This window comes from Zea mays, chromosome 1, assembly GCF_902167145.1.
Source record: "Zea mays cultivar B73 chromosome 1, Zm-B73-REFERENCE-NAM-5.0, whole genome shotgun sequence".
Lineage (NCBI taxonomy): Eukaryota > Viridiplantae > Streptophyta > Magnoliopsida > Poales > Poaceae > Zea > Zea mays.
This window is the reverse complement of record NC_050096.1, coordinates 21890545-21961690: the sequence shown is the minus strand read 5'-3', so window position 1 is coordinate 21961690 and position 71146 is coordinate 21890545. Positions and strand designations below refer to the sequence as shown.

At 45.1% G+C, this 71146-nt stretch overlaps 3 protein-coding genes across 15 annotated transcripts; all 3 read left to right on the top strand.

Moving 5' to 3' along the window:
* The first annotated feature begins 15625 nt into the window (after nt 1-15625).
* On the top strand, nt 15626-17258 carry LOC103645500 (uncharacterized). Its single transcript, XM_035961305.1, has 3 exons — nt 15626-16187; nt 16308-17093; nt 17188-17258. Exons 1-3 carry the CDS (start codon nt 15626-15628, stop codon nt 17256-17258), a joined length of 1419 nt encoding a protein of 472 aa, XP_035817198.1.
* Nucleotides 17259-40710: 23452 nt separating this feature from the next.
* Nucleotides 40711-48289, top strand: LOC100216806 (uncharacterized). 4 transcript variants are annotated; one of them, XM_008666943.4, is made up of 8 exons: nt 40711-41126; nt 41613-41689; nt 41931-42002; nt 42138-42175; nt 42893-42936; nt 44450-44496; nt 44879-45017; nt 47670-48289. In XM_008666943.4, exons 1-8 carry the CDS (start codon nt 41037-41039, stop codon nt 47838-47840), a joined length of 678 nt encoding a protein of 225 aa, XP_008665165.1. In that variant the 5' UTR covers nt 40711-41036; the 3' UTR covers nt 47841-48289. The 4 variants fall into 4 exon arrangements, with proteins under 4 accessions (XP_008665165.1, XP_008665179.1, XP_008665172.1 ...); XM_008666957.4 differs by lacking the exon at nt 47670-48289 and adding an exon at nt 45536-46831 and having other exon boundaries at nt 44843-45017; XM_008666950.4 differs by having other exon boundaries at nt 40730-40966; nt 44843-45017.
* Nucleotides 48290-51151: 2862 nt separating this feature from the next.
* Nucleotides 51152-57243, top strand: LOC100285179 (uncharacterized). 10 transcript variants are annotated; one of them, XM_008681521.2, is made up of 5 exons: nt 51152-51515; nt 52680-53507; nt 54547-54616; nt 54922-56082; nt 56358-57243. In XM_008681521.2, the coding sequence occupies exons 2-5, from the start codon at nt 53446-53448 to the stop codon at nt 56904-56906; spliced, it is 1842 nt and encodes a 613-aa protein (XP_008679743.1). In that variant the 5' UTR covers nt 51152-51515; nt 52680-53445; the 3' UTR covers nt 56907-57243. The 10 variants fall into 10 exon arrangements, with proteins under 10 accessions (XP_008679743.1, XP_008679715.1, XP_008679747.1 ...); XM_008681493.3 differs by having other exon boundaries at nt 51152-51570; XM_008681525.3 differs by having other exon boundaries at nt 51200-51570; nt 53250-53507.
* Nucleotides 57244-71146: the final 13903 nt, after the last annotated feature.

The window sequence follows — 71146 nt, the reverse complement described above, 5'->3', positions numbered from 1 at the left end:
CGGTCTAGTTAGACTGAAATACACATTCAAATATGCTGATAAATTCGTTGAACCTGATGATGACTGGTTGAAGAGCATTGAAAATTTAAGTGATGAGCTACTCGGGACCTACTCGAAGGCTGAAGATAATGCAATGTCAGCAGCCTTCGGAGGCCGAAAAAAGAAGAGACTGAATCGGGTATTCGATGCCATTGGGTTTGTCTACCCTGACTATCGTTATCCCACTCGAGGGCAGAAAAGAAAGAACACAACCTCTGCAGAAGGGGAAGCTGCAACTGCTCCTAGCGAGCCAGAATCAAAGAGAAAGAGGATAAAAGTCTTCACACACCGGCCACGCTATATTGAACCAGCTTCGGTGCCTGAGTTCACCGGAGAAGCTTCTTCGGCCACCGAAGCTGAACAGCCAACCTTGCTGCCAGAAACTGCAGAGATGGCCGAAGCACCATCCACAGAAAAAATGGAAGAAGCGAAAGAGCCGACTAAGGAAAAAACATTAGAAGTTTTGAGTCCTGCAGTAAATATTGAAACAGCAAAAATCCAAAAGGGGCCATCAGTGACCCCAAAAAGGAAAAGAATGGTAAATGTACTAGACGTCTTGGAGACAATTAAGTCTTCAAGCACAATTCCAAAAAAGAGTGTTGAAATTGCTGAAGCTTCTACTGAAGCTTCGGCTCAACAAGCTAAAGCTGAAGCTGGGCCTTCAGAGCCCTGCAAGGAGCAACCTTTTGAAGCCGAAGCAATAAAAATTCCAGAACCAGTATTAGTTGAAGAAACTGACACCGCCATCCCCGAAGCACCTGCTAGCATGCGTGATTACATGATACGACATGCTTCGGGGAAGAAGCTATCTGAAGAAGAAACTCATGAAGCCATCCATTATGCAAAGGAACTAAAATATCCGAAGGGGGCAGTAATATTCAATGGAACGAATGAAGATGACTTCTTATACTGCCTGCCTGACAACAAAGAGCTATCTGTCTGCCGAGAAATGGCCAGAAGTATTGGTTTCCCGAAGCTTGAATCTGGATTAAGCGCCATGACGAAAGAAGATCTCGCAGACAGTCTTGCGTACAACAGCCTGAAGGTATAGGAATTAAACACTTGAAAAATCCCCTTATTTTTACGCAACTCATTCCTTTTTTCTTATATGAATTCTTTTTCGTATAGGGCCTGATCCTAAGTAACGCACTAAGAGCCCAAAAGAGCGCCGAAGATGAAAGCTATGAAATTGCGTTTAATAATTTACGCTCCGAAGTTATCAGACTGAGAAACGAAGCTTTGGAAAAAGATAAAATTCTGCTTACACTGGTAGATAAAGTGAAAAAAGACGAAGCTTCTTCAAAGGCCCAGGCCGAAGCTCAAAAACGCGAGATTAAAGATCTTCAGAAACAGCTGGCTAGAGCTAAAGAGGAGCGCGCGCTTGAGGAAACGAAACGAGAACTTAGTGATTTTATGGTCAGCAAATTGGAATCAAAAGTTAAGGAGCTTCGCACATCTCAGGGGAAATGCTATGTCAAATCTGTAGAATGTGTGAATAAAATTAAATCCAGCTTCGCCAGCGTAGGCGCCTTTTCCAGCGAAGAGAATTTCTCTCGAGGCAATCCCGAAGGTCCGCTGGAATGGATTAGCCACGAAGCAGAGGCCTTCGAAGAGATTCTGAACAGTCGTGGCGACATATGCGCTTTTTCGGGCGCCAGAGGAATTGCTTCTGTCTTAGAGAAGAAAGGTTGCGAACATGTAAAATTTTTAGCTCAATCCGAAGCTACCTTATCTTCCGAAGACATCAAGGACCCCTCGGCCGAAGCGAGCGCAGTTGGAGGCAAATTTTTTACTGATATCTGGAACGACGGCGGCCGAGGAATGGCGCGAGAGATCATTGAAAGAAGCGAAAAAGGCATTCACGATGCTAGAAGAGTAGCAGACGCTGCCGAAAGGAGTAGGGAGCCCGGAAGACAGTTAGGTACCAACTAGGCGTTCTTGTTGCGTTGTAATTTTCATTTTAAACTTTGCTCGCGATTTGTAAAAGTACTGAAGAAGTATTCTCTTCGCTCAGAAACTGTTGGACGATCTGCCGTCCCCCACACAAAAGGGGATGAAGAAATTAATCAAATGGCCGAAACTATCATGGACAAGGTTGTTGACCAACTTCTGAATGAAGCCGCCGAAGCAGTATTGAGGGAAGATTAGGTGCTATTTGGAAAAAACATTTAAAGTGTAATCTATGCAACACTTTGTACATTTGAATGTAATATACAAGTCTCCTTTCATTATTGAATTCTTTACGATGCATGAAACATTAAATACATACCATTTTTGAGCCTTTGGCGAAAAAACACCTTCCCTTCTTTTCATGCTTCGTGAAGAAGGCATTCTCCGTTAAAATTATTCTGATGAATCACATCCATGCTTCGTCAAAACATTCTTCGAAGCTATACTCCGAAGCTATACAACTTCGATATTGATCTGATAAAGCTCGCCCATGTTTCGTAAAAATATTCTCCGAAGCTGTATTCCGAAGCTGTACAATTTCGATGTCACTTTCTGAAAGCATCCTTTCGAAGGTTGAAAGTATCTCCTTCTCTTGCCAAATGCAATATGATGTATGATGCTTATGCTATGCAAAATGATGTGATGATGTTATGTTATGCATGTGACATTTGTTCCGGAGATACACATAAAATATATTCGTAAGCTCTGCATTCCCTTGGGAACGTCTTTGGAGCTTCTTCGTCTTTTACTTAGACGGTATCAGCGTTGACTTTTCGCTGTAAGCCTCCCTTAGGAGCTTCTTCGCCTTTTACTTAGGCGGTATCAGCGTTGACTTTTCGCTGTAAGCCTCCCTTAGGAGCTTCTTCGCCTTTTACTTAGGCGGTATCAGCGTTGACTTTTCGCTGTAGGCTCTGCATTCCTTTAGGAACGACTTCTGAGCAGAAAACTTACGCTGCGCTCCCTTTGGAACGACTTTTTGTGACTTCATAAACTTACTCTGCGTTCCTTAGAACGACTTTCTGCTACTCCGAAGGATTTTTAATCCGAAGGTCCTTCTTGGTAACGGAAAAAGTTTTAGGCTTCAGCAACTTGGGCCTGTGGAGCAAATAGATTTTCCTCGTGGGAAACAACGAAATTATTACATGAAAACTATCAATGTTTTTTGCTTCACAGAAAATAAAACTGAATAGAAAAGACTGCTATCAAAGGTAGGATATGTCAATAAATGTGCTTCGACTCTGGCACAGTGCTGTTGACTGTGCGAGCTTCGGACTGTTCTCTGAAGTCCCTCTGGTGTGGAGCGTATTGACTCCCTTCTGGCTGTTGACCTTGCTGCAATGGAGGTGGAGGCGGAAGCTGCTGCCAGGAAGCTTGAGGTTGACTTGCCGAAGCCACAGAAGCCGCAGGGTGGTTGTCTATGTATTGTGGGACATAAGGCGGATGAAACGAAGCAGTATGCATAACCTGCTTCGACTGAGCTTGTTGAGATGCAGCTTCGGCTAGTTCCTTTTGCTTCTGGATTGTAACATGGCACGTCCTAGTGGTGTGGCCCTTGCCCTCTCCACAGAATAGACAAAACAGTCTCCTTGGCTGATCTCCGAATCTTCCGCCGAAGCCCCTGGCGCCTCTGCCTCTTGGAGCTGGTGGCCGAAAGAAAGTTTGTTGTTGCCCCGAAGCCTGTGAGGAGCACTGCGGCCTGTTTTGCTGACTCCCCTTATCATCATTCTGAGTGTTGTGAATGGAACGGACATGCCTCGGGTAGTATCTTCCTCCGAAGCCCCTGGTCATCTCAGAAAATCTGAAGGCCTCCTCCCTTCTTTGGCGAAAGTCATTGTCAGCACGAATGTACTCATCCATCTTTTGGAGCAATTTCTGCAAGGTCTGAGGAGGCTTCCGAGCAAAGTATTGAGCTGCAGGTCCAGGACGGAGCCCCTTGATCATGGCTTCGATAACGATTTCATTGGGCACCGTTGGTGCCTGCGCCCTCAATCGTAAGAACCTTCGGACATACGCCTGAAGGTATTCTTCGTGATCCTGAATACACTGGAAGAGGGCTTGAGCTGTAACCGGCTTCGTTTGAAATCCTTGAAAGCTGGTCAGTAACATATCCTTCAGCTTCTGCCATGAAGTGATTGTTCCTGGCCGAAGGGAGGAATACCAGGTCTGAGCAACATTCCTGACGGCCATGACGAAAGACTTCGCCATGATTGCAGCGTTGCCCCCGTACGAAGACACTGTTGCTTCGTAGCTCATCAAGAATTGCTTCGGGTCAGAGTGGCCGTCAAACATGGGGAGCTGGGGTGGCTTATAGGATGGAGGCCAAGGTGTAGCCTGCAGCTCAGCAGACAGAGGAGAAGCATCATCAAAAACAAAATTTCCCTGATGGAAATTATCATACCAGTCGTCTTCGTTGACGAAGCCCTCCTGATGAAGGTCTTTCTGATGAGGCCTTCTGTTCTGCTCATCGTTAGTGAGATGGCGAACTTCCTCAGAAGCTTCGTCAATTTGCCTTTGCAACTCAGCTAGGCGGGCCATCTTCTCCTTCTTCCTCTGCACTTGTTGATGTAGCATCTCCATCTCTCTGATTTCTTGGTCTAGCTCTTCTTCCTCAAGCGTCGGGCTGACGGCTTTTCTCTTCTGGCTTCGGGCCTCCCGAAGAGAGACGGTCTCCTGGTTGTGGTCCAGCGGTTGTAGTGGTGCTGCCTCAGTCGCTGAAGCTTTCTTCGGCGCCATAGCGAAGGTCTATAGCTTCCGAAGGTGTTCACGAAGACTCGAAGTGGAAGTGAGTTCACCGGAGGTGGGCGCCAATGTTGGGGACTTGTTCTCAAGTGCTAAGAGTTAAGAACAAGGCAACATAAAGAGTGTTAAGTGTTAAAATCCTTCGTCCTTCGAAGCATTATGTTCCTTCGGGAAATAATGGGTCTCGGACGAAGGTCATGAGAGACATACCTTCGTAAACATAACAAGTAATGACGAAGGACTCACATAAAGCATGAAATATGATATAAGCATCACCATAGAATCATTTCTATTTTATTAACATGGAAAAACAGAAATGATTCCAAATTACAAATGTACCTTCGGTCCTGAGAGAAGGTGTAAAGTACAAGCGTGATGCCAAAAGCAAATGCCAAGTCAGCGTGAACAGTACAGGAGTACTGTTCATCTATTTATAGACGCGGGACGCAGCCCACGTAAAATTACATCCATGCCCATTACATTTGTTAACGGCTTATGGAAATCTGTCGAGGCCCCCGAAGTCTTTTCATCTTTAAGTCGGTTCCCCCTTCTGCCATCGCGCCGAAGCTTCCCTGCGCACAGCTTCGGCTACACTCGACCTTCGTCTGGTTCAGGCTTCGTCCCGGCCGTGCTCCATATTCATAATTCTGGATCCGAAAATACCTGTTCACATAATCCACTCGGAAAACATTGTCAAATCATGTTTTTGAGGACCTTCGGAGGACGAAGGCCCCCAACAAGAGCTGACTCAAAAGGTGGGTCCGGACAGTCCGCCCTTCAAGGCCGGACCGTCCGCGACCTGGCAGAATGAAACACCCGAGCCTTGGATCAAAAGAAGTTAACACACGTGGACCGTCCGGCTATAAATCCCGGACGGTCCGCGACCTGAGACAGTACTGTCCGGACTGGTCCCCCGGACAGTCCGTAGTACAAATCTATAAAAACACACAGTCCCTGTCCAAAAATGAGTTTGACACTTGCGGACCGTCCGCCCCTTACATGCGGACCGTCCGCCTATAATTCAGGGACTGGCCCGAAGCCACCCTTCTCTGGTCATGACTGCGGACGGTCCGGCCCTAAGGCCCGGACGGTCCACAGTGCAATAGAACAAAGTGTCCACACAAATGGTCAGACTTCGGACCCCTCTGGAGGATCGCGGACGGTCCGCCCCCAAGGGCCGGACAGTCCGCGCGACCATGACTTCGCAATTTTCAAACATGCTTTTGAATGAACTTTTAACTCACGAAATGAGAAGCGCTGTTAGTCCTCATGCAAATGCAACTACTTGATGCTCTATGAGGCACTAAGTTTTACACAGATCTGAGTCATTGACCCCTCTTAATAGTACGGCTATCTAGCCTACTAATCCGGTCAGGTATCTTCTCTAAACTCCTCAAGACCGGCAAAAATGAAACCTATATTATACCTTTCCCTTCATCTGATCCACAACCAATGCGTATGATTCTTCAACATTTCCTGTTCTATGTGGTCCAACCCTGCATTCTTATTTCTCCAAGAATCGTTAGTCCACAAGCAGTTGTCATTAATTACCAAAACATTACCAAAGGGGCCTAGATGAATCACAATCTCCCCCTTTTTGGTAATTGATGACAACACCACATAGTATATTAAAGAGAAGTTTAGTTTCTCCAAATCTCTCTCATACCTAAGGTATAAGATAGATCTTGGAGATGAGTTTCATAAGACTTATCTTGATTTGAAGTTCTGTCCGAGAGATAGATAAATCCCAATGAAAACTCAATATGTAAGAAGGGCTCCCCCTAAGTGTGTGCAGGATTATTTGAAGCTGAAGATATAACACACATAATATATTGGAGTTTGATGGAGACTTTCCTACAATCATGGTTATCGAGGCATACAAGAGATGATCCGTAGAGTGAGCGCAGCAATTATAATCACACCTCGATTAACCACACACAGAGTAATTTGAACTAAAACATAGTTCATCCCACATAATATTACAGATAATAGTCCACAGACATACGACATAGAGTTAACAGATCAAACCAGTTCCAAATGCATAAGACATAAACTAATGCAAGCGTCATGAAAAGGTAAAATGCATATGCATGGTCTTAATGTCCACATAACCACCAACTCCCCCTGAAGGAGACGCCAGACAACTTCTCTTCCACTTCTCTCCCCCTTTGGCATCAATTGCCACAAAGGAGAAGCCTCACTGATCACTCGGCGGAGGATGCATGTTGTAATAGTGAGTGCTGAAGGTGTCAAACAGGGAGGAGAACTGGCTAAAATCCTGCTGGAGCTGCTGCTGCCTCTAACTTATATCATGCATGTTGTCATTTGTAGAAAGATTGTCAAATTGACTGGAGAGAGCACCCATGTTATCTTGAAAACTCTGTTGCATATTATTCAGCCTGGACATGATGGGATCAGTGACATTTGTGTGAATTTGATCACAGAACTCAGAAAATTCAGAGTTGAGCGCATCCCAGTTACTGTCAAAGCGAGACTGCATGTCATCGAGGCGGTGATCCACATGTGTCATCAGGCCCTCAAAGCGATTATCAATATGAGTCTCAAGCCCTTGCTGCATATTGTGAAAATAAGGATCAAAGTATCCTGGAGCAGGCTCCCAATAGTGCTGAGGCTGAGGAGGAGGTGGAGGAGGAGGCATCTGCTGTCCCTCAACATTATGAGCTGCTCCACCCTCATAGCCAGGGTCTTCCTCATCATCTGGGAAGGGAGTGAGTGGCCTGGTGAGAAACCCTATCTCATTCTTAAAAGGCCTGAATGGGGTATGAACAATCTCGCATGGGCCCTCAAACCTTGTCTTGGATTTGATGAGAGCCATGATGTAAGGAGCATATGCCAAATTTTGATTCTTGTCCATTTTCAAATCATTAAGCTGCCTCATCATGAAAAGAACAATATTCATGACTTCACCATTCATGATGTGCTGGATGATGTTCCAGAACTTATCCCGTATTTTACTCTTATCACCACTCTTGGGAAGAATGGTGACTCTGGCAATCTTGTTGATTACAGCAGGATGATGTCTGAGTCCTGCTGTCTCTCCAAACCTCCTGGGTATACCAAGCCTGGCTGGCTCATAAAACTGCACAAAATCCTCAAAATTATCTTCAGTATAAAGATCTAGCCCAGCAGAAATGGTGCCATAGTCCAGACTGTTGGCAGCAGCAAAGTCAGCAAAAGAAGCAGAATAGCGCTTGAAGCCAGTCATCCAGGTGATAGATTCTTCTTCAATATCAATCTCTGAGGTAGCCAAGAATTGCTTAACAGCCATTTCATTGAAATCTGTGCGTTGTCCCATAAACTGATATAATCCACATGTTTCAAACTTAGGGATGAGACCCTCCATGACTGATTGACTGAGCAAGAAGGACCAATCAATCACCTGATGCTTGTGAAAATTGGTATCCACCAGGGTGCCCCAAAAGACATCAAACTGCAGCTGAGTGTGGAAAAACTGTATATTTGTATCAGATGGCAGAGTATACTGGTTCACAGTCCGTCTAGAGCAGTACTCAGCCATAGAAAATCTCCGCTTGGGATAAGTCCAGCCTTGGGTATCAATGGGATAATCGGGATGAACATGAGGAAAATCTTCAGCATCCATGGATTCAGTGCCCCCAGCTGAGGATTGGGCCTCTGAATCAGTGGTTGGTGTATAGTCATCATCATTTCCACGAGGGCGCTTGGGTTTAAAGCGACCTGCAAGTTTCTTGCGGAGACCACCAAAACCACTGCAACAATGTGACAGACATCCATAGATAAATAATTGATAGCAATCACCACTTATAAAAAGGAATGGAATGGGAATGCTCTGCCAGGGTCCGAACGGTCCGCGCTAGGGGGCCGGACTGTCCGCGCCAGAGGCCCGGACGGTCCGCGTCCACCAGGCGGACGGTCCGCGACCGACCAGGGGCGACTCCAAGAACCCTAGCCGCCACAAATGTTGAATTTGATGATTTTGCAGAGAATACTCATCCAACCGAGTTCAAAATTTTGCATAGCATTCACATTGAGGAGAACTAACAATCCCACCAATCAGATTTTGAAAACTACTGCTCAATTTCATATCAGAGAGGAAACCCAAATAATCTCGAAATAGAAGACATTTGATGAAATCCACAAGATTTGAAGATACCGTGATGAAGACATGTTGATGGAATGTTGCCACAAGCTGTCGGACTGTCCGCGCGCAACTTTACTTCACCGTCCGTGCACACTCGACACAGGAGAGTATTGGGCGAGTGGAGAGCAAGAGTGAAAGAGTGAATGAGCACAAATGTCAAGTCGGCGGCCACTGCCCGATTTTACTGCCCTGTCACGGACGGTCCGCGCTGGGGCGGCGGACGGTCCGCGCCCTGATGATTTCAGACAGTCTGCGAGGCTGCTCAGACTGTCCAGGTCCTGACGCTGCGGACGGTCCGCGGTCCATGGACGGACGGTCCGCGGCCTGATACTCATTTTTCCAATTGCTGTCCACTTGCTGATTTTGAATTTCGAATCAGAATTGGTGCTTATATATGGACATTTCGACCACTCCAAGAGTTAGTATGCATGCATATACATATTATGTAATTGAGTAGTGCAAAATTTTTTGAATTAAACTATCTAGAGTAATTTGGAATGAAAAATGCACCAATAATACCAAATAAATAGCATAAAGAGCATATTTAGACCCGAGATGCAATACGACACATGTGTGATCAACTTCAAGCCACATTTGAGATATCGATCACATTCATTTCACTTCTTAGAGAACAAAATCTTGTTTCATCCAAAGGTTTTGTAAAAATGTCTGCTAATTGATCATCCGTGCCAATGGAATAAATAGAGATATCTCCCTTGCCAACATGATCCCTTAAGAAGTGATGCCGTATATCAATATGCTTAGTTCTTGAGTGTTGGACCGGATTGGTAGCCAATTTTACCGCCATCTCATTATCACACATGAGAGGCACATTCTTGAAAATAATTCCATAATCCAATAAGGTTTGTTTCATCCATAATAGTTGAGCACAACAATTTCCGGCCGATATATATTCCGCCTCGGCGGTAGATAGAGCAACCGAATTTTGTTTCTTTGAAGACCATGAAACAAGAGATCTACCAAGAAATTGACAACAACCGGAGGTGCTTTTTCTATCAACTTTGCACCCCGCATAGTCCGAATCCGAATATCCAATTAATTCAAAGTGAGCACCTTTGGGATACCATAGACCAATATTGGGAGTATACTTCAAATATCTTAGAATTCTTTTAGCGGCCTTCAAGTGAATCTCTCTAGGTGAAGCTTGAAATCGAGCACACATGCATACACTAAACATAACATCGGGCCTAGATGCGGTAATATAAAGCAAACTACCAATTATTGAACGATAAAGTTTTTGATCAACCATAGTACCTCCTTCATCTAAGTCTAGATGACCATTTGTTGCCATTGGAGTCTTGATAGGCTTAGCATTTTCTAAACCAAACTTCTTGAGCATGTCCTTCAAATATTTTGATTGACTTATAAAAATTCCATCTTTCAATTGTTTGATTTGAAGGCCAAGAAAGAAGCTCAATTCTCCTATCATAGACATTTCAAATTCTTTTGACATCATTTTTCCGAACTCCTCACAAAATAATTCATTAGTAGATCCAAAAATAATATCATCAACGTAGATTTGACAAACAAATAAGTCTTTGCCAATTCTTTTAGTGAATAGAGTAGTGTCAACCTTCCCAATTTTGAAGTCTTTGGAAAGCAAGAAATCCCTAAGCCTTTCATACCAAGCGTGTGGAGCTTGCTTAAGCCCATAGAGAGCTTTAGAAAGCTTGAACACATGGTTAGGTCTTTTGGGGTCCTCAAAACCGGGAGGTTGTTCAACATACACTAGTTCACTAATCTTACCATTTAGGAAGGCACTCTTTACATCCATTTGGTAGAGCTTGATATTATGTGCACAAGCATAAGCAAGTAGAATCCGGATTGTTTCTAATCTTGCTACGGGAGCGAATGTCTCCCCAAAATCCAATCCTTCAATTTGAGTATATCCTTGTGCAACTAATCTTGCCTTGTTTCTTACTACCACACCATCTTCATTGTGCTTGTTGCGAAACACCCATTTTGTACCAATAACATTGTGGTTCTTTGGTCTCTCAACAAGCTCCCAAACTTCATTTCGAGCGAAGTTATTTAATTCTTCATGCATTGCATTCACCCAATCAACATCAAGTAGAGCTTCATCTACAAGGTTAGGTTCCATACAAGATACAAAAGAGAAATGTTCACAAAACGAAGCTATGCGAGAGCGAGTTTGAACACCCTTACTAATATCACCCACAATTTGATCAACCGGGTGATCCTTCACAATGGAATGATGAATTCTTGATACCGTTTGATAATTGCTTGTTGAAGCATTAGGAGGAACCGAAGGTCTTGAAGTACCTTGATCATGAGTATCCATGGTTTCATTGAGTTGTTGGCTTTGGTGATCTTCCTCATTTATAGTTGAGGATGAAGGAATGACAACCACACTATCTTCATCATCATCTTCCTTTGGTTTTATTTCACCAATGGCCATTGTTTTCATTGCATTTATCAATTGAGTTCCCCCAACATCATCGAGATTATCACTCTCATCTTGAGACCCATTTGTTTCATCGAATTCAACATCATATGCTTCCTCAATAATACCATGAGTTTTGTTGAAGACTCTATAAGCCTTACTATTTGATGAATATCCAAGAAGAAAACCCTCATCACATTTCTTCTCAAATTTAGAAAGCCGGCTCCCCTTTCTCAAAATATAACATTTGCAATCGAATACCCTAAAATATGAGATATTTGGCTTTCTACCAATGAGCAATTCATATGGAGTTTTCTTCAAGAGCTTGTGACAATATAGTCTATTTGATGAATGACAAGCGGTATTTATTGCCTCGGCCCAATAAGAATCCGATATATTATATTCCGCTAACATAGACCTTGCCATATCAATAAGAGTTCTATTCTTTCTTTCAACAATACCATTTTGTTCCGGGGTATATTTGGAAGAGAATTCATGTTTGATACCCTTGTCATCACAATATTGATCAATTCTTGCATTTTTGAATTCCGACCCATTATCACTTCTAACCTTTTTGATGTCGAAATCAAATTGATTTTGAGCCAATATAGCAAATGACTTGAATGTTTCAAACACATTGGATTTGTCTCGTAGAAAATAAACCCAAGTAAATCTTGAATAGTCATCCACAATCAAAAGACAATAAGAATTACCACCAATACTTACAAAAGATGTGGGCCCAAATAAATCCATGTGAAGTAATTCCAAAGGTCGATGAGTGGACATTTGACTTTTATTTGGATGAGTGTTTGCCACTTGCTTACCGGCTTGACAAGAGCTACACAATTTGTTCTTTTCAAACTTCACATCTTTTAAGCCTCGAACTAAGTCATGCTTGGTTAACCGATTGAGTTGCTTCATCCCAACATGACCAAGTCTTCTATGCCATAACCAACCTAGTGAAGCTTTTGAAAATAGGCAAGTTGTGAGCTTTGCCTCATTAGATGAGAAATCAACAAGATAAAGATTTTCATGTCTAAAACCTTTAAACTTAAGATTGCTACCATCAACACTAGAGATAATAACATCTTCAACCGTGAAATTGCAACAAAATCCTAAATCACATAATTGAGCTACGGAAAGTAAATTAAAATTCAAAGACTCAACCAATAGCACATTTGATATAGAATGATCATTTGAGATAGCAATTTTACCCAAACCTTTAACCTTTCCTTTACGATTATCTCCAAATGTGATACTATCATAATTTGAGCAATCTTCCTCACTCATTTGGGTAAACATTTTCATATCCCCGGTCATGTGTTGAGTACATCCACTATCCAACACCCAATGATTCCCTCCCGCCTTGTAGTTTACCTACAAAAGGAAATCAATCTCTTTTAGGTACCCAAACTTGCTTGGGTCCTTGGATGTTAGTGACCAAGGTCTTTGGTACCCAAATAGCTTTCTTTTTGTTTCCAACAATTGAAGTACCAACAAATTTAGCATGAACACCTTTTGCATTGTGAGAAAGAACATAACAATGCTCAAAACAAGTGGAGGATACATTTTTGAACTTGGGACAATTTTTCTTAACATGTCCCTTTTTGTGACACTTGTGACACACTTTGTCACATTCTTTCACAAACAATGTCTTTTGCTTTACAAAAGCATTCTTTCCTTTCTTGGGAACATATCCAAGACCTTCACGGTTAAGAGAGCATCGTTGACTTCCCAATATGAAATCCAATTTAGTCTTACCACCATATGCCTTTTCTAGGTCATGAGTTAGAGTATTTATTCTATCTACTAACACTTCATTCTCAACAATAATTTTTGATTCATCAAGAGCAATGTTATCATTGAGAGAAATTTTGCATTTATCACAAATAGAGTTAGTAGGTAGTGGTTCACTTGTAAGACTATCAAGTAAGTCACAAGTGACTCCAACATCCTTAGTGACCACCTCAACTTCATGCACAATAGATAATTTTTGAGCATCCGCAAGCTTCTCACAATTTTCTTTGAGGTCATTGTGAGAGGTCTTGAGCTCCTCAAAAGACACTTGGAGGTTTTTATACAATTCCTTCAAGGTCTTAAATTTTTCTTTTTCTTTGTGCATGTAGTCATCGGCCTCACCTAACATTCTAACAAGATCATCATATGAATAGCCATCATCATCAACATCATCGATATCATCATCATCTTTTATATCATTTAAATCGGTGATGATTTTTACCTTAGCATCTCCCTTTGCCATGAGACAATGGGGGATGAGAAGAGTGAGGGAGCTTCCTTGATGGCAATTCCGGCATTAAGCTTGGATGAGGTGTCATCATCATCATCCGAGCTATCATCCGAATCCCATTCAACTAAGTAGGCTTTGCCAACTTTCTTCTTGTTATAGTATTTCTTTTTCTTCTTGTCACTTTCATCTTTGCCCTTCTTCTTCTTGCTTGGGCAATTCATGGCAATGTGACCGGGTTCCCCACACTCAAAACATTTTCTATCATTGAAAGCATTTCTTCTAGATGTTTGACCTCTTCTAGGTTGACCTCTTTTCATCTTCATGAATTTATTGAATTTTCTTACAAATAAAGCCATGTCACCATCACTCTCACTTTCATTTTCTTCATCATTGCTATCTTCTTTTTCAATTGCCTTTGATGCCTTGGATTTGAGAGCAATAGATTCATTTTTCACCTTCTTTGCCAAACTTAAAGCATCGGCTTGTGACTTCTTAAATATATCTTGAGTGAGAATTTCTCCCAATACTTCGGTTGGAGAAGTTGTAGATAGATCACTCCTTACTAGCATTGTCACAATAGTCTCATATTTCTCCGGAAGTGATCTAAGGAAGTGATCTAAGGAACTCGTATGTCACCTTTGCCGCTCCGGCGAGGTAGGCGCGAACCCCTCACAATCAACACCGCGGCTTCTCCACAATCTTCTTGGAGAGCTCGACGGAGACAATCACCCGAGCCATCTAGGAGGCGGCAACCTCCAAGAGTAACAAGCCAACGACGCTTGCTCGGTGTACCACCTAGTGCCTCAAGAATCACCAAATGATGCAAATGCACTAGGAACCCTCAATCTCTCACTAGAATGTGATCTCAAGCAAAGAGTGTGAGAGAGTGAGTTGGAGGATCACAAATGAGCTCAATGTGTGCAAGGAATGGCCAAGAGAGCTCTCTCACACGAGCTACCCTTCTATTTATAGCCCCCCATCTAAAACCAACCGTTATGTGCAAAAGGGGGCAATTCTGCGCACACGCGGACCGTCCGCGCCCTAGGGCCGGACGGTCCGCCGTACATATAACGGCTATAATGACCGTTTGAAACATGTCAGAGCTGACTCAAAAGGTGGGTCCGGACAGTCCGCCCTTCAAGGCCGGACCGTCCGCGACCTGGCAGAATGAAACACCCGAGCCTTGGATCAAAAGAAGTTAACACACGTGGACCGTCCGGCTATAAATCCCGGACGGTCCGCGACCTGAGACAGTACTGTCCGGACTGGTCCCCCGGACAGTCCGTAGTACAAATCTATAAAAACACACAGTCCCTGTCCAAAAATGAGTTTGACACTTGCGGACCGTCCGCCCCTTACATGCGGACCGTCCGCCTATAATTCAGGGACTGGCCCGAAGCCACCCTTCTCTGGTCATGACTGCGGACGGTCCGGCCCTAAGGCCCGGACGGTCCACAGTGCAATAGAACAAAGTGTCCACACAAATGGTCAGACTTCGGACCCCTCTGGAGGATCGCGGACGGTCCGCCCCCAAGGGCCGGACAGTCCGCGCGACCATGACTTCGCAATTTTCAAACATGCTTTTGAATGAACTTTTAACTCACGAAATGAGAAGCGCTGTTAGTCCTCATGCAAATGCAACTACTTGATGCTCTATGAGGCACTAAGTTTTACACAGATCTGAGTCATTGACCCCTCTTAATAGTACGGCTATCTAGCCTACTAATCCGGTCAGGTATCTTCTCTAAACTCCTCAAGACCGGCAAAAATGAAACCTATATTATACCTTTCCCTTCATCTGATCCACAACCAATGCGTATGATTCTTCAACATTTCCTGTTCTATGTGGTCCAACCCTGCATTCTTATTTCTCCAAGAATCGTTAGTCCACAAGCAGTTGTCATTAATTACCAAAACATTACCAAAGGGGCCTAGATGAATCACAGCAGTGGGCACACATCCCTCCAATCCAGGTGCTCCTTCAATCTCTCCCCCATGTTATTCTTGCTTGAGTATTGGGTTGGATTTTGTTCTCTATGGTTGTCCTGGTCCTGGGTTCATCTGAGGATTGGGTGCTTGTAGGATGTCAACATCCGAGGCTGCTGCTACTAATGGTACTGCAGCAGCGACTCCACCTGAGATCGACAACAACCATCTAAAGAGGAAGTCATCTGATATAGGCTGGGAGTGGGGGTGTCTCTGTGATCCCAATGACAAGAACAGAGTCAAGTGTCTTCTTTGTGGACAAGGGAGCACAGCTGGAATTTATCGCCTTAAGCAGCATCTTGCTCATGTTGGCACATCTATTGTGAAGTGCCCAAAAGTAACTGAGGAAGTTAAGCAGAAGTGCAAGAGAAATCTTGATGAGACAGCGAAGAAGAAGAAAGATAAGCAGCAACATGACAAAGAGGTTAGGGAGAATGTGCAACTTGCAACATGTGAAGAGGAAGTGACAGAAGTTGAGTCACTTGCTGGAAGCTCAAGTACCCCTCGCAAGCTAGGACCCATGGACAAATTTACTCGTCCCATTGATCCCAAGTTAAGCAATGCTGAAGCTAAGAGGCAACAAAATATAAATGATGCACTTTGGAAAGAGAGAACACACCAAGTGCAGCAATATGTTGCTAGATGGGTGTATACACATGGTATGTTCTGTACTTAAGGAATTTACCAATTCTTATTGCTGTGCAACCTTCATATTTGTTCCAATCCATGCATTATTAGTTGCTGGAATTTTATTTTTCTGCACCAATCTATTTTTGCAGCTATTCCATTCCATGCTATTGATAATGATGAGTTCAAGGAAATGGTTGAAGCTATTGGTCAATTTGGTCCCGGTTTCCAACCTCCAGCTCAGCATGATCTTCGGGGTAGATTGTTGGAAGAGGAGCATGCAAGAACCAAGAGCTTGCTACAAGACCGGGAAGATGAGAAGATTAAGCATGGCTGCTCCATCATGACTGATGCTTGGACAGATATGAAGAGAAGAAGTATTATGAATCTGTGCACAAATACTAGTGAGGGAACTACTTTTATCAAGTCAATGGAGATGTCAGATGTGTCACACACTAGTGAAGTTATATATGAGATGGTTGACAAGGCAATTGAGGATGTAGGTGCTGAAAATGTGGTGCAAATTGTGACCGATAATGCTTCTAACAATATGGGAGCAAAGGCATTGCTACATCTTAAAAGGCCAAACATATTTTGGACTTCTTGTGCAACTCATACCATCAATCTGATGTTGCAAGGCATTGGCAACCTTCCAAAATTCAAGAAGACAATTGATCTAGCAAAATCATTCACTATCTTTGTCTATGGTCACCACCGAACCTTGGCATGTTTGAGGTCCTCCACCTTGAAGAGAGAAATCATAAGACCAGGGGTAACCAGATTTGCTACAGCCTATCTTACACTGCAAAGTATGATGGAAAAGAAGGATTGTCTAAAAAAGATGGTGGTTGATTCCAAGTGGTATGACTTACCTGATGTGAAGTCCAAAAAGGGCAAGGATGCTACAGCCACGGTGTTGAACCCTCGTTTTTGGAGAGGTGTCTCCCTTTGTTTGAAGGTCTTTGAGCCCTTGGTGAAAGTTCTACGTTTGGTTGATGGAGATGTGAAGCCATCTATGGGTTATGTGTACAGAGAACTTCTCAAGGCAAAGAGGGAGATCAAGGAGGCATTTGGAAATGTGGAAAATAAATACAGAGAAGTGATGGCTATTGTTGACAAGAAGATGAAAGATAGACTTGATTCTCCACTGCACGTGGCTGCATATATGTTGAATCCATACTATAGTTACAACAATCTAGCAATCTTCTCTGATTCAAATGTAGTGGAAAAATTCATGCAATGTGTGGAGACCTTTTATGATGGTAATGATGAAAAGGAATATAGGGCTGTTAATGAGGACTTGGATAAGTTCCAAAAGAGACAAGGATCCTTCTCAAAGAAGATGGCAAGGAGCTGTGAACGCTTTGAGTTCCAACCGGGTAAGCTTGTGTCAATTATGTGTAGATTGTTGTGCAATCAATTCTGTCTAGATTTTTCTGCAATCAATTCTGCACATGTTTGACACATTTCACTTCATTTTGTAGCGTCTTGGTGGAGGCTTTATGGAGGTGGAGCACCAGATTTGCAATACATGGCTATTAGAATCCTCTCACTGACATCTAGCTCTTCTGGATGTGAAAGGAATTGGAGCACCTTTGAATAGGTCAGTTTGTAGTCTCTACTAATTGCTCTCTAGTACTAATTTAATGTACATGTGCTGATGTTGTAATTCTTATTTATAATGTACAGCATCATACAAAGAGAAGGAATAGGCTTACAACAGAGCGTCTAAACTCTCTAGTATTCATCCAATTCAATAATAAATTGCTGTCCAAGAAGGAGAAGATTGCCAGAAAGAGTAATTATGAAGTGCTCCTAAGTAGTGATGCTTCTGAAGCTCAAGGGTTTTTCTTTGAGGGAGGATATGATCATGCATTGGCTGTCTTTAGGGATGAGGAAGATGAAGGAGTAATGCCGGGGACAGGGATACCATGGAGTGTCCTTGGAGAAGCAATGGGAACTAATGAACAACTTCAACCTCGCAGGAGTGCAAGAGTGGCTAGAGAGTTGTATGAAGAAGAAGAGTGGGAATCTGAAACTGAAGATCCTAATCATCTAGAAGATGACATTGCCTATGAGGATGATGAGGAGTGAGGAGATTGCATGATGGCAGCATGCTGCCAAGTTATTTAAATATTAATATCTAGTTATTTACTTATCCAAATGTGTGTGGACTGTGGACCATAAAACCATTAATGTGTGTTGTACTGTTATTTAATTTGTGGACCATTAAGGCATGTGATGAACTGTGAGTGTTTTCTATATATTTTCTTGTGATCCTTTGACTTGTGAATTGTGATGTTGCCCTGTTGTTTGGAAGCTTGGTTGTGCATGTACAATATTGAGCTGCCCCTCATAGATGAGTTTCTACTCTTTCCAAAGTATCTGATTGTAGAGTTTTTCAGATTATTAACTTGTCTCTCTTTGATGATCAGCTGTTGTTGGATGCAACTTGCAAGAAGCCAAGGAGGAAAGCAACTTATGTCAAAAATAAATATGCAGAACAGCAAGAGGTATGTTCACTAGTATTACTACTTAGTTGTGTTATTATTACTTAGTACTTACTACTGATCTTGCTCTCGGCAGCACAAAAATTAAAAAAAACAATCACGATTAATCACGCTTAATCTACGTTTAATCTTCCTAGGCGCTAGTCAGTAGGCTAACGCCTGCCTAGCGCCTAGCGTTTTCTTGAACCTTGGTAAAAAGCCTTCTACAGTTTTAGGAGCAAATTTAGATTTTCTACCTCTTTTGATAAGAATAAAGCATTTGCTACCAAAAACTCTAAAATATGAAATATTGGGCTTTTTACCGGTTAGGAGTTCATAGGATGTCTTCTTGAGGATTCGGTGTAGATATAACCGGTTGATAGCGTAGCAAGCGGTGTTAACCGCCTCGGCCCAAAACCGATCTGGTGTCTTGTACTCATCAAGCATGGTCCTTGCCATGTCCAATAGAGTTCGATTCTTCCTCTCCACTACACCATTTTGTTGTGGCGTGTAGGGAGAAGAGAACTCATGCTTGATGCCCTCCTCCTCAAGGAAGCCTTCAATTTGAGAGTTCTTGAACTCCGTCCCGTTGTCGCTTCTAATTTTCTTGATCCTTAAGCTGAACTCATTTTGAGCCCGTCTCAAGAATCCCTTTAAGGTCTCTTGGGTTTGAGATTTTTCCTGCAAAAAGAACACCCAAGTGAAGCGAGAATAATCATCCACTATTACAAGACAATACTTACTCCCGCCGATGCTTATGTAAGCAATCGGGCCGAATAGATCCATGTGGAGTAGCTCAAGTGGCCTATCGGTCATCATGATGTTCTTGTGTGGATGATGGGCACCAACTTGCTTCCCTGCTTGGCATGCGCTACAAATCTTGTCTTTCTCAAAATGAACATTTGTTAATCCTAAAATGTGCTCTCCCTTTAGAAGCTTGTGAAGATTCTTCATCCCAACATGTGCTAGTCGGCGGTGCCAGAGCCAGCCCATGTTAGTCTTAGCAATTAAGCAAGTGTCGAGTTCGGCTCTATCAAAATCTACCAAGTATAGCTGACCCTCCAACACTCCCTTAAATGCTATTGAATCATCACTTCTTCTAAAGACAGTGACACCTTCATCAGTGAATAGACAGTTGTAGCCCATTTGACATAATTGAGATACGAAAAGCAAATTGTAATCTAGTGAATCAACAAGAAAAACATTGGAAATGGAATGGTCAGGAGATATAGCTATTTTACCCAAACCTTTGACCAAACCTTGGTTTCCATCCCTGAATGTGATTGCTCGTTGGGGATCTTAGTTTTTCTCGTAGGAGGAGAACATCTTCTTCTCCCTTGTCATGTGGTTTGTGCACCCGCTGTCGAGTATCCAACTTGAGCCCCCGGATGCATAAACCTACAAAACAAGTTTAGTTCTTGACTTTAGGTACCCAAACGGTTTTGGGTCCTTTGGCATTAGAAACAAGAACTTTGGGTACCCAAACACAAGTCTTGGAGCCCTTGTGTTTGCCCCCAACAAACTTGGCAACTACCTTGCCGGATTTGTTAGTTAAAACATATGATGCATCAAAAGTTTTGAATGAAATGTCATGATCATTTGATGCATTAGGAGTTCTCTTCTTAGGCAACTTAGCACGGGTTGGTTGCCTAGAACTAGATGTCTCACCCTTATACATAAAAGCATGATTTGGGCCAGAGTGAGACTTCCTAGAGTGAATTCTCCTAATTTTGCTCTCAGGGTAGCCGGCAGGGTACAAAATGTAACCCTCGTTATCCTGAGGCATGGGAGCCTTGCCCTTAACAAAATTAGACAACTTCTTAGGAGGGGCATTAATTTTGACATTGCCTCCCTGTTGGAAGCCAATGCCATCCTTAATGCCAGGGCGTCTCCCTCTATAGAGCATGCTTCTAGCAAATTTGAATTTTTCATTTTCTAAGTCATGCTCGGCAATTTTAGCATCTAATTTTGCTATATGATCATTTTGTTGTTTAATTAAAGACATGTGATCATGAATAGCATTAATATCAACATCTCTACATCTAGTACAAATAGATACATGCTCAACAATAGATGTAGAGGGTTTGCAAGATTTTAATTCTACAATCTTAGCATGTAATATATCGTTTTCACTTCTAAGGTTAGAATTAGTAATATTGCAAACATCAAAATCTTTAGCCTTAGCAAGCAATTTCTCATTTTCAATTTTAAGGCTAACAAGAGAAATATTCAACTCATCAATCCTAGCAAGTAAATCAACATTATCATTTCTAGGATTGGAAGTTGAAACATTACAAACATGAGAATCAACCTTAGCAATTAATTTCGTATTTTCATTTCTAAGGTTGGCAATAGTGTCATGGCATGTGCTTAGCTCACTAGATAATTTCTCACATTTTTCTACCTCTAGAGCATAAGCATTCTTAACCTTAACATGTTTTTTATTTTCCTTGATTAGGAAGTCCTCTTGGGAGTCCAAGAGATCATCCTTTTCATGGATGGCACTAATTAGCTCATTTAGTTTTTCCTTTTGTTCCATGTTAAGGTTGGCAAAAAGGGTACGCAAATTGTCTTCCTCATCACTAGCATTATCATCACTAGAAGATTCATATTTAGTGGAGGATTTTGATTTAACCTTCTTCCTTTTGCCGTCCTTTGCCATGAGGCACTTGTGGCCGACGTTGGGGAAGAGGAGGCCTTTGGTGACGGCGATGTTGGCGGCGTCCTCGTCGGAGGAGGAGTCGGAGGAGACGGTGGAGCTCTCGTCGGAGTCCCATTCCCGGCAAACATGGGCATCACCGCCCTTCTTCTTGTAGTACCTCTTCTTTTCCCTCCTCTTGCCATTCTTGTCGTCGCCCCTGTCACTGTCACTAGATATTGGACATTTTGCAATAAAATGACCGGGCTTACCACATTTGTAGCACACTTTCTTGGAGTGGGGTTTGTAGTCCTTCCCCCTCCTTTGCTTGAGGATTTGACGGAAGCTCTTGATGATGAGCGCCATCTCCTCGTTGTCGAGCTTGGAAGCGTCGATGGGTTGTCTACTTGATGTATACCCTTCCTTCTTCTCCTCTGTCGCCTTGAATGCGACCGGTTGTGCTTCGGGTGTGGAGGAGGTGCCTTGCTCGATGATTTTCTTTGAGCCTTTAATCATTAGCTCAAAGCTCACAAATTTTCCTATGACTTCCTCGGGAGACATTAGCTTATATCTAGGATCACCTCGAATTAATTGAACTTTTGTAGGGTTAAGAAATACGAGGGATCTAAGAATAACCTTGATCATCTCATGGTCATCCCATTTTTCGCTCCCGAGGTTGCGCACTTGGTTCACCAAGGTCTTCAAGCGGTTGTACATGGCTTGTGGATCCTCCCCTTGGTGAAGCATGAAGCGACCGAGCTCCCCCTCGATCGTTTCCCGCTTAGTGATCTTTGTCACCTCGTCTCCTTCGTGTGCGGTCTTGAGTACGTCCCAAATTTCCTTCGCACTTTTTAACCCTTGCACCTTATTATACTCCTCTCGACTTAGAGAGGCGAGGAGTATAGTAGTGGCTTGGGAGTTAAAGTGATGAATTTGGGCCACCTCGTCTGAGTCGTAGTCTTCATCCCCTACGGATGGTACCTGTACACCAAACTCAACAACATTCCATATGCTTGTGTGGAGTGAGGTTAGATGATGCCTCATTTTGTCACTCCACATATTATAATCTTCACCGTCAAAAACCGGTGGTTTGCCTAATGGAACGGAGAGCAAAGGAATATGTTTTGAAATATGGGGATAGCGTAGAGGAATCTTACTATACTTCTTGCGCTCTTGGCACTTAGAAGTAACGGACGGTGCATCGGAGTCGGAGATCGATGGTGATGAAGAGTCGGTCTCGTAGTAGACCACTTTCCTCATCCTCTTGTGTTTGTTGCCTCTCCGATCCGACTTGTGGCAAGAGGATTTCTTCTCCTTCCCCTTCCCTTTGGAGGAGCTTTTCTTCTCCTTCCTCTTGTTGTGGGACTCTTCCGATGAAGTCGACCCGTGGCTTGTAGCGGGCTTGTCGCCGGTCTCCATCTCCCTCTTGGCTAGTTCTCCCGACATCACTTCGAGCGGTTAGGCTCTAATGAAGCACCGGGCTCTGATACCAATTGATAGTCGCCTAGAGGGGGGGTGAATAGGGCGAAACTGAAATTCTCAAAAATAATCACAACTATAAGCCGGGTTAGCGTTAGAAATATAATCGAGTCCGCGAGAGAGGGTGCAAAACAAATCCCAAGCAAATAAGAGGTGTGACACGCGGATTTGTTTTACCGAGGTTCGGTTCTTGTAAACCTACTCCCCGTTGAGGTGGTCACAAAGACCGGGTCTCTTTCAACCCTTTCCCTCTCTCAAACGGTCCCTCGGATCGAGTGAGCTTTCTCTTCTCAATCACTTGGAACACAAAGTTCCTACAAGGACCACCACAAGATTTGGTGTCTCTTGCCTCAATTACAAGTGAGTTTGATCGCAATAAAGAATCAAGAAAGAAGAAAGCAATCCAAGCGCAAGAGCTCGAAAGAACACAAGCAAATCTCTCTCACTAGTCACTAAAGCTTTGTGTGGAATTTGGGAGAGAATTTGATCTCTTGAGTGTGTCTAGAATTGAATGCCTAGCTCTTATAAGTGGTTGGAAGTGTGAAACTTGGATGCAATGAATGGTGGGTGGTTGGGGGTATTTATAGCCCCAACCACCAAACTAGCCGTTTGGTGGGGCTGTCTGTCGCATGGTGCACCGGACAGCCACGTCACCAATGCCGTTGGGTTCCGACCGTTGGAGCACTGTCTTCTGGGCCCGCCTGGATGTCCGGTGGCGCACCGGACATGTACTGTAGAGTGTCCGGTGCGCCAGTATGGGCGTGCCTGACTTCTGTGCGCTTCTGGCGCGCATTAAATGCGTCTGAAGGTAGCCGTTGGCGTGAAGTATCCGTTGCTCCGTTGTCACACCGGACAGTCCGGTGCACACCGGACATGTCCGGTGAATTATAGCGGACTAGCCGTTGCGAATTCCCGAAGCTGGCGAGTTCCTGAGGCGTCGTTCCTTGGAGCACCGGACACTGTCCGGTGTACACCGGACAGTCCGGTGAATTATAGCGGAGCGCCTCTGGATTTTCCCGAAGGTGACGAGTTTGACTTGGAGTCCTCTGGTGCACCGGACACTGTCCAGTGGTGCACCGGACACTGTCTGGTGGCACACCGGACAGTCCGGTGCGCCAGACCAGAGGTGCCTTCGGTTGTCCCTTTGCTCTTTTGTTGAACCCGAAACTTGGTCTTTTATTGGCTAAGTGTGAACCTTTGGCACCTGTATAACTTATACACTAGAGCAAACTAGTTAGTCCAATTTATTTGTGTTGGGCAATTCAACCACCAAAAATCATGTAATACCCAATTTGTAAAAGATCATATATAAAAGGGAAAAGTTATCTCCTTTAGGTATATGTGTACTTTGTATCTACTTATCATCACATGTGAATAGCATATTTTAAGACAAGTAACTAATAAAAAAAATTTACCACTAAACTATGCATCATGCTGAGTTTTATGTTATGTGCATTTTGTGGCAATACAAAAATAAAATAATAATGAGAAGAAGATTAGAGGAAAGAAGGAAATAATATCCAATATAAAATAATACTATAATTAAATAACATCCTCATAATTGGTATGACCAATATGCATAGTTCAAATGTGTTTAAATTTGCACTTGAGATTGCATTCAAAATTTGGATTCAAAAGAATTGTAAATAAAAGAAAACAGAAAATAAAAGCAAAAGAAAAAGGGAAAAGAACCTACCTGGGCTTCGCTACCCCATTTCGGCCCACTCCCGAATCCAAACCGCGCGGCCCAATTCGTCACACCGCGCGTGCATCGCAGCCCTCTACCCACTGACGTGCGGGCCCGGTCGGTCGGGTTTATCTCCTCCGCGGACTTTGCGTCGGCGCAACAGAACAGCCGCCGCGGCTGCACCACCTCTGTCGTATCCTCCGCGCGGGTCGTTGAGCTCAGCTGGGAAATAAAGTGGGAGCGCCGCGGTCTCCCTCTCTCATTGTCTCTCGGGCGTACGCTAAAATCACCACCGCTGCGGTGAAGCGAGGAGAGGTAGGAAACAACTCGCCGCCGTCGGCGCCGCGATCAATACTCCTGTATCGCGCGCCTTTGGAGGAAGGCGAGGGTCGGGATCGTCCTTCGGGTCATCGGGAACCTAACCGGGCGGACTGCAGGCGGTGTGCCGTGGGATTGCTGCGGCAAATTTCTCGCCGGAGCCTTCGCCTCGACCGAGATCCGCTCTGCGCCGCGGGTGGCTTCGTCTGGTCGCCAACTCCGGTGAGTAAACCCTCTCCCGAGTTCGTTTGTTTCCTGCGATAGTGTAGGACCCGATCGAATCTTGAGCCGTGCGCTAAATCATCAAGCCTGGGATTCACCGGCGAGGTTCCGCCGTATAGGGGCGGCGGCGCCGCCATTCAACCAAGTCGGGTGAGGAAGAACGGTGTATGCCGTTGATGAACGAGTGAATGGCTGGGGTTATCCCGCGCGTACCCGTTCGGCGGTGTCAATCAGGACCGTCCGTCTCGGATCAGGCGCATGTGATCTCCCGTGGGTAGCGTTGGATCGGACGGTGTCTGGACCGTTGGATTCACATGGGGCGGTCGCGATTAAACCTAGAAGTTACCGGTTTGATCTGGCGCGCGCTGGCCGTCGATCAGTGATCGGGCGGACGCCATGCGATCCGCGCGATTTAAAACCCTGGTCGTCAGATCGAGATCCGAGGATCTATAATGCGTACCGGTTCGCGAAGGGAGCTGATCTAATCTGTGGCGTTCCTTTTAGATCGGACGGCCGAGACCCCACGATACCCTTTCGGCTGCGTAATATTGCAAACGAGTCCCTGAGTAGTTTAAAAATAAACCCTCCGTCCTATGCGGCTGTACATTGAGTCTGTGGAATTCTTACACCGTAGCCCCTGCAGTTTCCTGTAATTGAGGCTCCGTCCAGAGAATTATAAAATCAGGGAAATGAATTAGAAAATGAGTTTTTAATATAAAAACAATTTATATAAGTTGTATAATTCATAGAAAATGCATATGAACTCCAAATTGGTCCATTCCAGTTCCTAAATTTTTGTAATAATATTGTCTACCCATTAGTGCCTCTGTTCTGACATGACAAACACATTAAAATTATTCTTTCACTTAATCTTATATTAAATGCATAAAACCATAGAAAATCTATAACTTAAAATATATAACTCCAAATTTAATGATTCCAGTTCCTGTGATCATATTTTAATGTCTAGTTTATTACTGTATATTATATTTGCATGTTTGATGTGATGTTAATTTTTGCTATATTATGTATGTATTGTGTTGATGCGAGTAGACGGGCAGGCTACACAGGATTCTGAGGTTCAGCAAGTAGAGACTGCTGAGCAGGAGCTCGTGGAAGGCAAGTTGTGCCCTTGATCACTTCTTTTACCTATTCATGTTCTTATTATTCATAATGATCTGCATAGAATAATTTTGCTGGGACCCAATAGGATACCCTAGATTTTGACTATCTTTATACCTTGCTTCACCACTGGTTTTACTACTAAAGTTTTGGGTAGTACATGCTATTGCTTTATGTGGATTTGGGTATAGAGGTATTCATCACTCATTGTTATACTATTTATTGTTATCTGTTTTATTCTTCCTTGTTCATGTTAAGATCATTATGTTAATGGGAACATGGAGAACCACCCGGGAAAAACAGTGCTACCACAAGGGTTTAATGGGACGCCCTTGGCTGATTAACTAGGAAAGCTAGTGGAGGGCTACCTTACCCGAAAGGGGCAAGGGCAGTAGGGGAGTGGTCAGTGTAGGGAGGTCCCTGGTTGATTTTGCTGCGATGGCAGTCAGTCAGGAACCCTGCATTGGAACTTCCTATAAACTATAGCGGGTAGTCTGAAGCTAGTGGAACTTTGTAAAGGCCTCGTAGTGGTACCCTGCCTCGCTTCCTTGGTAGAGGTGTATGGAGTCTGATCAACTCCGTGGCAAATGGGTAACACGACTTGTGGGTAAAGATGCGCAACCTCTGCAGAGTGTAAAACTGGTATACTAGCCGTGCTCACGGTCATGAGCGGCTTGGACACTCACATGATTAATCTATGGAACTTAAACTTAACCTGTCATTTCATTGCATTTGGGATTATTTTATTATTACTTTTACTTATTATTACTATGGTTTGGTATTTACTTACACTTAGTAACTGCTAATAAAATTTTGACCAACTTAAAAGCAATGCTCAGCTTCAGCCTTTATTTCATTGATCAGCCTTACACTTCATGAACTCCCACCTTTGGTGAGTTCATGCCACATTATTCCCCACGACTTGTTGAGCTATGATCGTATGTGAGCTCACTCTTGCTGTCTCACACCCCCCCCCCCACAGGAGAAGAACAGGTGGTTCAGGAGGAGCCGTCTAACACTGAGGAGTTCGATCTGATCTAGGTGGCGTTTCTCAGTCGACATTGGCGCCGACGATCCTTAGTTCGTTTTATATTTATCTTTATTTTGTAATAAGTCTTCCGCTATGTAATAAATACTCTGATGTTTTGTGACATTTATCTCTATACACTCTGTTATTATATATGTTGTCTTCTTGGCGCATGTATGAGATGCACCCGGCTTTGTCCTTTAAAACCGGGTGTTACAGAAGTGGTATCAGAGGAAATGTTGACCGTAGGACGAGACCTAGATAGAAATGGACAAAACCCCTACCTACTTACCTTACTCTGATTCTTTCTACACTTATCTTGATCCTGTCTCACCTTATACTGTTCTACTCTGATCATTCTTACCTTTTCTACTCTGAGACAAGATGGATTTCACACCTTGGAATCCCTACCCCTATGACATTTTAAGAGATATGAGGCCTAAGACCAAATCAAAACTATTTTCTATATTTAAAAAATGTTGTTTGATTGTTATGATGAAAAATGTCTGATTTGCTTCTTTGATTGATTGAGATATTATATAGATGGACATCTTAGTATGTGCCAGCATAAGGTAATAAATTAGCTATGGTAGGTAAAACATTAATCTGCTTAGCTAATAAATCCCCCAATTTAACATGATTCGTAATTACTGCCTTGGCTACTATTTTCTTACCATATGTATCTAACTCAGATGGTCAATACCAGGCAGGGTGGTGGAATTGATTTGCCTCCTAATCGACACACTCGGAGAATATACAGACAACCTCAGCCACAGCCTGCAGAGATGAATCCTCCTAATCCTCCACCAGGCGGAGTTGACCCACTGGTTGCTGCTCAGATGGCGGTGATGCAGCAAATGGCAGACACTATGGCTGATATGCGTGCCCAGATGCAGCAAGAACGCCAAGAGATGCGTCAGGAAAGAGAAGATATACGCCAGGAGTTGCGCCAGGAGAGAGATGAGATACGCCAAGAAAGGAGGGCGCAACAACAGCAGCTGCAACAACAACTTCAACAACAGCAACAACAACAGCAACAGCAGCAACAAGTGCCACTGCCTCCACCACCACCACCAGTTCCACCCCGTGATAAGCACCGGGAGTTCATGAGTCATAAGTCACCTACCTTCGCTAGCTCACCTGATCCACTGGACGCGGATGATTGGCTAAAGTCTGTTGAGAAGATGCTGAATATTGCACAATGTACTGACCGGGAGAAGGTTTTATATGCTTCTGGACGTCTGACTGGCCCTGCTGCTGATTGGTGGGATTCTTATACTGCTGCCCATGATGCTGCTGATACTATTACTTGGGCGGAGTTCAGTACACAGTTCAGGAACTACCATATTCCAGCTAGGATGATAAAGATCAAGAAGAAGGAGTTTCTGTCATTGAAGCAAGGCAATATGTCGGTCAGCGAGTACAGAGACAAATTTATTCAGCTGTCGAGGTATGCTCCGGAGGAAGTTGCTGAGGATGAAAGAAAGCAGGAGCACTTCATTGAAGGACTTAATGGACCCTTGCAGTATGCACTGGTTGCACACACTTTTCCATCCTTTCAGAGGCTACTGGATAAGGCTCTTGCTATTGAACACAAGCGTGTTCAACTGGGTGATTTCAAGAGGAAGGCTATCTCTCAAGGACAGGGTAGCAGCAGTGTTCGTCCTCGCTACAGTTCACCACAGGGTACACCGACTCGACCAGGAGGACCGCGCCCAGTTCAGCAATCACCGCTGAGGACTCCACCTCCTCGACAGGCTACTCCCACTGGCACCCCGACGAAGTTTGCAGGACAGAGTCCAGGCACTACGTGTTTCAAGTGTGGGAAGACTGGTCATTATGCAAATGTCTGCCCACAGAGGATTGCTACTACTCCAGCTCAGAACAAGCAACAGACCCCTGGCAAGGGATATTCTATAGCCAGGGTGAATCAAGTCAGCGTTGATGATACTCCTGATGGCGGTGACCTCGTAATTGGTATGTTTTATGTTAATGCAATCCCTGCAACAATATTATTTGATTCTGGTGCTACACATTCATTCATGTCTGCTAGATATGCCAACACAAATGAAATACCACTGCTAAATATGAGAAAACCCATGATAGTAATTACACCTAAAGGGCATGTTGAGGCGAATCAAATGACACGTAGATTGACATTGACCATTATGGGTAGAGAATTTGGAGCTACTGCTATAATATTAGAGTCAAGCAGTATAGATCTGATCCTTGGTATGTCATGGCTAAGAAAGGCAAAGGCCGTTATAGCATGTGGTCGAGGTACCGTAGAACTCACTACTGCTAAAGGAGAAAGATTTCAAGTTAATATTGCAGTAACCTCCTCATCCATGCGTGCAATGTTCTTTATGCCTGAGGAGTTTGTTGGTAACAACATCCGGGTGGTTAGAGATTTTCCAGATGTCTTTCCAGAGGAGTTACCAGGGATGCCACCTGATAGAGAAGTTGAGTTTGTTATTGATCTCTTACCTGGAACCGCCCCTATTTCAAAACGGTCTTATAGAATGTCTGTAGAGGAGTTGAAGGAACTGAAGAAGCAGTTGACGGAGTTACAAGAGGCTGGTTACATTCGTCCGAGTTCCTCACCCTGGGGAGCACCGGTGTTATTTGTGCAGAAGAAGGATGGATCGCAGCGGATGTGTGTGGATTATAGATCTCTTAATGATGTTACGGTGAAGAACAAGTACCCGTTGCCCCGTATTGAGGATCTATTTGATCAGATGAGAGGTGCTAGGGTATTCTCGAAGATTGATCTCCGATCGGGATACCATCAAATGAGGATTAGACCATCGGATATTCCTAAGACGGCTTTCTCGACTCGATATGGATTATATGAGTTTACTGTTATGTCATTTGGATTGACCAATGCACCAGCTTATTTTATGAATTTGATGAATAAGGTGTTTATGGAGTATTTGGACAGATTCGTCGTGGTGTTCATCGACGATATTCTTATCTATTCTAGGAATGAAAGTGATCACGAGGAACATTTAAGGTTGGTGCTACAGAAGCTGCGAGATAATCAACTCTACGCTAAGTTCAGCAAGTGCGAGTTTTGGATTGACAAGGTGCCATTCCTTGGTCATATTATTTCTAATGGAGGAATAGCTGTGGATCCTGCTAAAGTAAAGGAGATAATGGAGTGGAGAGTGCCCACTACAGTTACTGAGATTCGAAGTTTCTTGGGACTCGCAGGATATTATCGGAGATTTATTGAAGGGTTCTCTAAGATTGCCAAGCCTATGACATCGCTTTTGGAGAAAGGAAAAGAATTTAAGTGGGATGAGAAATGTCAAGAGAGCTTTGATCAATTGAAGGAAAAATTGATGTCACCTCCGGTATTGATTATGCCAGATCTGCAGAAGGGATTTGACATTTATTGTGATGCATGTGGCCAAGGACTTGGATGTGTGCTTATGCAAGAAGGTCATGTGATTGCCTATGCATCTCGTCAGTTGCGGAAGCATGAATTGAACTACCCCACTCATGACTTAGAGCTGGCAGCAGTTGTGCATGCACTGAAGATTTGGAGACACTACATTATGGGAACTAAGTGTCAAGTGTACACGGATCACAAGAGTTTGAAGTATATATTCACTCAGAAGGATCTCAACCTCAGACAACGTCGTTGGTTGGAGCTCATCAAGGATTATGATTTGGAGATTCACTATCACCCGGGCAAGGCGAATTTGGTCGCAGATGCCTTGAGTCGGAAAGAACATGTTCACTCCGCTTTCGTTGTCCAGCTACCCGATGAATTAGCAAAGGATTTTGAGAAGCTCAACCTGGGAATTGTTACTCACACTGAAGGAGTTACCATTGAGTTGGAACCTACCTTGGAGCAAGAGATTCGTAAAGGTTAGGTTGGTGATGCTAAGATTCAAGAGATTAAGGATCTGATCACGGATGGTCGAGTTCCGGAATTCATGGAGGATGAGCAAGGTACTATATGGTTCAAAGATCGGATATGTGTTCCAGAGATCGATAGCCTCCGTGAGGCTATATTGAAAGAAGCTCATGATTCTGATTACTCCATCCACCCTGGAAGCACTAAGATGTATCAAGATTTGAAGCAAAAGTATTGGTGGTATGGACTGAAAAGAGATGTGGCTGCTCATGTGGCTAAGTGTGAAGTGTGTCAAAGAGTCAAGGCCGAACATCAAAGACCCGCTGGATTATTGCACCCATTGAAGATACCTGAGTGGAAATGGGAAGAAATTGGTATGGATTTTATTGTTGGACTACCCCGCACTCCAGCAGGATATGACTCTATTTGGGTAATTGTAGACAGATTGACAAAAGTGGCTCATTTTATACCTGTGAGGACTAATTATACGGGAGCCAAACTAGCAGAATTGTATATGACTCGGATAGTTTGTTTACATGGAGTGCCTAAGAAGATCGTGTCTGATCGAGGGTCACAGTTTACTTCTCGGTTTTGGAAGAAGTTGCATGAGAGTTTGGATACAAAGTTGAATTTTAGCTCAGCCTACCATCCCCAGACTGATGGACAGACAGAGAGGACTAACCAAGTGCTGGAAGATATGTTAAGAGCTTGTGCTCTCAAGCATGGTGGCAGTTGGGAGAAGAGCTTACCCTATGCTGAGTTTTCTTATAATAATAGCTATCAGGCCAGTTTGAAGATGTCACCGTTTGAAGCTCTGTATGGTAGGAAATGCAGGACACCCCTGTATTGGGATCAAACTGGAGAAAGACAGTTCTTTGGGCCTGAACTTATTCAAGAGGCAGAAGAACAAGTTCGAATGATAAGGGAAAATTTGAGAATCGCACAATCAAGGCAAAAGAGCTATGCTGATAATAGGAGAAGACTACTGGAGTTTAAGGAGGGTGATCATGTCTATTTGAAGGTGTCACCACTTCGTGGTATGAGGAGATTTAAAGTTAAAGGGAAGTTGTCCCCTCGCTTTATTGGACCCTTCTTGATCTTAAAGCGAGTGGGAGAAGTTGCATATCAACTGGAGTTACCCAATCATCTGTCAGATGTACATGATGTGTTTCATGTGTCCCAGCTAAAGAAGTGCCTCAGGGTACCTGAGGAGCAGCTACCACTGGAGGACCTTAGTGTTCAAGATGACCTGACTTATGCGGAGTACCCTATCAAGATTCTGGACACTTTGACTCAAGTTACCAGAAATAAGGTGATAAAGATGTGCAAAGTACAATGGAGTCACCACGGTGAAGATGAAGCCACTTGGGAAAGAGAAGAAGAGCTTCACATAGACTTCCCCCATCTTTTCCTTAGTTCTTCTTAAATCTCGAGGACGAGATTATTTTTAAGGGGGGTAGGATTTGTAATACCCAATTTGTAAAAGATCATATATAAAAGGGAAAAGTTATCTCCTTTAGGTATATGTGTACTTTGTATCTACTTATCATCACATGTGAATAGCATATTTTAAGACAAGTAACTAATAAAAAAATTTACCACTAAACTATGCATCATGCTGAGTTTTATGTTATGTGCATTTTGTGGCAATACAAAAATAAAATAATAATGAGAAGAAGATTAGAGGAAAGAAGGAAATAATATCCAATATAAAATAATACTATAATTAAATAACATCCTCATAATTGGTATGACCAATATGCATAGTTCAAATGTGTTTAAATTTGCACTTGAGATTGCATTCAAAATTTGGATTCAAAAGAATTGTAAATAAAAGAAAACAGAAAATAAAAGCAAAAGAAAAAGGGAAAAGAACCTACCTGGGCTTCGCTACCCCATTTCGGCCCACTCCCGAATCCAAACCGCGCGGCCCAATTCGTCACACCGCGCGCGCATCGCAGCCCTCTACCCACTGACGTGCGGGCCCGGTCGGTCGGGTTTATCTCCTCCGCGGACTTCGCGCCGGCGCAACAGAACAGCCGCCGCGGCTGCGCCACCTCTGCCGTATCCTCCGCGCGGGTCGTTGAGCTCAGCTGGGAAATAAAGTGGGAGCGCCGCGGTCTCCCTCTCCCTCTCTCATTGTCTCTAGGGCGTACGCTAAAATCACCACCGCTGCGGTGAAGCGAGGAGAGGTAGGAAACAACTCGCCGCCGTCGGCGCCACGATCAATACTCATGTATCGCGCGCCTTTGGAGGAAGGCGAGGGTCGGGATCGTCCTTCGGGTCATCGGGAACCTAACCGGGCGGACTGCAGGCGGTGTGCCGTGGGATTGCTGCGGCAAATTTCTCGCCGGAGCCTTCGCCTCGACCGAGATCCGCTCTGCGCCGCGGGTGGCTTCGTCTGGTCGCCAACTCCGGTGAGTAAACCCTCTCCCGAGTTCGTTTGTTTCCTGCGATAGTGTAGGACCCGATCGAATCTTGAGCCGTGCGCTAAATCATCAAGCCTGGGATTCACCGGCGAGGTTCCGCCGTATAGGGGCGGCGGCGCCGCCATTCAACCAAGTCGGGTGAGGAAGAACGGTGTATGTCGTTGATGAACGAGTGAATGGCTGGGGTTATCCCGCGCGTACCCGTTCGACGGTGTCAATCAGGACCGTCCGTCTCGGATCGGGCGCATGTGATCTCCCGTGGGTAGCGTTGGATCGGACGGTGTCTGGACCGTTGGATTCACGTGGGGCGGTCGCGATTAAACCTAGAAGTTACCGGTTTGATCTGGCGCGCGCTGGCCGTCGATCAGTGATCGGGCGGACGCCATGCGATCCGCGCGATTTAAAACCCTGGCCGTCAGATCGAGATCCGAGGATCTATAATGCGTACCGGTTCGCGAAGGGAGCTGATCTAATCTGTGGCGTTCCTTTTAGATCGGACGGCCGAGACCCCACGATACCCTTTCGGCTGCGTAATATTGCAAACGAGTCCTTGAGTAGTTTAAAAATAAACCCTCCGTCCTATGCGGCTGTACACTGAGTCTGTGGAATTCTTACACCGTAGCCCCTGCAGTTTCCTGTAATTGAGGCTCCGTCCAGAGAATTATAAAATCAGGGAAATGAATTAGAAAATGAGTTTTTAATATAAAAACAATTCATATAAGTTGTATAATTCATAGAAAATGCATATGAACTCCAAATTGGTCCATTCCAGTTCCTAAATTTTTGTAATAATATTGTCTACCCATTAGTGCCTCTGTTCTGACATGACAAACACATTAAAATTATTCTTTCACTTAATCTTATATTAAATGCATAAAACCTTAGAAAATCTATAACTTAAAATATATAACTCCAAATTTAATGATTCCAGTTCCTGTGATCATATTTTAATGTCTAGTTTATTACTGTATATTATATTTGCATGTTTGATGTGATGTTAATTTTTGCTATATTATGTATGTATTGTGTTGATGCGAGTAGACGGGCAGGCTACACAGGATTCTGAGGTTCAACAAGTAGAGACTGCTGAGCAGGAGCTCGTGGAAGGCAAGTTGTGCCCTTGATCACTTCCTTTACCTATTCATGTTCTTATTATTCATAATGATCTGCATAGGATAATTTTGCTGGGACCCAATAGGATACCCTAGATTTTGACTATCTTTATACCTTGCTTCACCACTGGTTTTACTACTAAAGTTTTGGGTAGTACATGCTATTGCTTTATGTGGATTTGGGTATAGAGGTATTCATCACTCATTGTTATACTATTTATTGTTATCTGTTTTATTCTTCCTTGTTCATGTTAAGATCATTATGTTAATGGGAACATGGAGAACCACCCGGGAAAAACAGTGCTACCACAAGGGTTTAATGGGATGCCCTTGGCTGATTAACTAGGAAAGCTAGTGGAGGGCTACCTTACCCGAAAGGGGCAAGGGCAGTAGGGGAGTGGTCAGTGTAGGGAGGTCCCTGGTTGATTTTGCTGCAATGGCAGTCAGTCAGGAACCCTGCATTGGAACTTCCTATAAACTGTGCGGGTAGTCTGAAGCTAGTGGAACTTTGTAAAGGCCTCGTAGTGGTACCCTGCCTCGCTTCCTTGGTAGAGGTGTATGGAGTCTGATCAACTCCGTGGCAAATGGGTAACACGACTTGTGGGTAAAGATGCGCAACCTCTGCAGAGTGTAAAACTGGTATACTAGCCGTGCTCACGGTCATGAGCGGCTTGGACACTCACATGATTAATCTATGGAACTTAAACTTAACCTGTCATTTCATTGCATTTGGGATTATTTTATTATTACTTTTACTTATTATTACTATGGTTTGGTATTTACTTACACTTAGTAACTGCTAATAAAATTTTGACCAACTTAAAAGCAATGCTCAGCTTCAGCCTTTATTTCATTGATCAGCCTTACACTTCATGAACTCCCACCTTTGGTGAGTTCATGCCACATTATTCCCCACGACTTGTTGAGCTATGATCGTATGTGAGCTCACTCTGGCTATCTCACACCCCCCCCCCCCACAGGAGAAGAACAGGTGGTTCAGGAGGAGCCGTCTAACACTGAGGAGTTCGATCTGATCTAGGTGGCGTTTCTCAGTCGACATTGGCGCCGACGATCCTTAGTTCGTTTTATATTTATCTTTATTTTGTATAAAGTCTTCCGCTATGTAATAAATACTCTGATGTTTTGTGACATTTATCTCTATACACTCTGTTATTATATATGTTGTCTTCTTGGCGCATGTATGAGATGCACCCGGCTTTGTCCTTTAAAACCGGGTGTTACAAATCATCTAGGAAATAGGTGTAAGCCTAATTCCCTTTCAATCTCGATCAGTTAATTTTTGTGAGCATTACTCCTTTGTCTCTTCTATTGAGCCTTTCAGGGTAGAGGAGACCTTGCTAGATCCAGACTGGGTGTTGGCCATGCAAGAGGAGCTCAACAACTTCAAGAGAAATGAAGTTTGGACACTGGTGCCTCGTCCCAAGCAAAATGTTGTGGGAACCAAGTGGGTGTTCCGCAACAAACAAGATGAGCACGGGGTGGTGACAAGGAACAAGGCACGACTTGTGGCAAAAGGTTATGCCCAAGTCGCAGGTTTGGACTTTGAGGAGACTTTTGCTCCTGTGGCTAGGCTAGAGTCCATTCGTATTTTGCTAGCATATGTCGCTCACCATTCCTTCAGGTTGTTCCAAATGGATGTGAAGAGCGCTTTCCTCAACGGGCCAATCAAGGAGGAGGTGTACGTGGAGCAACCCCCTGGCTTCGAGGATGAACGGTACCCCAACCACGTGTTTAAGCTCTCTAAGGCGCTCTATGGACTTAAGCAAGCCCCAAGAGCATGGTATGAATGCCTTAGAGACTTTTTAATTGCTAATGCTTTCAAGGTTGGGAAAGCCGATCCAACTCTTTTTACTAAGACATGTGATGGTGATCTTTTTGTGTGCCAAATTTATGTCGATGACATAATATTTGGTTCTACTAATCAAAAGTCTTGTGAAGAGTTTAGCAGGGTGATGACTCAAAAGTTTGAGATGTCGATGATGGGCGAATTAAGCTATTTTCTTGGGTTCCAAGTGAGGCAACTCAAGGATGGGACCTTCATCTCCCAAACAAAGTACACGCAAGACTTGATCAAGCGGTTTGGGATGAAGGACGCCAAGCCCGCAAAGACTCCAATGGGAACCGACGGACACACCGACCTCAACAAAGGAGGTAAGTCCGTTGATCAAAAGGCATACCGGTCTATGATAGGGTCTTTACTTTATTTATGTGCTAGTAGACCGGATATTATGCTTAGCGTATGCATGTGTGCTAGATTTCAATCTGATCCAAGGGAGTGTCACTTAGTGGCGGTGAAGCGAATTCTTAGATACTTAGTCGCTACGCCTTGCTTCGGGATCTAGTATCCAAAGGGGTCTACCTTTGACTTGATTGGATATTCAGACTCCGACTATGCTGGATGTAAGGTCGATAGGAAAAGTACATCGGGGACGTGCCAATTCTTAGGAAGGTCCCTGGTGTCATGGAGTTCTAAGAAACAAACTTCCGTTGCCCTATCCACCGCTGAGGCCGAGTACGTTGCCGCAGGACAGTGTTGTGCGCAACTACTTTGGATGAGGCAAACCCTCAGGGACTTTGGCTACAATTTGAGCAAAGTCCCACTCCTATGTGATAATGAGAGTGCTATCCGCATGGCGGATAATCCTGTTGAACACAGCCGCACAAAGCACATAGACATCCGGCATCACTTTTTGAGAGACCACCAGCAAAAGGGAGATATCGAAGTGTTTCATGTTAGCTCCGAGAACCAGCTAGCCGATATCTTTACCAAGCCTTTAGATGAGCAGACCTTTTGCAAGTTGCGTAGTGAGCTAAATGTCTTAGATTCGCGGAACTTGGATTGATTTATAGCATACATGTGTTTTATGCCTTGATCATGTTCCTTAAGCATTTTGTTGTTTATTTATGGTGCTCAAGTTGTACAAACACTCCCCGGACCTTACAAGTCCACTTGCAAGTGATGCACATATTTAGGGGGAGATGTGCTACAACTTGACCCTTTGAGACTAACTGTGTGCTTGAGTTTGCTTAATTTAGTCTCAAAGGAGGTTTGAAAGGGAAAAGGTGGACTTGGACCATGCAAGACTTCCACTGCACTCCGATGAAAGAGTAACTTATTCCAAGTTCATCCTTGTACTCTTATTGCCTTTTTACTCTTAGTTGAAGTTTTTGGTGAGGCAATGGGGTTAATAGGCCAAGATTGATCCCGTTTTGGTGCTTGATGCCAAAGGGGGAGAAAATAAGGCCAAAGCAAGATATGGATCAACTACCACTTGAGAATTTTGAAAAAGTAGAGTTAGAGTTTTTGTTTGTCAAAATACTCTTGTTTAGCTCTTATTATCAAAAGTTGGTCTCTTGTGGGAAAAAGGCTTAATTATGGAAAAAGGGGGAGTTTTTGAATCCTTGATCAATTTCTCGTGAAATATCTCTCTTTATGTTTCAACATGTGTGTTTGACTTAGAGATAGGAAATTGTGTTTGATTTGTAAAAACAAACCAAGTGGTGGCAAAGAATGATCCATATATGTCAAATTTGAATCAAAACAATTTTGAGTTCTTATTTGAATTGATTTTACACTTGTTCTACTTGCTTTATGTTGTGTTGGCATAAATCACCAAAAAGGGGGAGATTGAAAGGGAAATGTGCCCTTGGGCCATTTCTAAGTATTTTGGTGATTTAGTGTCCAACACAAGTGCCTTAGTGATAAATGGTGGACAAAGTACAAATCAAGTATAGAGGTATGTTTCTCAGACTTAGTACATTGTTTTAGAGACTAATGTATTGTGTCTAAGTGCTGGAAACAGGAAAAATCAAAGTTGGAATTAAAGATGGCTTTGTTCAGCCAAAGTCAGCTCTGTCTGGGTGCATCGGACTGTCCGGTGGTGCACCAGACAGTGTCCGGTGCGCCAGGCTGGCTCAGGCGAACTTGCTGCTCTCAGGAAGTGATTAACGGCGTACGACTATAATTCACCGGACTGTCCGGTGTGCACCGGACTGTCCGGTGAGCCAACGGTCGGCCGCGCGATCCGCGCGGGACACGTGGCCGAGCCAACGGCTAGTAGGGGGCACCGGACTGTCCGGTGCGCCAACGGCTCCAAGGCTGCCAATGGTCGGCTTCGCCAAATAAGGAAGGAAATCCACACCGGACAGTGTCCGGTGGTGCACCGGACTGTCCGGTGCGCCAGGCGACAGAAGGTAAGAATTGCCTTCCCAGATTGCTCTCAACAGCTCCTAGCTGCCTTGGGGCTATAAAAGGGACCCCTAGGCGCATGGAGGAGAGTACCAAGCATCCCTTGAGCATTGTTGATCACTCACACTCCATTCTTGCGCACTTGTTCGACATTCTTAGTGATTTGAGCTCCGTTCTAGTGTGAAACTTGTGATAGTCTCTTGAGCTCAAGTCTGGGTCTTGTGTGTGCGTATTTGCTGTGATCTTTGTGTCTTGTGTGAGTTGCTCATCCCTCCTTTACTCCGTGCTTCTTTGTGAACATCAAAGTGTAAGGGCGAGAGGCTCCAAGTTGTGGAGATTCCTCACGAACAGGATATAGAAAAGAAAAGCAAAACACTGTGGTATTCAAGTGGGTCTTTGACCGCTTGAGAGGGGTTGATTGCAACCCTCGTCCGTTGGAACGCCACAACGTGGAAGTAGGCAAGTGTTGTACTTGGCCGAACCACGGGATAAACCATTGTGTCTATCTGTGTTGATTCTCTTATGGTTATTGTGTTTCGCTAAGACTCTTCTCTAGCCACTTGGCATTACTGTGCTAACACTTAACCAAGTTTTTGTGGCATTAAGTTCAAGTTTTACAGGATCACCTATTCACTCCCCCTCTAGGTGCTCACAATCACCTATTCACTCCCCCTCTAGGTGCTCTCACATGGTCATCAGCGTGGCCCCCGCACTTGTTGTTAACCTGACCCGAGAAGGGGATGTCTGGTTCCTGTATATGTATCTTTGACCGAGCAGAGAGCCGAGGCCAAGGTTTGGGGTTTGGACACATACCTGAGCCTGTCCGGTGGAGGAGTTGTCCGAGTCGTAGTGGTTGAAGCAGTGGTAAGTTTGCCAAAAGGCTCTTGGCAATACGTAGAGTATCTGATGTCAGCTCTGCAACTTCTGGTGACGTCGGGTGTCCTTTTATTGATACTATCAAGGCCGAATCCATGCTCGTCGCGAGGTGGAAGTCTTCCCGAGGCCTGGGCGAGGCTGCTCCGGGGCTTGCAGTCGTGCAGGGAACAATTTGAAGGAGTGGCCTTCTGCGGGATTTACAGGTGGTAGTTGGCCGAGACCGAGCTCGGGCGAGGCGGAGCTTACTGCGAGGATGAGGCCGGCTTCGGCCGAGGCGGAGTTTCCTCTCGAGGGTTAGACCGTGCTCTGCGGCATGCGCGTCCCATCCAGAGTTATTTGAACTCTGCAGACGACATGGGGTAGTAGTAGCCGTTATTCCCGGGCATGCGTCATCATAGTCGATGAAAGTGGACGGGATCACGGTCCTGTCGCTCCTGTTTGACATGTCACGTGGGGTAGGTATTTACATTGAATGCTCATGTCTTCGTAGTTCCCGCGACCTTTGACTGAGGGCGGGCTCGAGGTTGTCCTCCTTCCCCGAGAAGGGCTCGGGCGAGGCGAAAGCAACTGTTCTATGAAGAGGGGATCTCGAGCGAGATGAAAATCTCCTCGAGTGCTGCTCTCGCCTGAGGGCAGGCTCAAACGAGACAGAGTTTTGAGCGACCGTCGAGTGGGGTCTCGACGAACCGTGACACATACTTTCTTGACCCCGGAGAATATGTCTCACGATAGTGTAGGAATTTAGCGTGTTTAAAGGTGTAACAGAAGTATAAATTAGCATGTTTGGAATTATCTTTATTTTTATAAATCAGTTTCTTATAAAATATATGTGTTTTTAAACAGATCCTTGGTCAATTAAAAAACGAGAAAAAAACTAGTTGTCTGTACATACTCCTACAACGAATCACGCCACGGCGCAAGGAAGGCTCTGCCTCAAAGCCGTCCATTGACCTTTTCAAAAAAAAAAGTCGTTGATTGACTCGAGTCTTGCCCGTCCCAGACGAGTCAACTTGTCCTCCTTGCGCCTCTCCCTAGGGCCCACCTCGAAGGCGTCCATTGACTCGAGTCTGGCCCGGCCTGGCCCAACCCAGTCAATCGGTCCTGCCCGGCCCCCGCGCGACCCTTACTCCCACCGTCCCACGGCCACGGGCTTGCGGCCAGCTCCCCTCGCCGATCGTTTCCACCAAATCCACCGGTCTTGCGGCCCCATCTTCCGCTCCGACGATCCCGGGGACTTTCCAGTAAGTAGCAGCCTCAAGCACCAATTCGTCTCTCTGCCGAAGTTACCAAGGGCACCCCAGTTCGCCGAGGTGGATCGGTAGCAAAAACCGATACTGGTACGTTGCCATGGAGGCAGTTTGATTTGGTGGACCTAACGGCCTTCCGGATCTCTTGGGAGCCAGAGCGATGGCGCGCGGCGCTCGCTTTCTCCTTGTTCTCGCGTTGCTCGCCGCGCTACTCGCCGTCGTCCTCCAGCTCTACCGCCACAGGAAGCCGGTCTGTCGACTGTTTCTCGTTGCCTTGATGCTTCTCGAAGTTTATGAGCTAGATCTCGCTTATTTTATCTAGTCTGCGGAAGCAGACAAGGCGTTTGCAATCAGTGGCAACCAGTCGTCGCTTAGGCGTGTTCATCGACTAATAGCTTATGTGGTCATATGGAGCAAACACATAGGAATATCGTGTCACATTCTGCAACTTACATAAGTGAGCTCACAGTGATTTGATGCGATGTCTTGTGAACAGTAAAAATGAACTAGTAGCGGTTCGTCTGATTTGTGGGCTGTGGCTCTAGCATGTGACTAACATTGTGCCATTTTTGACCTCTGCAACTGCAAGTTCCCAATACCGTAACACTTATGTGTTCTCTACTACTCGCTCCGTCTCAAATTATAAGACGTTTTGACATTTCTAGGTTCATAACTTTTGCTACGCACTTAGATACATAGTAAAAGTTACTTACCAAGTCTTATTTGTGATGCACAGAGGTTGTGGATGGTGGAAGAGCTATCTGTGTACAATGGAACCAACGAGGAGTTGCCCATATTACTCGCGATTTTGGGGTACTTATGCATTTCCTTGCCTTCATATGCCAACATTTTCTTCCCCTCTGACTTGTTTTAATAGTATGATACTTAATTACCGTGAGAAAAGGGAAGCTTGATATGATAAATAAGTTAAAACTCAAACGCATAGCACACCTTTTTAATACAGTTGATGTTTTCAGTAAATTCCAGTCTATTGTCGTACTGGCTTGGTTTGTGACTTTGTGTGAATGATCTTGGTTTTCATTTGATGCTGCAGCTCAGTGTTTGATGTCACGAAAGGGAGGTCACATTATGGTCCTGGAGGAGGTTATCATCACTTTGCTGGGAGGTTACAGTCTTAGATTTCTAGCGCCTGTTTCAGTTTCATTGTTATGAATTACATGTATGTCGCAGCTTGGTGTTATAATAAATCTAGGAGGATAGGTTTCACATTGCTGATGTTAAAACATCATTCTTTTGACAGGGATGCATCACGAGCATTTGTTTCTGGAAATTTTACAGGTAAGTCTGCTTCTTACTGCTAGCTATTTAGCTTAGTAAATCATTTAAATGACCATTAGTTGATGTTGGTTCTATAGAGATAATTTTGATGTCCCCCTGATCTTGAATTTATGGCTTGAACTGCAAAGGCCAAAGCATTCTTGTGCGTGATCTTTTTACTCCAAGCAGCACATTGATACTAAATTCAAATTTCATAAGTGATAAATGATGTAACGATCAAGACATATAATGAACACTCCTGCTCAATTCTTAGAATCTGTTATTGCTGACTCTTCACACTATGAGAAGCGGTATAAAGATAGTGAAAAAAGTTGCCTATTGGTTTAATGAAGAAGGGTTTGGATCAATGAATAAAATGCAGATATTATGACTAGGCCTTTATAAGATCATCAACATCAACAACAACTGCAAGTTGTTCTGGCTTTTCTAGATTTACTATGTATCTAGACATTATATATATCTAGGTGACATCTATGTATCTAGAAAAGTTAGAACAACCTATAATTTGGAATGAGAGAGTAATTACCCCCTTATAAAACTTTGTGGAAGCTAATCTAGCTTGTCTGCTTCTACTAAAGTTGTTTTTTAAAAATAACTTTACCATAAGAAAAAGATAATGGTCGTTAAGCATGACAGCTCTATTCTAAGGAAAAAGAAGAATGGTCTATTACTGCTTAAGTATATTCTTTTGCTAGAATAACCTTTCTGTTTCAACAGGTGATGGTCTGACTGATTCTTTACAGGGTTTATCAAGTAGTGAGGTACTAAAACACACTATGTATGGATTATTCGTATTAGTAAACCTTGTAGTTAATGCGAATCTGAAGCTTAGACATAGACAACCAGTGAAAAATGTTTAAAACATGATTAATAAATTAGGGCTAGGATGGCAGTTAGCTTCAACTGTAATATAAACTCTTTTGTCTCCATCTCTAACCACTTCAGAAAAATCTAGTTGCTGTTTACTTGCTTATGGTACTAACCTTTTTCTTACAAAAGAGTTAGTTCCAATTTAATCTTTGTTCTCTTGTGCTTCTAGCCTCTATGGATATAGGTGTGCACATGCTAGGAGCTCAAATAATTATGTTAAAACTTAAAACTGTAACATCGTCGCCTCATGTATCATTCACGTATGTATCAACATCAACATAGTCTTTTAGTCCTAAGCAAGTTAGGGTAGGCTAGAGTTGAAACCCAGCAAGATGTCACCAAAAAGAGAGAGAGAAAAGAGAGGGGAAAAGCTTTTGAGAGCACTAAAAGGAAAAGGACATAATCATGGTTCGGGCACGTCGATAACTTCTTTCCAAGCACTTCTATCCAAACACAACTTCATTGGGATATTCCATTCCTTCAAGTCTCTTTTGATTGCCTCCTCCCATGTCAAGATTGGTCGACCTCTACCTCTATTCACATTATTGTCCCGTCTTATGATGTCTCTATGCATCGGTGCCTCTAGGGTCTCCGGTGACATGCCAAAACCATCTCAACCGGTGTTGAATTAGCTTTTCTTTAATTGGCGCTACTCCTAGCTGATCGCGTATGTCATCGTTTCTTACTCGGCCCAATCTTGTGTACCCACATATCCAACGCAACATACGCATCTCTGCGACACTTAGTTGTTGGATATGTCGTCTCTTAGTAGGCCAACACTCATCCTCATATAACATAGCAAGCCTAATCGTTGTCCTGTAGAACTTGCCTTTCAACTTCTGTGACACTCTCTTGTCGCATAGGATTCCCGATGCTTGACGTCATTCCATCCACCCCGCTTTGATTCTATGGCTAACATCTTCATCAATATCTTTCTCTCTTGTCGCATAGGATTCCCGATGCTTGACGTCATTCCATCCACCCCGCTTTGATTCTATGGCTAACATCTTCATCAATATCTTTCTCTCTCTGTAGCATCGATCCCAAACAACAGAAGGTGTCCTTCTTTGGTACTACCTGGCCTCCCAAGCTTACATCTCCATCCTCACTAATTGTAGTACTAAAGTCATATCTCATATACTCAGTTTTGGTCCTGCTAATTCTAAATCCTTTTGACTCTAGGGTCTGACGCCATAACTCTAGCTTTCTATTTACTCCTTCTCAGCTTATCATTCACGTATGTATATTATATTAAATAATAAATACTGGTGGGAAGCAGCTACTTAGCACATTGAACATAACACTATATGTGCATGCTAGTGTAGAATAAAAGCATTTACAGACTTTACTTTCTCTCTTTATTCTGCCAATATTTTCGATATGATGGATTTTCAATTTTGTCAGGTAAACAGCGTAGTTGATTGGAGGAAATTTTACTTCGAAAGATACATGTGAGCTCCTGTCTAAGAGCCATCTTCATGGTCTTCATGTTACTTGTTTCCTTCCATATCTGTAAACCATGAAGTTTCATAAAACTGTATGCAGCTGGGTGGCACCGAGACAGTCTAGTGAAGCACGGTTTGGAACACTGTTTATGTGTTCATGCTAGAGCACTTGCTCTAGATTCTCTTGTTCATGTTTCCAAATCCATTACTGCTATGTGTTATTTATGTTAGTACCAAATGTGTATGCCATATGGAACACACTAAGCTATCATGGAAGTAGCAGATCATGTTAGAGAAACTACTCTATTAATGATATATACCCTCGTAACATTCCTTTACATGTACGATACAGATTTGCTGGTAAACTTATTGGACGTTACTACGACAGTGAAGGAAATCCTACGAAATATCTGAAGGGTGTAGAAGTGAAGGCAAAGAGAGGTACACAGCTTCTTGAAAAACAGAAGAGTGATGAAGCTAAAATACCTGGCTGCAATTCAAAATGGAGCCAGCAAGAAGGTGGTGAAGTAAGTATCCTTGTACCTTCCCCTTTTTTTTTGACACATGGTTTTATCTCATGTTGTTGATATCTTATTTGATTTCTTGAAAGACATTTGTGAACTGAGCTTCGTCCTATCGTATCCAAAATACCAAAAGAAAATAGTCACTATACCAAAGTTAAGAGTGTTAGACATCGACAAAAATGCATCTTCAACCCTATCTCTTCTGATGTAAATTAGGTTGAGGACTGTAGTAGAAGATGCAAAGCAGCTCATAGAGTTAGGGTGTGTTTGGTTTAGTTTTTGCCCCATAAAAGCTAAAAGTCAAACCAAAGAGTCCGAACTAGGAAGCAACTTTTTCCAAAAAGCCGACTTTCTTACCGTGTAAAATTGAAAGCACATCTGAACCTACTTTTAGCGGCTTTTGAATGGAACTGTGAAAATGTATATGGGAGAACTTTTAGCGGCTTTTAGCGCTTCTACCAAACATTTTTTTAGCTTTTTTACATCTTACAGAACATAACAACTTTTTTTATTACTCACAGCCCACAAAAGCTTTTTTTCATGGCCACAACTCAACCAAACTCAACCAAACGGACCCTTAGTCTTGGGGATTATCTAGTTTTCAGTGGTTGTTTAGGTCTGGTCATTCTTACTTTTGAGTCAGCGGCATGTATGTTACTCTGTTTTAAATTATAAGATGCTTTGGTTTTTCTAGATAACTTTTGTCATCTATCTAGACATAGTGTATAGCAAAAACTATGTATCTAAAAAAGTCAAAAACATATAATCTGGAATGGAGGGAGTAGTTAACTGACTAACTGTTACTGGGTGGAGTTAGTGTTGTACTTTAATGACTAACTTTAATGAAATGATATGATGCTCTTTTGTATATTTGAAAAAAATATATACACTGACCACATCATGAAAATGAGCACACCTGGCAGTCCTAGGGTGGTAATAGGCTTTAAATTTTACACTATAGAATTTAAGTATCGAATCGGACTAGGATCGGGTCCTATTTCTATTCATTTTTGAAATAAAAATAATTAAGGGCTCAAACGAATTGTAAGGGCATGTATAACCCACATTACCACATAAATACCCCGTATCTTAAGGGGTATCAAGAGGGTAAGTGCAAAAAACACAAGAGACGGTATCTTGACGAAGTAACGTCACTATCATGGTTTTCTAAGTTTAGATACGGTTCTACCCATACAACCCACATAAATGAGTTGTATCGTGAGAGGTTCTGGTGAATAAGATACAAGACTTAAATACATTAGGTTGTATGAACTATGAAAAGGTTTCTTATATGTATCTAGTGCTTGGAGAACCGTAACGTAGTATCTAGGTTGTACATGCCCTAAAGAAACATTTAGATCGTGATCCATTACCACCTAGGCAGTCCTCGAAAAGTTTTGATTCTGCATCCAAACGATAGGGCAGCAGTGTGCCATGTTGGATGTTATGGATGTACCCTCCCAGGCACCAATTTCTGGTTTGTTGCTGATGGCTCCAGACAGTCGTCAATTAAGGATTTTGCCCCAATCCCATAACCATAATTCAGGAAAATGACTGCTTTCCAATAAAGATGGCAACAGATGAGCTGTGTAATAATGCATTCGCAGTGAACATAAGATCCAGCTGGCTTTAATGAGAAGCATCATGAGCGGGTGTAACATGTGGAGATTATTCTGGATTTCTAGTGATCAAGTAAAAACTCCAGCAATTTGACGGCTAATATTCTCTGATCCTTTTTCCTTCAGTTTTCTCATCCTATCTCTCATGCTCTGCTGGGGATTTCTCACGATTGTCGACGAAATGAATTTGTTTTGTGTGAATTTCCGTATGTTCCAAACAGCTTGCATGGTCCAAGCCGTTTTTGCCTATCACACGCCTCATTGGGAAACACTTCTGCTTGATTAATGTTGAGTTGAACTAGTGTGTCATTTTAGTGGCGCCAGACCATATTTTAGGGGGGTGTTTGATTTTTAGGGACTAATTTTTAGTCCATTCATTTTATTCAATTTTAGTCCTTAAATTTTCAAATACGAAAACGAAAATAGAGTTTTAGTTTACGTATTTATCAATGTAAAGAATAAAATAAAATAAAATAAAATAGAGACTAAAAATAGTCTTTAGAAACCTAACATCTCCGAAGATTCTGAACGAACATAGTTGCTCCAGTTTCGATTTTGCTGAAGATGCCCTTTTCTGCCTAATTAAGGTCTTGTTTGGGAGAGCTTCACTTTAAAAATTTCAATTTCGTTCTAACTTTTTCAACCCAAACAGGTCCAGCTCCACGAGCTTTAGTTTTAAAAAAAAATCGAAACTAGAGGCCCGTTTCATGAAATTCATGAAGCTAGGGTGCTTCAAAAACACTGTTTTATATCTCCTCATGAAGCTGTAGGAAAATTACCCACCATGTCACTGGTTACGCAACATACAACTTTCGTTCTCTCTGGCGACAATACACTAATCATCAAGGGTAATCAAGGAAACCCACACAAATCAATTGTACTATAGAATTTGGAGTCCATATACAAACCAAACGCTCCTAGAACTTACCTTAACAATTTGCTGGAGCTGTTTTATAGTGAAACTGGAAAACCAAAGCTTAAGTTTTTGAAACAAAGCTCTCTCAAACAGGCCCTAAGATCGTACTGCTTGTGTTAGGTTTGGTGCGACGCGGGCTACCCAAGACTGGTGAGGAGGCCAGGCGACATAGCTCTGACCGGACAAGTTAGCCAAAGGTGCGCTTGTTTCCAGGAAAACGAGCTCGACAAAGCCGGGCTAGTGGTGTACGAAGGGTGTGATTACTTGAGCCAGTCTTGCAAAGTAAACTAGGCTGTACATATCTATCCCCTTCCCTTCGTCCACGAACCTGTACTCAGCGCAACCAGCCACGCATCATGATGGGCTGGGCCTTCTGTTCCGTCCCGCACTCCCGCATCCATCCTCTCGAAACACCTGGTGCTGCAACGTCGTGTTTCAGAAGCCAAGATACGCGATTGATTTGATTGGAAGATACGTGCAACCGAATCAAATGATGGTAACACTGGCGCTGCCGCCGTGCATTATTCGTGTAGCGCAAGATCGATCTTAAAGGCTGTCCGTGTTATTGTGTTAATAGCCATGGGGCCTTGGCTGTCGATGGATCGAGTCGATGCTGCCTTGCAAGTTGCACCGTCGGCATCATCTTTCAAGTCTCTTTATCACACTACATATTTCAAACTCTGTATTCTACATGTATGCCAATGAATTGAAGATGGTGGTTCTGAATGTCTTCCTTCCAGCGCGAGGATTGTTGCACTGGGTTTCCTGTTTCTCTTTCGTTTATTGGCCATGTAGAAAACGTCAGACCAAATACACGGGGCAAGCCGAAGCCTGTCGGCCTGCTCTCGTTCCCTTCCCACCCGCGGCTACCTGGCATTTCTTGCAACTGCAGTTTGTTATTACTGCCCATTCTGTCTCGTTCCCTCTAGTTGTTGTGTAGTGTAGGTTCACATTTCATGGGCCCCACAGGCCACAGGAGCACTCCCCAGCGTCTGGCCTTTCTTCTCCAGGCAAATGTTGCATGCATGATGCGTCAAGCCACGGGCAGGCAGGCACAGGCGCACAGCAGCAGAGCATGGCCGGGCACTAAAGCCAGTGCGTTCTGCGTTCCCCATATGGCATGATGGGGCAGTAATCAGGCACATGCATGAGACCCAGAAGCCTGTTGTTTTCGTTGCGTCCACTGTCCTCCAAGACTCCAGGTTACTATATGCCGCCGTGCTTTTTGGGCGTCGGAAAAATCTGAAGCCTCCAGCGGGGGGGGGGGGGGGTTTCCCCTAGTAGGATCTGTCCAAGTTATTGAGAAGAAGGATACGGTGGCGTACGTTTCTCTCTGCCGTTAGGGATAGATATATGCAAGGCAAACATATAGCATAGAATACAGCAGCAGCAATAGTGACAAAAGTGATGTGACAACTCTTGCCCGTCCGTACACACACGCTGCTGCCTTTTGCCATACGATTCTCCCGTGCGTACTGCAAGGAAACGCAACGCAACGCACGGCAGGTCTCTCGGATGGTCGTTGTGCGCCAGCCAAACTTTCAATGTGCACTTATTATGGCGAGATGCCCGCGCGCACAGGCAGCAGCAGCTAGCGCAGGCCATCATGGGATTCGGAGGATCCCCCTCCAGCCCAGCCGCCTCCTCCTTCCTGGTCGTGGGTCGTGCTCGTAGAACGTGTGGACATGTTTGGCGTCAAGAGCTAGCAGCTGATGATGGTTGGTGCGGGTACGAAACCATGGCCGTCGGTCATCCCGAGCGACAAAACAACAGGCGGGAAACGGGGGCTAGACTAGCTACTAGGGGCGTCGGGCGTCAGAAGGAACTAGAAAACCCGTCCGGGCCGGCGGCGTACGGACGGCTTTTTTGCACTGTGCGCGAGAGTGCGACGCACCATGCACGCCGCGGCGCGTGCCCGTCTCTGGCTGCGTGCGAGTGGATAGAGAGAGAGAGACAGACCAACGAGGAGGCCGCTCTCGAGTTCGCCTAGGACTAGGAGCACGTACGTACGGTACGGGAAAAAGGGAGGGGGAAAAGAGAGGAGGGCGGAGGCAGAGAGCAGCGGCTGCTTCGTGAAGCGCGACATCATAATAGGCTGTCGCGGGCAGAGCGAGCACGGCACGCCTCACTCACTCACCTCCAGCCTCCAGCCTCCAGTCCCGGCGGCAGCAGCCGCCTCCTCAAAAGAACCGATCCTTGCCGGGTCTCCGTCGACGACTAGTAGCTCCAGTTTGTGATCCAAATTCTGAAGAAGGCGGCCAAATTCGTTTTAGGGTTTCACCTCTATAAATATCTTTATAAGCCGCAGAAGATATCTATCTCAATTATAAATCTCTTGCGATCTGTAACCACTCGAAAATAGTCAGAAGTTGCCGGCCGGCGCCCGTGATTTTTTCCCCTTCATTTTGGAGGGGTTTTTCACGTTAAATCCGTGTCTTCTCTATGATTGATCTTATTTGTGTCGCATTTATTTATAACACATACTGGGCCGGGGGCCGTCATCATGAGCTACGGCTACGTGCTCGCATGCCACACACTGACGTTGTGTGCACTGCGCCTGTTCTGTTACGTTGAAAACCGATCTCGCAGCCCTACTGTGGGGGGTATATATAGTCTTTGACTTTATTTCGCTGCTACGTGTACCGGCTACTACGCCCATAGTATTTCGCTATATGCATACTAGTAGCTACCCAATTAATGCTATTGCTATATTGTGTGCTTCCCAAAGCTACATCCCTAATCTAAAACAGTGATGGAGGTGGAGGTAGACGGAGACGAGAGCCCGGTCCCACCCAAGGTCCGATTCATCCGCGACCGCGACACAGGTGAGGTCGAGCCTGCTGCCGTTGCCCGTTAGCGCATGCATTGTCTGCAGATAATGAAGCTAGGAAACCACTGACTACTACGCGCATGACTGAGCCTGACCTAGTGACCTGGCCGCCCTCGCCCCACGACGTACGCACTCCCGCACGGCTCACGGTCACGGCCATGCCATGCATGCATGCATGCCGTCAAAGTGGCCGGAAAACCACACGCCCCCCACACCGACGACGCCGGAAAACCACACGCCGCGCCTCGCTTTGCGACGTCTGTCTGCCTGCTGTCACGCGCGCACACGCGTCGTCGGGGCCACGGCGGCGGCACTCGCTTTCGTCGGGGGTCGCCGCGAGCGTGCCGTGCGCAAAAGAGATCTCTCGGCGCGCCTCGATCGCCTTAAAAGAAAGGCGGGGTAGCTTTATCAGAGGCAGAGGCGTGCATGCCGCCCGGTGTTTTCCTCTTGATCGGAGATGATTAAGGTCTTGACGCCCCTGGTTTTATGTCGACCGTGGCCTGATTAACTGAAAAGGCGTGCATGCCGGTGTTTTCCTCTTGTTCCATGGCCGTACCCCTTCGCGTCACGGCCGAGCTCTTTCTTCTGAATGAACCGAACCGAACCGAACACAGCGGGCTTAGCTGCTGGCGCAGATGCTTCCATTTCTGATTCATCTGTGGATCGAATCGAACGCGGAGGAACGACTGGAAAACTATCCTCGTCGTCAAAGGAGACACGAGTTCCAGACGGTTTGAAATTAAGACCCCACCCAAATCCGGCCCGCCGGCGCCCCTCGGGTTCAAACTGATCTACCAGCTGGTGTAATCTATTGCATTGCACCAGACAAAGGAGACGAGTGCACGGCTGGCTACTCCTCTGCGCATTCCATTCCATGTACTGTAGCGTGCGTGCAGCTGGAAAGACGGAGACCCGTACCGCGTAGCATACAATTACACACGGACTGCCGGCCGGCCACCCTGCACTTGCAGCAGGAAAGCAAGCTAGGTGTGGCGGGTGGCGCGCAGGGACGCAGGGTGGGTGCGTGCTTTCAGTTCCCCTCTTCATTCAAAGCGGGCGGAGAGTGCAACGAGCTACTACTACTAGAGAGCAAACAGGGCAAAGGCGAGCAGGAAAGCCTTCCATTCCATCAAAGGGTTCGCTGCTCCCTGCCTCCTCCTCCTCCTTCTTCTTGGCATCTTCCGTCAAAGGGTGAGGGCTCTTGCTCCTTTCTTTCTTTACCGATCGATCCTCCTAGTCCTCCACTTTCTGTTTCGCTGTTGCATCACTTCTCCGGCTTCAGAAGGTGGCTGGCCGGCCGACCGGCGTGGGTGCTCGAGAGGAGAGGAGGGTGGCATGCTGGGGGCCGCCTCCTGAGTCCAGCAGCACTGCCATTGGAGGGGGCCGATGGGAGGAGAGAGAGAGAGAGAGAGAAGGACACCTGCAAGCCCACTGAGGTCTGCTAGCTCATTGCCCTCCCTCGCCAAACAACCGTCTTTCTCCCCAGTCCCGGTCCCAACTCCCAAACCACGAGCGCGGGCGCGGGCAGAGGGACAGCCGCATGTGCACGCGACCGGCGCATGCACACACTTGCGTGGCCGCATCTGGCTCCGGCTCGTCTTCCCCGGGCGGGTGTGCCGGGTAGGGCACTACGTTCTTGGTGTTGGGGGGGCAGAGTGGCTCTCCATTGCTCGGGAGCTGGGGTGGGTCTCACACTGTTCTGCTCTTTCTCGGCTCATGCCTGAATGCTGCCCTCCGCTTTGCCTTTGTTCTTGCGTGCCCTGCTTGTTGTCTACTAGCCTGTTTTGTTGCCTTCCCTCTGGTTTGCTATAAACCCTCGATGCCATGCCATGCGATGCCGCCGCCCACATGCCCTCATGGCTCTCACGTTGTGACGCGCTTGCGCAGCCTGCCCATGCCCGTCGTTGATGGTTTCTGATTCGTTTATTATTATTATTGTTGTTCACTCGCCTCCTCTGGCGTGTGGCCTCTCCCCTCCCCTCCCCTCCCCAGTCCCCACGTAGTACTAGTATACTGTATTAGAGACAGCGTGCGCCACTCTTTCCCTCGTCGTTCTCACCGGCCTCGCCTCGGCGGCAACAAAACTGCGAGAGATCTTGGCGTGCTGGCGATAAGATTCGCCCGCACGAGCGCACAAACCAGAGTGAGCAAGTGGTTCTTGGTCTCTCCGTTGCCTCCTCCCCGTATCGCATTTAAAACAGATGGTCGGTGTCTCCTGCCTGCCTCAACTTGCTCACAGTGCCGTGCCACTAACGTTTGTTTTTTTTTTTTTTTTTTTTTTTTTGCCGTTGCTGCCGCAGAGACCGTTGAGAGATCATACTCGGGGAACGGTACGCTGTGGCGAGGAATGTGGACTACTACTAGTTGCTTAATAATATGACAACGCATTGGACGCAAGATCCCCTCTGAATCTTGGCAGTATTTTTTTCTTATGAGAAGAGGGAGTGAAGAGAGCTGGACTGGAGGGTGCAAGGAACTATTATACCTATTATACTAATCTTTTTCCCAGATCAACAAGGACACGCAATTAAACAAGCAGCAGCAGGGGGAGGTGGGGGTGTGTCAGCTTTGTGCTTTGTGGGTGTCCCTCCTCTGGCTCACTGCCCCCCTCTCTCTCACTCCATATTGTTTACTTCTCCTGAGGTACTTGTGCTCCTGCTCTCCCCTCCTGGCCTCACTGCCTACGATAGCAGCAGCGGCACCGGCCGCATAAGTAGGTTGGGGGGGAGGGCTGGAGTGCGCTTCAAGCACGAGAGCGCTGTTGCTGCGTCTGAACCGATCCCATTATTTGTTTGGTTTCGTTGTACGAGCGATCTCTCTCCTGGCCGGGCTCCGGCACGTTGTAATATTCGGTCTTCTCGGCGCAGCAGCAACTTGTTCTTGTGCACTGCTACTTCGCTGCTCTGGGCCGTTTGCCGTTGATGCTGCGGACAAGTATGGGATAGTGCTGCTGTGCTGTGCAGTTCTTGCTTCTTACAACTGGTAGTGGTGGTGGTGGTCTGGTCTCCGTGTGAGCATTTGGTCTAGAAGAGCGTGAAGCTGCGCGGCTCTTCTTTCTTGTTCAAGATGAAGTTCATGAAGCTTGGATCGAATCCGGATACCTTTCAGGACGATGGGAATGAAGTCAGGTGACCCATCGCTTCTTTTGCTTTCTTTTCCCTTGCTTCTTTAATGCTGCCTTTGAACCCTCGTGTTGTTCTTTAGAATCTGACTGATTTTCTTTTATTTCAGTTAGAAATGATCTGAGTTATTGTGTTTTATGTAGTTGGCACTGTAGGTTTATGCTTAAGTTTATCCTCTGGAGGTATTAAGCACTATTCACCATGAATCCAATACAGCTATGATACTTTCATCGAACTTTTAGTGCCTACAAAATTATATATTTCCAGAGTTTATAGCCTCCCTCAGTGTTCATGCTATCCAAGATGCTTTTTTCAATGTGTTCTTGTTGAATCCACTCAGATATTATAATAAATACTTGCATGATACTGCCCATTATGGTTTCCTTCAGCCTTGGTTAGAGAGGAGAGTTTATGCTTTTCCTAGGTTCATATCAAGAATTCAAGATACAGCTGCATGGGTACCAAAGAGAACCATACTTTTGGGGGCAAACTAGTCATAACTACGGAGAGAAACAAATAGAAGAGGAACTCAAAGCGCTAGAACTGATTCTAGGATTCTTCATTTAGAGTTTCATGTCAATTTCCTCCATGTATTGGCCTATTGTTGTAAATAAGGTTCTTTTAGGTTAACATGCATTATTATTGTCTTGACAAATGCTTGGTTGGATATTGCTTTTCAGTTTAGGAACAGTATAGATTAGCATCCTCAGTTTGGAAAGCCAGATGTTTAGCGTCATATGCTGACAAATTACTTTTACAGTAATACAATGCCATAGATCTCCATTTCCACCCTCGAATTGTGTAAACAATAGTAACAATTGATTTCCATATGGTAATCTGAATTAGTACTGTATTTACCACATTTTGTTCTATCAATTTAACAGTGTCCCTACTGGTGCACGATGTAAGAATTTCTAATGCTCATTAAGATAATCAAAATCGAAAAACGATAATCCAAAGTTTCTATTTCAATTTATAAGCATCGAGTTTCTTTTGTATTGTTGTTGTTTTCCACTCTACTAATGGGAACTGTCTATTCTTGCAGTATTGCGGCATCTGAATTGGTGAGCGACATCACTGTTCGTATAGGGACTACAAAGTTTTACCTTCACAAGGTAAGTGAGATGTAGTTTTCATTCACATGACAGTGCTGCTTTGTGAGACTATATAGTACAAAATACATGTGCTGTCGGAGATCATTTTTTTTATTTACACTTTCTTGCCAGAGTTGTCTCCATGAATCCGATTCTTGTTGACACTTGATTAACTTTTTTGTCATATATGTCATTTGATTGTTGTTATCTCGGGTTTTACATCCCAGCGACTTGATTAGTTTCTTGGTTCTCTTTATGCATAGCACAATCACTTGAGAGTGCATATTTATCACTGTTATTCTGATCTGCATTTTCCAACCATGCAGTTTCCGCTCCTCTCCAAGTGTGCTCGCTTTCAGAAGTTGATTCCAACCACTGGTGATGAAAATATTGAGATCCACATCCATGATATTCCTGGTGGCGCAAAGGCTTTTGGGGTCTGTGCCAAGTTTTGCTACGGCATGATTGTCACACTCAATGCCTACAATGTGATTGCAGCCCGCTGTGCTGCAGAGTACTTGGAGATGAATGAGACTGTTGACAAGGGCAATCTGATCTACAAGATTGATGTCTTCCTCAGCTCAAGCATATTCCGGAGCTGGAAAGACTCTATTATTGTTCTTGGTACAACAAAGGCTCATCTACCTTGGGCAGAGGATCTTAAGCTGGTTAGCCAATGCATTGACTCTGTTGCTTCAAAAGCCTCTATCGACGTTTCAAAAGTTGAATGGTCATACACATACAATCGGAAGAAGCTCCCAACTGAGAATGGTCATGATTCGCCGTGGAATGGAGTCAACCAGCGGCAGGTTGTTCCGAAGGATTGGTGGGTAGAAGATCTGACGGATCTCGACATTGATGCCTACAAGCAAGTCATAACAGCAGTCAAAACCAAGGGTATGGTGGCCAAGGACGTGATCGGTGAGGCAATTAAAGCCTACACTTACAAGAAGCTGCCGTCACTAAGCAAGGTCTCAATGATCCATGGCGACGCAAAAGTTCGGGCGATGCTAGTTACAATCACATGCCTGTTGCCATCTGAGAAAGGCTCAGTTTCATGCAGCTTCCTCTTGAAGCTACTGAAGGCAACCAATTTGCTGAAGTGCGGCGATATGTGCAGGAAAGAGCTTATGAAGCGCATTGCACGGCAATTGGAAGAAGCATCAGTGTCAGATCTTCTGATCCCTGCAGTGGATGAGGACACCAGTGTTTACGACATTGACCTGATTCTTAGCATTGTTGAAGAATTTATCAGACAGGATAGTAAGAATGCCCAGAGACATAATGGTGGCGAAGTGAATGACCATGTATCAGCTCCTAGTGCATCAATGATTACAGTGGCAAAGATTGTTGATGGGTATCTGGCAGAGGTTGCGAAGGACCCAAATATACCGGTCTACAAGTTTTTCAGTCTCGCTGAGACAGTCTCGGCCAATTCAAGGCCAGTCCATGACGGGCTCTATCGCGCCATTGATATGTATCTGAAGGTATTGCTGCCACTTGCAAGCTGTGACTACCTATAAAAACTTCATGACCATTATTCCAAAACTTCATATGCAGAACGAAACGCTCTCTTATACTTAGTTACTTCAATGTACACTCCTGACGCATCTTCCATTGTGGCATTTCTTCGTCCTAGTTCAAGAAATTATTTCAAATACATTTGCTGCTATCTACTAGTATTCCATGGGGATTAAGATAGACATTCCATTTCTCTTGATAATAAAAGACTGCAAGTTGACAAAGTTCTCTTCCTTTTCAGGAGCACCCAAGCTTGGGCAAGAGCGACAAGAAGAGGCTCTGTGCCCTCATGGACTGCAGGAAGTTGTCGCCCGATGCATGCGCTCACGCTGTGCAGAACGAGCGCCTGCCTCTGAGGGTTGTGGTGCAGGTGCTGTACCACGAGCAGACGAGGGCTTCTGCAGCAGCCACCGTCCGAGCTGACAGCATCGGCATCGGCTCCTACGAGAGCTCAAGGTCAGGGGCCACAACAAACACAGAAGACGAGTGGGACGGCGTCATGGCCGTGGAAGACCTCAGTCTGTCGTCCAAGACGACGAAGCTAGAGAAATGTGACGCAGCTAGCACCGTCTCGGAGAAGAACCACGGCGGCAACAAGGGTGCCAACGGCAGGGCGAAAGGTGGCGTGATGCCGAAGAAGGCGGTCGGGAGGACGACGATGTCAGGCAACAAAGGGCAGGCTGGGGAGCGCAGCAGCTCGGACTCATCCGACAGCGCCATTTTGCCTTGCCAGCTGGAGCATCCCAAGAGGGCCGCAGCAAGGAGCACCACCAAGTCAGCCGCTGTGTAGTAGTAGCTGCCCGGCCCTTTGCTCAGTGAGATGCTCAAGGAGCACTAGGTTTTAGCAGTCGTCGTCCGTTCTTTTCTTTGCGTTATGAATGTTGCATAGAAGCAAGGACCATGTTCTTAAACGTCTTGTAGGCCGGGAGCCCGGGATGGTACGCGTACGTTGTTAGGTGATGTTGTTAGCATGTAGGCTTGCCATGAAACCTATGAGACCTTGGGTTGTGCTGTGAGGGTTTATGTCATAAGAAGCCTACTTTGTTAGAGAGTTGAAGCACGACTGTTCTGCAGCTGTGAATTCTTGGTGTTCTGCTGTGAGATCTGTTAGGTCGTTCGAATGGTCATCTGAATATCTGATCACAGTGACTTGTAGCTAGGGGCTGTGGTAAAGGGCCCTAAATATTATGCTATAGAATTTAAGGATATAGAATCAGACTATATTTTTATCTATTTTAAACTAAAATTAATTAAGGACAAAAACGAACCGTGAAGAAATATTTAGATCGTGATCAATTACCACCTCTACCTGGGAACATGCATGTTCATCCTAAGCAAAGGTGGTAACCTTTTCTGACTAGTTCATGGAAAGCCATCAGATGGAAGTCTGGACTATGTGTCTTAGATCACATAGAATTGCCGCATATTATTTATCACCTTTTTCTAACGGTCACATGCCATCTTCTCTTCTAGAGATACAGTATTCTTGTTTGTTTGTTTGTTTGTTTGTTTTGCATTAAAATGAACCTTAGCATTACGCTTAATCGCTTATGAACTACCACTCTACCAGTGAAGATCGTTGTCTGAAAACATTCTATATTTCAGATCTGAAATATAGCAAGACACATTATTTACAGCTAAACAAAGGAGCGATGGTGTGGTGCATGCACTGCATCTATGCTTGCCATATGTAAGATGGAAAAAAAAGGTATAGCAAGTCACATTATTTACAGCTAAACAAAGGAACGATGGTGTGGTGCATGCACTGCATCTATGCTTGTGCTATATGTAAGATGGAAAAAAAAGGTAAACCTGTGCCGGAGCCCGGAAGGTTGTAACTAACTAGAAATGGCACTTGGGCATCTGCTAGCTAGTTTGAACGGCTCATATCAGCCCAGGTTACCTGGCTCAGAAGATGCTTGTGTCATGGCAATTGGCCATTGCCAGCACCAAAGCTCAGACCAGAAGATCTGAATAATGCTAGCTTAGGCGGCAACACGGCACTTCGGACTTGGCCCCTTAGCTAGCTACAGAATATTTGCCACTCCGAGACAGAGCGTGCCTGCAGTGTGCAACATGAAGTTTTACTACACGGCTCCCAGTGGAGTACGTACTAGTAGGCCGGGCTTGCCTGATACCAGCAAAAGCGCGAGACGAAGCTGGCGGCCGCTTGCGTTGCAGGGACGGCACACGCACGCGGCATTTGCACGCCCGACGGTCCGGGGTCAAACACGCAGCTCTTCTCGTCGCCGGCTTTGACAGCGGCCTGGGGCCAAAAGGCCACGGGCCTCGGCTCAGGCAGTCAGACAGCCAGGAGACTTGGGTGCTGTTTGGTTCAAGAAATGTAACGCAAAGGGTAATGATAATGGTTTACATTTGATTACTGTCGGTAACAAGTTTTAATAGTCCGGTATCAATTTTTAGTATGGTATCTGATTACGGTGGGACTAAAACAAACATGATTTAACGTTATCACTTACCCATTACGTTATAAATATCTGAACCAAACGGTACATTAGTGCCTCCCGTCTCTGTTTCCCGCGGCAAGATTCCCGCGCGCAGCTCTTACTCCTGCCTAGCCACGCGCGCGCCAAGTGGCCAACCAAACCAACAAGTGTCCAAGTGGGCATATGGTGGAGCTACCCTTTGTCGTCGTCGGAGAACGGCGTGTCGCTCGGATCCGGGGACAGACAGGAGGAAAGGTCGCGAGGATTGTCGCATCGCTGTCGAGACACGGGCAACCCGGCACCTTGGCCGCTTGCCGTCCTCCCGACCTGTCGAGTCAACGCGACGTGTCTCCGCGTCCATCCAGTTGATCGGGATTCGGGGCTCGCGTTAAAAAAAAAAAACTGGCATGATGGCATAGCTTCGCATCGCATCACATGGTACTGAGGTACGTACGCTGTGAGGAGCCACAGCAAGGGACCTGCATGGCGCGTGCTGATCCACGTCCAAACTAACCAACTTGCCGAATATACCCGCGCGTCATGCATGGACTCGATGAGCAACGGATACACCCTTGGGGGTGGAAGACGACAACGTCGATAGAGTCTATGTACGGGTGGTTTGTCCATTGTTCACGGTACAGTGAGTAGATCAGTTTTTCTCCTATGTCTCGCCGACTACCTCCTAAATAAATAAGCCACACTCAAGTCCACCGTAACACGAAGTTACACACATGCATCACTTTCGGATAGTACCATCTCGCTAGCTTAAGTAGCATGAGTAACCAACTCATACCTTTATCAACATTTTGACTAAAATAAAATGCAGGAAGTGCAGTTTAATATCTGGCATATGGGTCACATGTCTACTTTAATTTTAATTTTTTAATGGTGACAATCTACTTTAATTTTAAATTTATTTTTTTGTGAGGACGGTATATCACACTGGTTTACCACTGGACCCTCGGATGTCGTACAACTTTTATATTATATCATCAAATATGATGGGTGTGTTGCAACGCACATATATGTAGTTTACATTAATCCATGACTGTTTGGACATCGTTTCGTAAAAAAAATTGAACACACTTTTGTCCATATTAGTCTATGTATAGAAATAAGTTTTTTCACTATAGTATATATGAATTAAAATATATACAAATACATTCAAATAAGTCCTATGGTAGGTTATTCAACCTACTACCCCGCAACGTGCTACCGTCTCTGCCCAAAGACGACGAAAAAATGCCACTGTACATATCCAACCTTCTTTACAAATGGTATTGGTTGGCCTATAAAATTTTTGGAGCTATCATCCTAGATGTTGCATTTGTTATGTAAATTAGGAGCCATGTGCTGCCCCTACTAGCACGGGCCTAGTTACTAGTTATGATTTGCACATGGAGGGGATTTGTCGGCGTTTTGAACCCGGGGGTCCCTGGACCGACGAGTAAATTGTCGCCACGTGCCCCAGCCCAGATGGGTCGACGCGAGACGGAGCGCGAAGGGGGAGGAAGCCGGAGGGAGACGGGCGTGAGAGGTGGAATCCCGCGGCCTTCGTGTTTGTCCCGCGCCCAGGTCGGGTGCGCTTGCAGTAGGTGGTTACAAGCGTCCACGCGGGAGGGAGCGAGCGGCCTCACGCGAGCGCCGTCCCGTCCTTCCCCGCGCGGCCAACCCTCTGTAAGAGGGCCCTGGTCCTTCCTTTTATAGGCGTAAGGAGAGGATCCAGGTGTACAATGGGGGGTGTAGCAGTGTGCTAACGTGTCTAGCGGAAGAGAGCTAGCGCCCTAAGTACATGCCATCGTGGCAGCCGGAGAGGTTTTGGCACCCGGTTCGTGTGGTGTCGTGGCCATCGGAGGAGCGCTGGAGCCTGGCGGAAGGACAGTTGTCGGGGCTGTCGAGTCCTTGCTGACGTCCTCTTGCTTCCGTAAGGGGGCTGAGAGCCGTCGTCGTCATAGAGCGTGCGGGGCGCCATCATTACTTGTCTGGCGGAGCGAGCCAGATGGGACGCCGGTCTTGTTCCCCGTAGCTGAAAGTCGCCTAGAGGGGGGGTGAATAGGGCGAAACTGAAATTCTCAAAAATAATCACAACTACAAGCCGGGTTAGCGTTAGAAATATAATAGAGTCCACGAGAGAGAGGGCGCAAAACAAATCGCAAGCGAATAATGAAGTGAGACACGCGGATTTGTTTTACCGAGGTTCGGTTCTCTCAAACCTACTCCCTGTTGAGGAGGCCACAAAGGCCGGGTCTCTTTCAACCCTTCCCTCTCTCAAACGGTCCCTCCGACCGAATGAGCTTCTCTTCTCAAATCAAAGCCGGGAACAAAACTTCCCCGCAAGGGCCACCACACAATTGGTGCCTCTTGCCTTGATTACAATTGAGTGTTGATCACAAGAACAAGTGAGAAAGAAAAGAAGCAATCCAAGCGCAAGAGCTCAAAAGAACACGGCAAATCTCTCTCGCTAATCACTAAAGCCTTATGTGGAATTGGAGAGGATTTGATCTCTTTGGTGTGTCTAGAATTGAATGCCTAGCTCTTGTAAGTGGTTGAGAAGTGGAAAACTTGGATGCAACGAATGTGGGGGTGGTTGGGGTATTTATAGCCCAACCACCAAACTTGACCGTTGGTGGAGGCTGTCTGTTCGATGGCGCACCGGACAGTCCGGTGCACACCGGACATGTCCGGTGCCCCCGCCACGTCATCATTGCCGTTGGATTCTGACCGTTGGAGCTTCTGACTTGTGGGCCCGCCTGGATGTCCGGTGCACACCGGACATGCACTGTTCCTTGTCCGGTGCGCCAGTATGGGCGCGCCTGACTTCTGCGCGCGCTGCGCGCGCATTTATTGCGTCGCAGGTAGCCGTTGACGCCGAAGTAGCCGTTGCTCTGCTGGTTCACCGGACAGTCCGGTGCACACCGGACATGTCCGGTGAATTATAGCGGAGCGGCTGCTGCGCGTTCCCGAGGCTGGCGAGTTCCGGAGACCGCGCTTCCTTGGAGCACCGGACACTGTCCGGTGTACACTGGACAGTCCGGTGAATTATAGCGCCGCGGCCTGCGAAATTCCCGAAGGTGGCGAGTTCGAGTTGGAGTCCTCTGGTGCACCGGACAGTCTGGTGCCCCAGACCAGAGGTGCCTTCGGTTGCCTCTTTGCTCCTTTGTTGAATCCAAAACTTGATCTTTTTATTGGCTGAGTGTTAACCTTTTACACCTGTATAATCTATACACTTGGGCAAACTAGTTAGTCCAAAGATTTGTGTTGGGCAATTCAACCACCAAAATTAATTAGGGACTAGGTGTAAGCCTAATTCCCTTTCAATCTCCCCTTTTTGGTGATTGATGCCAACACAAACCAAAGCAAATATAGAAGTGCATAATTGAACTAGTTTTCATAATGTAAGTGCAAAGGTTGCTTGGAATTGAGCCAATATAAATACTTACAAGATATGCATGGATTGTTTCTTACTTATAACATTTTGGACCACGCTTGCACCACATGTTTTGTTTTTGCAAACTCTTTTGTAAATCCTTTTCAAAGTTCTTTTGCAAATAGTCAAAGGTAAATGAATACGATTTTGCAAAGCATTCTCAAGATTTGAAATTTTCTCCCCCTGTTTCAAATGCTTTTCCTTTGACTAAACAAAACTCCCCCTAAATGAAATCTTCCTCTTAGTGTTCAAGAGGGTTTTGATCTATCCTTTTTGAAATACTATTTTCTCCCCCTTTTGAACACAATAGGATACCAATTGAAATTATTCAACACTAAGTTATTGTGAAATTGGTGGTGGTGCGGTCCTTTTGCTTTGGGCTCATACTTTCTCCCCGTTTGGCATGAATCGCCAAAACAGAATCATTAGAGCCCTCAAGTTACATTTTCCCTCTTTGGTCAAAACAAATGAGTGAAGATTATACCAAAGATGGAGTCCTTTTGCTTGGTGCTCATGCTTTCTCCCCCAAGAACGGAGAGTTGCTTGGAGCGACGGCGAAGGATGAGTGACGTAGTGGAAGCCTTTGTCTTCGCCGAAGACTCCAATTCCCTTTCAATACTCCTATGACTTGTTTGAAATTCACTTGAAAAACACATTAGTCATAGCTTATGAAGGAGACATGATCAAAGGTATATAAATGAGCTATGTGTGCAATCTAGCAAAAGAAATTGCGCGAATCAAGAACATTGAGCTCATGCCTAAGTTTGGTAAAAGTTTGTTCATCAAGTGGCTTGGTAAAGATATCGGCTAATTGATCTTTAGTATTAATGTATGCAATCTCGATATCTCCCTTTTGTTGGTGATCCCTAAGAAAATGATACCGAATGGCTATGTGCTTAGTGCGGCTATGCTCAACGGGATTATCCGCCATGCGGATTGCACTCTCATTATCACATAGAAGAGGAACTTTGGTTAATTTGTAACCATAGTCCCGCAGGGTTTGCCTCATCCAAAGCAATTGCGCGCAACAATGGCCTGCGGCAATATACTCGGCTTCGGCGGTAGAAAGAGCGACCGAATTTTGCTTCTTTGAAGCCCAAGACACCAAGGATCTTCCCAAGAACTGGCAAGTCCCCGATGTGCTCTTTCTATTGATTTTACACCCCGCCCAATCGGCATCCGAATAACCAATCAAATCAAATGTGGATCCCCGAGGGTACCAAAGCCCAAACTTAGGTGTATAAGCCAAATATCTCAAGATTCGTTTTACGGTCGTAAGGTGTGATTCCTTAGGGTCGGATTGGAATCTTGCACACATGCAAACGGAAAGCATAATGTCCGGTCGAGATGCACATAAATAAAGCAATGAACCAATCATCGACCGGTATACCTTTTGATTCACGGACTTACCTCCCGTGTCGAGGTCGAGATACCCATTGGTTCCCATGGGTGTCTTGATGGGCTTGGCATCCTTCATTCCAAACTTGGTTAGAATGTCTTGAGTATACTTTGTTTGACAAATGAAGGTGCCCTCTTGGAGTTGCTTGACTTGGAATCCTAGAAAATACTTCAACTCCCCCATCATCGACATCTCGAATTTCTTTGTTATAATCCTACTAAATTCTTCACATGTAGATTCGTTAGTAGACCCAAATATAATATCATCAACATAAATTTGGCATACGAACAAATCATTATCAAGAGTTTTAGTGAACAAAGTAGGATCGGCCTTGCCGACTTTGAAGCCATTAGCAATAAGGAAATCTCTAAGGCATTCATACCATGCTCTTGGGGCTTGCTTGAGCCCATAAAGCGCCTTAGAGAGCCTATAGACATGGTTAGGGTACTCACTATCTTCAAAGCCGGGAGGTTGCTCAACATAGACCTCCTCCTTGATTGGTCCATTGAGGAAGGCACTCTTCACGTCCATTTGATAAAGCTTGAAGCCATGGTAAGTAGCATAGGCTAATAATATGCGAATTGACTCAAGCCTAGCTACGGGTGCATAGGTTTCACCAAAATCCAAACCTTCGACTTGTGAATACCCCTTGGCCACGAGTCGAGCTTTGTTCCTTGTCACCACACCATGCTCGTCTTGCTTGTTGCGGAAGACCCATTTGGTTCCTACAACATTTTGGTTAGGACGTGGAACTAAATGCCATACCTCGTTCCTCGTGAAGTTGTTGAGCTCCTCTTGCATCGCCACCACCCAATCCGAATCTTGTAGTGCTTCCTCTACCTTGTGTGGCTCAATAGAGGAAACAAACGAGTAATGTTCACAAAAATGTGCAACACGAGATCTAGTGGTTACCCCCTTATGAATGTCGCCGAGGATGGTGTCGACGGGGTGATCTCGTTGGATTGCTTGGTGGACTCTTGGGTGTGGCGGCCTTAGTTGTTCATCCTCCTTGTCTTCATCATTTGCATCTCCCCCTTGATTATTGCCGTCATCTTGAGGTGACTCATCTCTTTGATCTTTACCTTCATCAACTTGAGCCTCGTCCTCATTTTGGGTTGGTGGAGATGCTTGTGTTGAGGAGGATGGTTGATCTTGTGCATGTGGAGGCTCTTCGGATTCCTTAGGACACACATCCCCAATGGACATGTTCCTTAGCGCTATGCACGGAGCCTATTCTTCACCTATCTCATCAAGATCAACTTCCTCTACTTGAGAGCCGTTAGTCTCATCAAACACAACGTCACAAGAAACTTCAACAAGTCCTGAGGACTTGTTAAAGACTCTATATGCCCTTGTGTTTGAGTCATATCCTAGTAAAAAGCCTTCTACGGTTTTAGGAGCAAATTTAGATTTTCTACCTTTCTTAACAAGAATGAAGCATTTGCTACCAAAAACTCTAAAATATGAAATATTGGGCTTTTTACTGGTTAGGAGTTCATAGGATGTCTTCTTGAGGATTCGGTGAAAATATAACCGGTTGATGGCGTAGCAGGCGGTGTTGACCGCCTCGGCCCAAAACCGATCCGGTGTCTTGTACTCATCAAGCATGGTTCTTGCCATGTCCAATAGAGTTCGATTCTTCCTCTCCACTACACCATTCTGTTGTGGGGTGTATGGAGAAGAGAACTCATGCTTGATGCCCTCCTCCTCAAGGAAGCCTTCAATTTGAGAGTTCTTGAACTCCGTCCCGTTGTCGCTTCTTATTTTCTTGATCCTTAAGTCGAACTCATTTTGAGCTCGTCTCAAGAATCCCTTTAAAGTCTCTTGGGTATGAGATTTTTCCTGCAAAAAGAACACCCAAGTGAAGCGAGAATAATCATCCACAATAACTAGACAGTACTTACTCCCGCCGATGCTTATGTAAGCGATCGGGCCGAATAGGTCCATGTGTAGGAGCTCCAGTGGCCTGTCACTAGTCATGATGTTCTTGTGTGGATGATGAGTGCCAACTTGCTTCCCGGCTTGGCATGCGCTACAAATCCTGTTTTTCTCAAAATAAACATTGGTTAGTCCTAAAATGTGTTCTCCCTTTAGAAGCTTATGAAGATTCTTCATTCCAACATGGGCTAGTCGGCGGTGCCAGAGCCAACCCAAGTTAGTCTTAGCAACCAAGCAAGTGTCGAGTTCAGCTCTATCAAAATCTACCAAGTATAGCTGACCCTCTAACACTCCCTTAAATGCTATTGAATCATCACTTCTTCTAAAGACAGTAACACCTACATCAGTAAATAGACAGTTGTAGCCCATTTGACATAATTGGGATACAGAAAGCAAATTGTAATCTAAAGAATCTACAAGAAAAACATTGGAAATAGTATGGTCAGGTGATATAGCAATTTTACCCAATCCTTTGACCAAACCTTGATTTCCATCCCCGAATGTGATAGCTCGTTGGGGATCTTGATTTTTCTCATATGAGGAGAACATCTTCTTCTCCCCTGTCATGTGGTTTGTGCACCCGCTGTCGAGTATCCAACTTGAGCCCCCGGATGCATAAACCTACAAAACAATTTTAGTTCTTGTCTTTAGGTACCCAAACGGTTTTGGGTCCTTTGGCATTAGAAACAAGAACTTTGGGTACCCAAACACAAGTCTTGGAGCCCTTGTGTTTGCCCCAACAAACTTGGCAACTATTTTGCCGGATTTGTTAGTCAACACATAAGATGCATCAAAAGTTTTAAATGAAATGCTATGATCATTTGATGCAGTAGGAGTTTTCTTTCTAGGCAACTTGGCACGGGTTGGTTGCCTAGAGCTAGATGTCTCACCCTTATACATAAAAGCATGGTTAGGGCCAGAGTGAGACTTCCTAGAATGAGTTCTCCTAATTTTGCTCTCGGGATAACCGGCAGGGTACAAAATGTAACCCTCGTTATCCTGAGGCATGGGAGCCTTGCCCTTAACAAAGTTAGACAAGTTTTTAGGAGGGGCATTAAGTTTGACATTGTCTCCCCTTTGGAAGCCAATGCCATCCTTGATGCCAGGGCGTCTCTCATTATAGAGCATACTTGTAGCAAATTTAAATTTTTCATTTTCTAAGTTATGCTCGGCAATTTTAGCATCTAATAATGCTATATGATCATTTTGTTGTTTAATTAAAGCCATGTGATCATGAATAGCATTGATATCAACATCTCTACATCTAGTACAAATAGAAGTGTGCTCAACGGTAGATGTAGAGGGTTTGCAAGATTTTAATTCTACAACCTTAGCATGCAACATATCATTCTTAGTTCTAAGGTCGGAAATAATAGTATTGCAAACATCAAAATCTTTAGCCTTAGCAATCAAATTTTCATTTTCTACTCTAAGGCTAGCAAGAGAATCATTCAATTCCTTAATCTTAGCAAGTCAATCATCATTATTATTTCTAAGATTGGGAATTTAAGCATCACAAATATGAGAATCAACCTTAGCAATTAATCTAGCATTTTCATTTCTAAGGTTGTCTATAGTCTCATGGCAAGTGCTTAGCTCACTAGACAAATTTTCACATTTTTCAACTTGTAGAGCATAAGCATTTTTTACCTTAACATGCCTTTTGTTTTCCTTAATAAGGAAGTCCTCTTGAGAGTCCAAGAGATCATCCTTCTCATGAATAGCACTAATCAATTCATTTAATTTTTCCTTTTGTTGCATGTTTAGGTCGGCAAAAAGGGTACGCAAATTATTTTCCTCATCACTAGCATTATCATCACTAGAGGATTCATATTTAGTGGAGGATTTAGATTTAACCTTCTTCCTTTTGCCGTCCTTTGCCATGAGGCACTTGTGGCTGACGTTGGGGAAGAGGAGTCCCTTGGTGACAGCGATGTTGGCGGCGTCCTCGTCGGAGGAGGAGTCGGTGGAGCTCTCGTCGGAGTCCCACTCGCGGCACACGTGGGCATCGCGGCCCCTCTTCTTGTGGTACCTCTTCTTTTCTTTCCTCTTTCCCTTCTTGTCGTTATCCCTGTCACTGTCACTTGATAATGGACATTTAGCGATAAAGTGACCGGGCTTACCACACTTGTAGCAAACCTTCTTGGAACGGGATTTGTAATCCTTCCCCTTCCGTTGCTTGAGGATTTGGCGAAAGCTTTTGATGATTAAAGCCATCTCCTCATTGTCGAGCTTGGAGGCGTCAATTGGTTGTCTACTCGGTGTAGACTCCTCCTTCTTCTCCTCCGTCGCCTTAAATGCCACCGGTTGTGCTTCGGACGTGGAGGGTTCATCAAGCTCGTTGATCTTCTTGGAGCCCTTGATCATACATTCAAAGCTCACAAAATTCCCGATAACTTCCTCGGGGGTCATTTGAGTATATCTAGGATTACCACGAATTAATTGAACTTGAGTGGGGTTAAGGAAAATGAGTGATCTAAGAATAACCTTAACCACCTCGTGGTCATCCCACTTCTTGCTCCCGAGGTTGCGCACTTGGTTCACCAAGGTCTTGAGCCGGTTGTACATGTCTTGTGGCTCTTCCCCTTGGCGAAGTCGAAAGCGACCGAGCTCCCCCTCGATCGTTTCCCGCTTGGTGATCTTTGTTAGTTCATCACCCTCGTGCGCGGTCTTGAGTAGGTCCCAAATCTCCTTTGCATTCTTCAACCCTTGCACCTTGTTGTATTCCTCCTTGCTTAGAGAAGCGAGGAGTATGGTTGTAGCTTGAGAGTTGAAGTGCTCGATTTGGGCCACTTCGTCCGTATCATAATCTTCATCCCCTATGGATGGCACCTGTGCTCCAAACTCAACAACATTCCATATACTTTTGTGGAGTGAGGTTAGATGAAATTTCATTAAATCACTCCACCTAGCATAATCTTCGCCATCAAAGGTTGGCGGTTTGCCTAATGGAACGGAAAGTAATGGAGTATGTTTAGATGTACGAGAGTAGTGTAAGGGGATCTTACTAAACTTCTTGCGCTCTTGGCGCTTAGAAGTTACGGACGGTGCATTGGAGTCGGAGGTCGATGTTGATGAAGTGTCGGTCTCGTAGTAGACCACCTTCCTCATCCTTTTGTGCTTGTCGCCTTTCCGATGTGACTTGTGGGAAGAAGATTTTTCCTTCTTCTCTTTGTGGTGTGAGGAAGAAGATCTTTTCTCCTTCCGTTTGGAGGAGTCCTTCTTCTTCTCCTTCCTTTTGGTGCGGGACTCTTCCGATGAAGTGCTCCCTTGGCTTGTAGTGGGCTTGTCGCCGGTCTCCATTTCCCTCTTGGCGTGATCTCCCGACATCACTTCGAGCGGTTAGGCTCTAATGAAGTACCGGGCTTTGATACCAATTGAAAGTCGCCTAGAGGGGGGTGAATAGGGCGAAACTGAAATTCTCAAAAATAATCACAACTACAAGCCGGGTTAGCGTTAGAAATATAATAGAGTCCGCGAGAGAGAGGGCGCAAAACAAATCGCAAGCGAATAATAAAGTGAGACACGCGGATTTGTTTTACCGAGGTTCGGTTCTCTCAAACCTACTCCCCGTTGAGGAGGCCACAAAGGCCGGGTCTCTTTCAACCCTTCCCTCTCTCAAACGGTCCCTCCGACCGAATGAGCTTCTCTTCTCAAATCAAAGCCGGGAACAAAACTTCCCCGCAAGGGCCACCACACAATTAGTGCCTCTTGCCTTGATTACAATTGAGTGTTGATCACAAGAACAAGTGAGAAAGAAAAGAAGCAATCCAAGCGCAAGAGCTCAAAAGAACACGGCAAGTCTCTCTCGCTAATCACTAAAGCCTTATGTGGAATTGGAGATGATTTGATCTCTTTGGTGTGTCTATAATTGAATGCCTAGCTCTTGTAAGTGGTTGAGAAGTGGAAAACTTGGATGCAATGAATGTGGGGGTGGTTGGGGTATTTATAGCCCCAACCACCAAACTTGACCGTTGGTGGAGGCTGTCTGTTCGATGGCGCACCGGACAGTCCGGTGCACACCGGACATGTCCGGTGCCCCCGCCACGTCATCACTGCCGTTGGATTCTGACCGTTGGAGCTTCTGACTTGTGGGCCCGCCTGGATGTCCGGTGCACACCGGACATGCACTGTTCCTTGTCCGGTGCGCCAGTATGGGCGCGCCTGACTTCTGCGCGCGCTGCGCGCGCATTTATTGCGTCGCAGGTAGCCGTTGGCGCCGAAGTAGCCGTTGCTCAGCTGGTTCACCGGACAGTCCGGTGCACACCGGACATGTCCGGTGAATTATAGCGGAGCGGCTGCTGCGCGTTCCCGAGGCTGGCGAGTTCCGGAGACCGCGCTTCCTTGGAGCACCGGACAGTCTGATGAATTATAGCGCCGCGGCCTGCGAAATTCCCGAAGGTGGCGAGTTCGAGTTGGAGTCCTCTGGTGCACCGGACACTGTCCGGTGGTTCACCGGACACTGTCCGGTGTAAACCGGACAGTCCGGTGCCCCAGACCAGAGGTGCCTTCGGTTGCCTCTTTGCTCCTTTGTTGAATCCAAAACTTGATCTTTTTATTGGCTGAGTGTTAACCTTTTACACCTGTATAATCTATACACTTGGGCAAACTAGTTAGTCCAAAGATTTGTGTTGGGCAATTCAACCACCAAAATTAATTAGGGACTAGGTGTAAGCCTAATTCCCTTTCAGTAGCCTGAGTCAGCTTGGGGCAGGGTAATGATGGCGCCTTTTGTTGACGTGGTCGGTCCGTGCCCTAGGTTGGGCGAGGTAGAGGCTCCTCCGACCCCCCGGGTCGGACGAGGCGGAGACCATCGGCTGATGCCAGGGCTGAGTCCGAGCCCTGGGGTCAGGCGAAGCGGAGTTCGTTGTCCTTCGGGGCTGAGCCCGAGTCCGAGCCCTGGGGTCGGGCAGAGCGGAGTTCGTCGTCTTCCGGGGCTGAGCCCGAATCCGAGCCCTGGGGTCGGGCGGAGCGGAGTTCGTCGTCTTCCGGGGCTGAGCCCAAGTCCGAGCCTTGGGGTCTGGCAGAGCGGAGTTCGTCGTCTTCCGGGGCTGAGCCCGAGTCCGAGCCCTGAGGTCGGGCGGAGCGGAGTTCGCCGTCTTCCGGGGCTGAGCCCGAGTCCGAGCCCTGGGGTCGGGCGAAGCGGAGTTTCCTATGGCGCCTGAGGCCGGACTTGGCTGTTGTCAGCCTCACTCTGCCGAGTGGCACAGCAGTCGGAGTGGCGCAGGCGGCGCTGTCCTCTTGTCAGACCGGTCAGTGGAGCGGCGAAGTGACTACGGTCACTTCGGCTCTGTCGACTGGGCGGCGTGCGTTAGGATAAAGGTGGCAGGCCACCTTTGCATTAAATGCCCCTGCGATTTAGTCGGTTGGCGTGGTGAGTTGGCTAGGGGTGAAAACGGGCGGATACAGACGGATATTAGCTCATCCTGTATCCTACCCTAATGTATTTAAAACGGATTCGGGATCGGATACGGATAGTTAGAAACGGGACGGATACGGATACAGGGACCGGATATTTATCCGGGCGGATAAGTGACGGATACAGATATTATTTGATTGGATATCGGATACTTGTCGGATAATGCATTAATTGGTTATCAAAAAATATTCTTGTTCGACCACGAAATTGCAAGTAAATTAATACTAATAAGCATTTAATAGAAGATAATCTCAAGTTCCCACGTAAAAATGGTAAAGTGAAGTATTAATTATGTTGAAACTTGGATACTTAGAGTGATTTCACGTGTAACTCACGCAATAAGTGGAAATAAAATAGAAGAAACGTTGACATCCTGTGGATTTTATGGTCCCATTATTTT

Bases quoted from the DNA above. Each gene is read 5' to 3' on its own strand.
- LOC103645500 (XM_035961305.1), top strand. From the start codon at position 15,626: ATGTCAACATCCGAGGCTGCTGCTACTAATGGTACTGCAGCAGCGACT. The intron at 16,188-16,307 runs GTATGTTCTGTA...CTATTTTTGCAG, and splicing joins TAGATGGGTGTATACACATG to CTATTCCATTCCATGCTATT. The intron at 17,094-17,187 runs GTGTCTCCCTTT...TTATGTGTACAG, and splicing joins GAACCCTCGTTTTTGGAGAG to AGAACTTCTCAAGGCAAAGA.
- LOC100216806 (NM_001143204.1), top strand. From the start codon at position 41,037: ATGGCGCGCGGCGCTCGCTTTCTCCTTGTTCTCGCGTTGCTCGCCGCG. The intron at 42,176-42,892 runs GTAAGTCTGCTT...CTGTTTCAACAG, and splicing joins TGTTTCTGGAAATTTTACAG to GTGATGGTCTGACTGATTCT. The intron at 44,497-44,842 runs GTGAGCTCCTGT...TGTACGATACAG, and splicing joins TTTTACTTCGAAAGATACAT to ATTTGCTGGTAAACTTATTG.
- LOC100285179 (NM_001195985.1), top strand. From the start codon at position 51,920: ATGTGCACGCGACCGGCGCATGCACACACTTGCGTGGCCGCATCTGGC. The intron at 54,617-54,921 runs GTAAGTGAGATG...CCAACCATGCAG, and splicing joins CAAAGTTTTACCTTCACAAG to TTTCCGCTCCTCTCCAAGTG. The intron at 56,083-56,357 runs GTATTGCTGCCA...CTTCCTTTTCAG, and splicing joins CCATTGATATGTATCTGAAG to GAGCACCCAAGCTTGGGCAA.